Below are 72,089 nucleotides of genomic sequence, written 5' to 3'. Positions count from 1 at the left end.
TCCCTCTTTATGAAATTCCATTAATAGATCTCCTTGATATCATGATACATCTTAGTCGATCCGGGATAAACAACATAGCGCGACTCCTGTGCCTCAGCCAAAACCCTTTGTCGTAGCCCTTCGGCATCAGGAACACACATCCTTCATTGGTACCGTAAAGTACCATCACTACTAATCCAAACACCACTACCTTTTGCCCACCAACATCACCCTTGATTTTCATCAAGATAGGATCTAACACTTGGTTCTCTTTAATCTCCACACTACGAGGCGATCGAACCACTTCTTGCACTATTATACCACCATCCTTAGAGTCCAAAAGACGAACTCCAAGATTAGCCAAGCAGTGAATATCCTTTACCGATTCCCACTTTCCTTGCTTCACATGAGCCAAACTCCCCATTAATAACCTGGTAAGAGCATCAGCAATCATATTAGCCTTACCTGAGTAGTAGTGAAGACTCATATCATAATCCTTAAGAAGCTCAAGCCACCTTCTCGGCCTGAATTTAAGCTTTTTCTGAGTGGACACGTACTGAAGACTCTTGTGATCAGAAAAAATATCCATGTGAACACCATACAAATAACGCCACCATATTTTTTAAGCAAACACAACCACTAACAACTTTAAATCATAAGTAGGATAATTCCTCTCATGTAATTTCAACTACCTAGAAGCATAGGCAATCACCTTCCCATGCTGTATCAAAACACAACCAAGCCCTACCCGAGATGCATCACAATAAACCAGAAACCCATCATTGCCTTTTGATAAGGTCAAGATTGGAGCCAAAGTCAACTTATCCTTGAACTTCTCAAAACTCCCTTCAAAAGATGCGACCAAGAAAACTTAATCTTCTTCTGAGTCAACTTAGTCAAAAGAGCAGTTATCAAAGAAAAGCTTTCCATAAACCGCCTACAATACCCGGCCAAACCTAAAAAACTTCAAATATCGAATAGAGTCGTGGGCCTAGGCCACCCTTTCACCACAGCTACCTTCTGCGGATCCACCATGATCCCTTCACTAGAAATAACTTGACCCAAGTAAGTCACAGTGCTCAACTAGAACTCACACTTAGAGAACTTGGCATACAACTATTGTTCCTTTATGGTCTGCAACACCACATGGAGATGATTAGCATAATCCACCTCACTCTTTAAATAAACGAGAATGTCATCAATAAACACAATGACAAAGATATCCAAATACTGCCTGAACACCTTATTTATTAAGTCCATAAATACTACCGGATCATTAGTCAACCTAATGATATCACCAAGAACTTAAAATGCCCATACCGAGTATGAAAAGTCATCTTAAGGATATCCACCTCCCTAATCTTAAGATGATGGTACCCAGACCGAAGATCTATCTTAGAAAAAAACTTGGCACCCTGTAACTGGTCAAACAAGTCATCTATTTAAGGTAGTGGATACTTGTTCTTGACCATCACCTTGTTCAACTGTCTGTAGTCAATGCACATTTGAAGGGAACCATCCTTCTTGCACACAAAAAATACCAGGGCACCCTATGGAGAAACACTAGGATGAATAAACCCCTTCTCTAGAAGATTCTAAAGTTGCTCCTTGATTTTCCTTAATTCAAACCGAAGTCATTCTATACGGAGGAATAGAAATTGGATGAGTGTCCGAAAGAAAATCAATACCAAACTCTATTTCCCTATCTGGAGGAACACCAGGAAAATCATCCGAAAAGACCTCTGGAAACTCATTAACCACAGGGACCACAGACAAAGAGGGACCTTTCGAGATAGAATCTTTAACCTAGACCAAGTGATAAAGACAACTCTTTGAGATTAACCTTCAAGCTGTAAGATAAGAAATGAACTTTCCCCTAGGACCTAAGGAATTACCTTCCCATTAAATAACCGATTTACCAGGGAACTTAAAGATAACCCTATAGGTACGACAATCCACAGATGCATAACAAGAATGTAACTACTCCATACCTAGAATTATATCAAAATCTACCATATCTAACTCAAACAGATCCACCAAGGTTTGCTTGCCACCAATATCTACCACACACACCCTATAGACTCTCTTAGTAATAACTGAGTCACCTATCAGAGTAGAAATAGAAAAAGGATCTGATATAACATCCAGATCAAAACCAAAAGACACAGCCACATATAAAGTCATATAAGATAAAGTGGATCCCAGATCAAGAAAATAATATACGTCATGAGAAAAGTTGTAACGTACCGGTAACGACATCAGGTGATGCCTTGGATTCCTATTGGGATGCCAAAGCATACAACCTATTCCGTACAACACTAGAACCAAGAGTAGTAACAGAAGCAGAAGCCACACCACCAGGTGTAGGAGCAAAGATGAAGCCACAGGAATCTTATTCGCCCCCATAGCGACTTTACTAAGCAGATACTCCCTGAGCCGATGGACTACCTGCCAATACTTAAAATACTTTCTCTTTCTTTCTCGTAATAACCTCAATGAGGACAACCACAAAATCAATAAGAAGGGTACGAAGAAACTAACTGACCTCCACTTACCTGAGTTTGAGAAATCTGTGCCAAAGAACTATCACCACCTTAGTGACGCCTGTCTCCCAACTATTGTGGGTAAGGAGCACTAGCAGTAAAGAAAGAACTAGAACTCCCCCACTTTTTAGCCACTTTCTATCATCTCTACCATCCTGAGACTGTTCACCTCCCTGGTCAAAAAACCTACTCTATTTTTCCTGCCTATCTCGCCTATTTTCTCTTCTCATCCTAAACCTGTTGTATATGAACAGTCAACCTAGAGATGTCTATATCTTTAATTATCAAGGTAGTCTTGCTCTCCAGAATCAAATCTCTATTCAACCCAGAAGTAAACTTTCTCATTCTCGACCTCATATCAGCCACTAAATCAGGAGCATACCTTGATATCTTATGGAACTTTAAATTATATTCCTTTATAAATATCCTCCTCGGTATGAGGTTTACAAGCTTTTCCATCTTTGTTTTCCTCAACTCTTGAGGAAAAAAATGACTCATGAAAGCTTTAGAAAAAGACTTCCACAACCTTTCAACTTTCATATCACTTCTATCCCTATCCTACTCTTTATACCACTGATAAGTAACATCCTTAAGCTGATAAGCTGTAAAGTTAACCCCTTCTACATTAATAGCCTGCATCACCCAAAAGATCTTTTCCATCTCATCCAAGAAGACCTGTGGATCCTCCTCCACCTTTACCCCAGTAAAAGTTAGAGGACCTATCTTCATAAATTGACCAACCCATGTGGCCTCAATAGACAAAACACCAGTCACACCCCGCTCATCCTGAGCAACAACCAATTGGGAAATAACATGAATAGACTGATAAAATTTTACATTTGTCACGTTGCCCTAAGGGGCCTGAGGAGAAATAGCTGGAATAGGAGGAACTCCAGCACCATCAAGAATAGGACTATGAGATCAAAGATGTACTCCAGACATAGTACATACCCTTTCAGCATTATCCCCAGATGGGGTCAAAGAATTTCCTTGTTTTCCAGATTTAGGAGACATGATCTGAAAGACGAACAAACAAGGATTAGAGGCGATTCCAAGATTGAGAACTCAAGCTTAAAGATACAATACCAAGAAAGTAAAACATTCCTAAATATCTTACAACCTCCCTCTTATGAGTGTGATGCATTTCACACCCCTAAAAAAGACTTTACTCGACACGGCTTTGTGAACTTCCCAGTTGACCATAAACTTAGAGCTCTGATATCAAATTGACATGACCTAAACCCAGGCCTTATCGTAATAGGCATCCCAATCTAACCAGGATAGGGGATCGCCCCCTGCTACCCAACCCAATCACCTATATCCAGCCTTAGATGGGATGAATTTCAAGCATATAATAAGATAGCATTATTATTCTTATTAAGACTCTAGGACAGGGTCATAACCATGATCAATCCAACCGAGTCCAACCATATCTCACCAACTGACCAACCATACCAACCAAATCATAAACCATAAACCAAAGGGAATACCAAAACATAATATAAAAATCAATCCCCAAATGTAATAGGATGGAACAACCAAAAATATCATCCAATGATGTCAGCCGATCGGCTTATTCCAAGGCCAAGGCCGATAACTCTACCGATCCCGCCCATACCAACGCCCAGAAGTACTACAAAGCCTTAAACAAAAAAAGTAAATATATCTGGTTGGGAAATGCCCCCAACCATGGCCAAAACCAATATCCAAAATAAAAGAAAAGTGTCTAAAGAAATCCTTAACATAAAATAATGTCTTTCAAAAGAATGGAAGCTCACCATTTCAGTCCAAACATTGATACCAAATCCACGTGCTAAATAGGAGGAGTAGAATAGCCAGTTTCTATATAGCGTAGGTATACAGCCGCTAGTAGACGGTATTACCCAATTACCACTAGCATGAATCTCAAGATAAGAATAAAATAATGTCAGTCATAAACCAAGTAAAACCATCCATAATACATACAACCTTACATATATAAGAGTCGGGAAAAGGGACCAAGTTTAGCATGCACTTAAAACCTTTACCTGGGCTGTGTAGCTTGGTCGTCCTAACCACCCATGGTGATATGTGTTCAGCCCCCCTACAGAAAGGTCCCCATTGTATCTAGCTGCATGACTAGGAAATATCTCATGGGATGACTAGTATATCCCTCCAATATAAAATATGGAACTCATACATGATCATCAAGACCCCTCATATCGACAAATATGAGTTTTCAATTTTGGTCCCTCCCGGGACCGCCAGCTTCCACGGCTTGGCTACACACCCTGCCATTAATGCCTTATTAAAATAATGTCAAAACAATCCATTTACCCCTTATTAACCAAGTCCAATATAAGTGGTATCATCATACTACCCCTTACTTACAAGAAATATCCATAGCCAAACCATTTCGGTTAAGGGGACCTTAGGTGCCCTTCTAATTACCATATTAAATCCACTTAGGAGACTTCCATGTTCTTCGCAAGCATAAACATTTAAAATTTATCCTTTCCAAACTATTTAAACCATGTATAAATTCTTTTTCCAGTTTAAAACATGCAAGAGTTCCATTAAAAGAACTCAATGCAATGAATATATCTTTATAGGTATTTTATCAAACACCTTAGGGACATAGTATAACCAAAACCAATTTCAAAGACCATTAAACCATTACCATGTAATTCAATTGTCCAAAACCACCATTAATGCATATAAAAGTATAATTAAAACCATAACCAAGCATTTAATATCAAAACCCCCAAATAATAGTTGAAAACCATAATCATGAAATAGTAAAACCATGAAATCAATAATATAAACCATAAATTTAGTTGAAATTACAATGAGGGAAGAGAATCATGCCTTAAACCAAAGAATTGATGGAAAGAAATCACCAAGACAAGCCTCAAAGCAATCCGTAAGATAAAACCCAAGCCTTTTTGCCCCAAAAGCTCTTGAGAGAATTATGAGATGTTTTAGCATAGTTTTTAAGTGTTAATGAATAGAATAATAGGTTAAATAACCTCCTAATTATATTAGAAGTCGTGAGTCCTAATTAGGGTAAGTAGGGAAATATCCAAAATATCTTCACTTAAATCCATTAAAAACCCATCACAGGGATGCGACTGATCCATACGAGTCGCACTCTTCTATACGGTTGGTATCCACCACTCATATTCAAGCCTTAACCCTTTTACCAAGCACTGCCCATTATACAACTCATCCAACCAAGTCATAACAACAGCATACGATCCATACCCATAACCTGTATCCCTAGTAGAATGAAATACTAGGAAGATCAAGCACTGTCCATCATACGAGTCCATGATATGAATCATTCCAAGCCCTTACAACTCATACCTCTAAGTCGTATCTATTTTAGTGATCAAAACCATCCCACCAACTAATACTGGTCAGCATACGATAGGACCATACCACTCATACCCCAGCATACGGCTCATACCCATGAGTCGTATAGGTCCGTAGAACAAATCTCAGGAAATTTTCTAAGGATCAAAATCCAGGATATTTTATTCTATTTTATTTTTTGTGATTTCTACCCAAGTTGAGAATCAAACCCCCGTTTTCACTATTTTGAGGGTTTGGGAGCCCAGGTTTGGACGATTCCAAAGGAATTTTTGAGATTTCTTCCATGGGTAAGTTTATAATATTATTATTTTCATTTTTATCTCTATTTCATCTTTAAAAAAACTTCAAATTCTTAATTTTTAAAATGGATTCTGGGAGTTTTTGCCGATAAAGCTTGAAAATATTTTTTTTCAAATTTGAACCTCATTTTTAACTTCTTTTTGCTTGGATTTTTAGTTGTAGACTCCTATAGGTATGGAGAAAAATTTTCTAAAATAAAATTGTTATTTTACCCTTTTTTTAAAAAAAATCCATTTCGAGGGGTCACTTTGAACCCCAATTCAAAAATAGGCAATATAGGTATCGTTGACTTTCTTTTGATACATAAATTCTATATATGTATGTTTTAGTTGGTTTTGGGTTCTTTCGTGAGGAAAAGCTCTGTATCAAGGGCTTTTGGAGTAATTTTCAGCATACGAGGTAAGTTATGACTTAACTTTCTTCAGATTGGGTTGGTTAGTTAGTACTGATACAAAAATCATATGAAGGGTGTGGAAACCAGTCATAGAAATAGCTATATTATTATGTTGTGTCTGTGTGGGGGCCTATATTGTTGCTAAGTAGTGGTTTTGAGACGTTATTTTCTATGTGTGATCGTGTGGGGTCTTATATGATATTGTTGGCCTTGTGTATGTGAAATTAGTTGTATCTTATTAGATGAAAATTTCTAATGTGGTATCAATGGTATATTTTGGTGTATGTTACCCTATTGGCATATGATTTCATGTTAGATTTCATGGATGGTTGGAATATTGAGTGAACTTTGGCTCACTTGGTTGGTTTATTGGTTGGATATAGAAATTCTCATTCTAGTTGATTGTGAGTATTACATCCTTGTATCATATATATTCATGAATTATTGGTACCACCGTGAAAATATTGAAAACTCTAGCTTTTTCTAATAGAAAATGTGACATCTTTAAAACCCTCTACCGATAGATGTGTTAGGGAGGAGATATGGATATTGATATTAGGTATTGGTTTATATGGATTGACAAACCCCCACATGGGTTCTACTTGGGAGCAGAGCTCAATAGGTGTATATGAAGGTTGTGTGACAACCTCATGCATCACATTATCATCATCATCATCGCATTCTTATATACCTTGTGCTTTCTTGTGTGCATTATTGTATCTAATATAATACTTGTCTATGTGTATTACGTCCTTTTACTTGTGTATGTGACATTCGTATACTTGTGCTTCCTTATTGAATCTGCATATGATACTTATAAATATTATAGAACTATTAGTCGAGACGGTGTAGCTACCGTTTGAAATATTTTCTTATTGAAGGTGACATGCCCTTAGTGTGTATTTTGTATGCTTTATTTTCTTCTTTGCTCAGTCGCCCTATGATATCTATTGAGTATAAATAGACCGTACTCACTTTTACTGGGCCCTTTCGGTATAGATACAGGTTTGAGTGCACCTCACTGTAGTTGATTTCAGGTGATACTTGAAGCCCATTTCGAGGTAGCAGTTGGTCCTTGCATCCGGAGTTGACTACTACCTTCTCCTATCTAGACTATGTCATTACTTGTATCTAGAGATAGAGTTATTTCTTTTTTTGGGATATCTTATGTATTTTGACTTCGAGCTGTACTAGTTAGTTCTTACGTTGTGACATCGGATTTTAAGATTATTGTCGGTATCCATGGCTATATGTATATCTCCGCTCGGATCTTATTTGAGCAATTCGACTTCCTTCTAGAAACCTCACCTTGGGTATTGGTGTTATTTCGTTTTTTATCTCAGTTTGGGTGACAGACTTACTTGTCAAGGCTTGCTGGGTCGTGACAATATCTTGTCTCGCTTACTTGATTGATACAAATGAAATCTTAATGCACTTCACTATTAACCGATGATCATTAATATATAGGCATTAGGGGCAGTCAAGTAGTCTTAGAGTTGAAAGATGTTCAATAAGTGACATCAACTTACAACTAATAACTGAAGAAAATAAATAAATTTGATGATAGGAAAACTCAATCGGAATGTTGAATTGTCAAGATCCTAGATTTATCTCATCTTATTTAAATCAAACATTTTCTAAGATTGCCATAATTTTTATTATTGTCTAGTTCATTTAAGCATAATCAATACTCAAAAAATTATTTAGTTTTTTTAAATAGTGAGATAAGAATTTGAATTGGATAATTAATTTTCTAAATCTTTGTGGCTGTAATTTCTGGACTTACCATCCGGTATTAATTTTACAACTGCGTGAACTTGAGTATGTATTTGAATGCAACAATAAAATAACATAATTTGAGTGACTTTATGTTACAAAATAAATATAAATGAATTTATTGAAAAATATTCCATAGTTGATTCACCATTTAAGATATCCACTAGCATTATCGGTGAGTGAAAACCTTCCAAATGTACAGGAATAATTTTGGGAGAAGAACAAAAGTAGCCTCACCGTATAAAATAAAGATACGAAAATGGCCATGAATTCAAAATCCCTTTTTTTAGCCATTTCTTCGCAGTTTTCTTTGACTTTTTTTTTTATTTTGCTGATTTTGTCTTTTTTGCTTTACTTTTATTGTTGCTCCTTTTGCTTCTTTATTATTGTTATATAAAGTATAAAAATAATATTTGTTTTTTATTGTTTTTTCGTTGTTGTTTTTTTTGTTTTCCTGGTAGTTGTGTTTTCTTCCTTTTCCCTTTTATTTTGATTGTGCTCATTTTTTACTGATGTTTTCTGTATATTTTTTTAATACTATCAATAAACAAAATAATCAAATACTATTTTGTAGTTTTCTTTTAAAATAATCAAATACTAATTTATAATGTCGTAAACAAATAAAATTTTATATTTTTTTGAAATACAATTTTTAAAAATAGTATATTTTAATGAATCACATACATGTTTTAAAACTATTTTCGTGTCTTTTATTTTTGCCAAGAGGTTATACACATTTTCTACACTATTTAGGTAAAATAATTATTTAGATACAAACTCTATACAATATTTACGCAGTTTATATACATCTTATCGATATACATATTCTATACAATAATTATACAAATTCTATAGAGATCATATATAGAAAATATATTCTATATAATATAGTTTTTATACACATCATATATAAACCTTAAATATTCCTTTTTTATACAGTGTTTATACACATCATATACAAACCTTAAATATACAGTTCTTATACAATTTTTATCCATATCATATACAAACCTTAAATATACAGTTGTTATACACATCATATACAAACCATAAATATACAATTTTTATACACATAATATACAAACTTTCAATTCTCTGAAATCTCCATAGATAATCAATCCTATGCAATCCCGAATCATAAAACATATTTTTTTCAAAAACAATCCATTTCCTTCAAATTTCTTTGTCACATACCTATCCACTATTACTTTAGCTTCAACACAATAGCCATTTTCTTCCATCCCGATCAACCTCTAGATTTTGTATATTTTTTCTTCTTTCATTCCTCTATCTCGTTTCTCATCCACCCACATAATTCACAAACTCAATTCAATTTAGATAACCTAAATAAAAAAATTAAGAATTAGAAGAAAAAGGATATAAGTTTTGTTGGGTTCTTAATAAAAAAAATTAAAAACTAGAAGAAAAGAGATATGAGTTTTGTTGGGTTTTTAACTATCACAAATTGGAGAAAGAAGAGAAAGAAGAAAGAAAAATAGTTATGGAAAGAAGAAACTCAATTCAATTTAGATAACCTAAATAGAAAAAATTAAGAATTAGAAGAAAAAAGAGATGAGTTTTGTTGGGTTCTTAATAGAAAAATTTAAGAACTAGAAGAAAAGAGATATGAGTTTTGTTGGATTCTTAACTATCACAGATTGGATAAAGAAGAAAGAAGAATGGTTATGGAAAGAATGAAGTCACAAAATCCTATTCCTTTCGCGTGTGGCTCCCTTTTTCTTTTAGGCTTCCTTTTCCTTTAGCGTGTGGCTTATTAAAATAAAGGGCTAATAAAGGGCATTTAAAACAGCTGAAGTGTTAGCTTTGTCCAAAAAGTAAAATGTGGGTCATTATTGTCTATTATTTTTCAAAAAAGTTACGTGGTGTCCTTTTCTCAATAATTTTCGGACTTTTAAAATGCCTTTTGTTATTAGGCCGTCGTGGCCTATTTACTTTTAAGGAAAAGTACAGAAATGGACACTTTGTTGAAATTAATTTCACAAAAATGGCTATGAAATTTAAATTTTATTTTCTAGCCATTTTAATTTATTTGCTTGTTCTATATAATTTTTATACATATTCTATACAGTTTCTATACATATCTTATACATATAAATATTCTATACGAAAATTATATAGTTTTGATACATAATTTATACAATAATTGTACAGTTTTCTTTTACACATTTTATACAACAATTATATAATTTTCTACACTTTCTATACATTTTATATATATATAGAACTATACAATTTCTATACATATATCTTAATAGATACATATTCTATATAACAATTATACCATTTTTATACAATTACATTTAATTATTATTTTTAAACAATTAAAAAAAAGAACATTTTTCGGTTAAAAATTTTGTAGCAAAAAGACTTGAAATATTTTTAGAAAAGAATCGAATGGCTCAAGTTGAAAACTGTATCAGTATTATATATGGAATGTATCAATATAGTGTATAAACTATATTTGAACTACATAAATCAAAATGACCCAAATTAGGAAATGGCTATAATGCGAAAATAATTTAACGAACAGGCTATTTTTTTGACAAAATGTCAAATGCTGGTCATTTATGTTAAAAATGGCCAATGGGTGTCTTTTTCCCTTACTTTTATTCTTCTTTGTTTATAACAAATTATAATGTAGGTGTTGTTTTATTTCTGTTTGTTTCTCAACTTTGTTTAGGTTTTGATTTAGGCGAAATGGACTACTGGACCTTTATATTTATTCTCGTTTGTAAAGACACTTCTACTTAACCTTTTGGCATCTGAACTCTTCAACCCAACAAAATACAAGATTTTAGACCCTTCTGACCATAGATGACATTAAATTTATGAGTTGGAAAAATGCATACAAACACACGTTTTTTATGTGAGTGAATCAGTATTTCATTTAAAAATTTAAAAATAATAAAATTATAAAAAGGGATAAAAATAAATTAAAAAACCCAACACCCTCCCTGCCCCCGACCCCATCCACCACCATCCCCCATCCCCATCCCATCCAGCACCCTCTCACATCCCCTCACCCCATCCAACACCCTCTCTATCCCCCCACCCCACCCAGCACCCTCCCCCAACCCCCCATCCCATCCACCACCCTTCCCCGTCTTTGTCCCCAACCCCTACGCACCACCACCACCACCACACAAGCTACCCTCCACCCCTTGTTCGTCCTTGTCCCCCACCTTCACACAGCACCACCACCACCACACCAGCGAACCTTTCCCCTCACCCCTCCCCTAAGGCCCCCCGGCCTCATCCCCCACACCCACACAACACCATCAACACCACATCAGCCAACCCCTCCCCCCGATTTTATGATATATGAATTTTAGTTTATATTATAAATTAATTAAGTTATATCAATATGATATAAATTGTTATTTTTAACTTTTAAATAATGGTGGAGATGAATTTTATTTTACAAATAAATGTTTAATTTATTATTTTGTTTTTTATTTAGTGATAGAGATGAATTTTTTTAAATAATGGTGGAGATGATTTTTTGCTGTTGAAGTTTTTGGTTATATGATATATAGCGAAATATTGAGTCAAAATCTCATCTTCGTTGTTGAAGTTGTTGATTTTAGAGTATAAATTACGAGATTTTATGATTTTGACTCCTAATTTTATGATATATAAATTCTGATTTATATTAAAAATTGATTAAGTTATATCAATATGATATAAATTGTTATTTTTAATTTTTAAATAATGATGGAGATGAATGTTATTTTAAAAAATAAATTTTTAATTTATTATTTTATTTTTTGCTTGATATTATTGATTAATAATTTTAAAAATTAATTAATGAAGATATTATAAAATGTCATTGAGTTATTTAACATGTATATGACGTGAAATTTTTTTTAGGAAGAGTGAGTCATACACATTGTCAGAAGGGTTTAAAATCTTGTATTTTGATGGGTTGAAGGGTTCAGATGATAAAGGATAAGTAGAAATATTCACTTTACAAACGGGAACAAGTACAAGGATCCAGTAGACCGTTTCGCTTTTTATTTAATTGTTGAAAAATGCATTTCGATGAAGTTATAATTTGGTAGTTTAGCGTGAGAAAAAAAATAAGGTTGTCTTCAGTTTTAAGATCTAATTTTGGTTGTTTTCAATAAAAAATTCAAAATACTACTTTGTAAATTCTTGAACATTTTGTTTAGGATTGCGCCTGCGGTTGTTTCACTGGTTTATACGTAAACCTGAGAACTAAAGCATATCCTTTTAAGGTACAGATCATCTTTTAAGCTAGTTACATTTAAGTGTAGATCCCTCTTTCCCTGGACAGAACTGATCTTTCCTTGTTAGTGCAAGACCCCAACATTTGAAAGAAAGATTAGTGTACGTACATAAACTTTTTTGGGGATAAAGGATCAGGAGTAACGAGTAACCGAGATACCAAGGTGAGACCAACTCTAAACATGTTGGCCAGTAGTTACTTCATCTCCATGTATTGAAGTACTAGAATTCTAGATACTTCATTAATTTTATGGGCGGGATTCTGGCTTTGATATCACCATGAAGTTTATGGTCTACTAGTAGCTGCGGATATCTTCTTTTACCAATAATCAATATGGATGACTTTAGTAGACAGATGCCTACGGTTATTAGAACTCGTGACAAAGAACATTGGACTGAGAATGAAACAACGTTCTCAGTAGAATCTTAATTATGATTATGTAACTAATCCACGACATTTACACCTAAAGGTCGTTTACTTCCTATTCGTTGTTAATCATCTAGTACAGTGCTTTGATTAGAGTCGTTCTAGGTAATCTAACATTAACATCTAGGACAGTGCTTTGATTAGAGTCGTTCTAGAGTCCTTTAGTCATGATAGCTACGACCAGATTTGATGGGTAGTGGAGACGGTGCGTCTGGTGTGGAAAACTTTCCAGAAAATATTTTTCAATCTTCTCATGTTCATTGGTCAAAAACCAAGAAGCTGAATATCGACCATCAGTTGGTTCCACCAAACAAGGCCAATGATCTAAACCCGAAGATAAATCAACTAAATTAATTGCCATGCCGCACTCAATTGGTATTCGAAGGGAAGGGTGTTGACCATTGAGAAACCTAATAAGCAGGTATTTTCATTTACTTGCAATGGAATTGTTCCCCTTAGGACTCGAGACCCCTAATTGTATTACTCGATGCAAATGTCTGTAACAAAAATAAGATTAGGGTATCAACACACTGTCAAATCTTTTTACTTACAACTCCTTCAGTTCCATCATGAGTAGAATTTCAGGAGCCATAGTATAGTATGACTAGGTTGCAAGAACCTCCCTTATTTTTATGTTTTAGTTCACAAGTCTTCTTTAGTGGGGCGGAGGAAATAGAAGACGAAAAAAATAGCTGTCTCAGGTTATTCTTTCAAGTTCCAAGGCAGTCATCTTACATATGGGACAGGTATTCTTCAGCACCAACCACTGCTTAATGCAATTAGTATGAAACTCATGCCCACAATCCAACATACCCATGATATCTCCAGCTGCGTATTCCTCCTGATTTAAGTACAAGAAATAGGACAAACTTTAGCTAACAAACAAATCCGCAAAAAAGTTTGTTCTGGGACAACTATTATCTAGTAATATCAGGTTATGTAAGAACATCAGATAAGATTCTTACCTGACATATACAGCAAGGTTCCAAGTTGGATGAGGACCGTCCTCGTACAGACCCATGCTTCCGTTGTTTCAAATTGACCAAAATGGTTTCTTCACTCAAGCCTGTGTTTACATTTCCTATACGTTCTTCCAATGCCAATAGTTCCTAATAGACAAAGCAATCAGTTAGACACGCATCTAAAAATTAAGTGACAATAAAACTAAAGTACATTACCTCATAGGACATATTATCAACGTCAAGTCTCATGCCTCTATGCCTATCATGGAACTCAGCAACTCCATTGATTAACGGATCAACCAACATATAATCCTGAGAAAGTGTCCACAAAAGCCACCAGACATTCTATTCATCAATGAGAATTCAGCACATAAAGACTATAGTAGCCAAGCAAAATTGAGCTATTCTAAGTGGTAATCAGTACAATTTCATAAGTGAGCAATTGGATCAGGTAATGAGCATTTCTAATAAAGGATGTAAGGTTGGAAAAGGACCCTGTCCAATGAGGCCATCCAAATTGCAATCAGAAAACTCAAACTTGCTCTTTCTTCTTTTGATTGTTAGAAAGCTCAAACTCACTCAGAAATAATACTTTTTTTCTCTTCCAGGCGATAATGTTTACCATGCAGGCTGTAAAGTCCCACATCCCTTGGTGGGAGGCAAATCTACATCCTTATATGGTCTTGGGCAATCCTCACCTCTTGAGCTAGTTTTTAAGGTTGAATTAGGCCAAGATCCATTCTTTACACAGGCCATATAATCCTGCATTTCTCACTAAAGCTAACATAGCAGCACTTACAAGTATTAGGATATTGAAAATGTTTTTAAAACTTTCAGGGCTGTGATAAGGATTAAAAGTATATATATGTACACAATGTTCAGATAACAAGCAGCAACTCATTTCTGCTAAATATACATTCATTTGGTTATTATAAGGATTGAGACTAAACCTCTGATCTCAAGTTTTCGACCCTCTGCATAGCATTCAAGACTTGACGAATCTGTTGAACATGAGAAGAGAAAAAAATTAATCAGCATTGACAAAGTCTCAACTTCAGCAAGCGAAGTGAAAATTATTGACGAGTTCAGAGCATCTCAAGATCAAGACATGTTGAAATATCACGGATAGCTGCAATCAAAATCACAGATTGGAACTGCAATCAAACTAACAGATTGGACAAACCAAATACCATGGTAAACAGAGTTATTAGTAAAACGTAACATAATGGTTTCTATGTAGCCTAAAGTGATCACTGATGAGTGCTAACAAGCCACTTTAAATTCATTGACCAAACGGCTTTGACGCAAACATCTAACTTCTATCAAGAAGAAGATGGCTATTTGTGAGAAGAGAGAAAGAAAGCAAACAAGTAACAACATTATCCTTCTACAATCCCATTATACAGATACCAAGATGTTGATTGTCGAGGAAATTTACTAGTTGCATTTGTTCTCTAAATTGTATGATGATGATTTGCTATGAGCTTAAATGAAGACATGGGGATTCATACAGCCGACTCCACCTTGTCAGCATAATCCCACAATCCGTTAAAAAAACATGAGGGGACCAGACTGCAGAAAGATAACCAAATATCCAACTAGAAGTAAAGCTATTTAAACAAAGCAATAAATAAAACAAAGTCTGCAGGAGGATACAATAGCAATATGGGAGCAAATATCTTTATATTAATCATGCCAGAGACAAGACAACCAAGTTAAAATACCTACATACATAACTAAAACATAACAGCTTAAGGTACTATGGAAAGCAAATCTCATACCAGTCTGTGTCGACCCTCAACATCAGCAGCTAAAGCACGCCAACCATCCACATCTTCACCTGGATCAACCATCAAACTTGATCTAAGATGTGGTTGACGGTTACCACGGCTACTATATCGAGAAGACATCACTGGCTCCTCTGAGGGAGAAGCAGCTGAAGACGGCAGAGGAAAATGACCTCTCTGACTAACAGACTCAGGCTCAACTGGTGGGAAGAGAATCCAAGGAGCAAATTCTGGTAATCTATGATGACTAGTAGTTGCTGAATTCTGATTAGTCCATGCAGAAGAAGAATTGTGTGCACTTGAATCAGGACCCACTGCAGAACTAGGACTATTTCTAGAAGAGTTTGCATTTGCAGTAGCTAAGCTCCAATTTGTGGGGTCAAGTACCATATTTCTTGTCTCAGGAACAGGAACAAATGGATGGGACTCCCCATTATTTCTGATAGTACTGAAGTTAGCCCCATCTCCCAATGAAGCATATCTATCTCCAGAAATCATTGATGAACTACCACCTCGTGAACTAGGAGATGCATCCCAGCGAAGTGAGTGAAAACCTCTAGAAAGACCAGGAATATGCATCATGTGAGACTGGCTTCCGGGGTTACCTGAATTCATTGGCAGTGAAAATGGTCGTCCCGAGTCCAAAGAGCTCGTTACTGAGGCAGGTCCAGATGGCATATTGGCAGGGCTGAGACTAGACTGCCTTATTGTACTGCCAATCGGTGGTAAACCAGATGTAATGAGATCCTGATTCACAAGATTTGCTATAACACCACAATTTCTAGCAGAGCTTTCTGCAATTCCACCAGCATTTAGAGGAGGAAACACATCAGAAGCAGACATATTTGAACCAACCCCATTTCTTGGATAAGTATTCTCCAGAGAACCAGCATTCTGCATATTTGCAGCAGGGGGTGGTATGCTTAAGCTGCTCAAAGCATTATAACTACTTGAATAGTTATGCTCTACAATGTTCGCAGGTCCTGCATTGGAGCTTGAACTTCCACCTGCAAAAGAATGTCCAGAATTACCTTCAATGGCCTTGCGCTTGCAGGATGAACCCCAATTATTATCCATAGAAGAACCTGATATATTACTGGTCCCTGCCAAATAACCAGAACTACCTGTAAGGGTACCACTATCATCAGATGTAACAAAAGCCGGAGGACGCTCCACTTCAGACCTGTCAGATTTGTACAGAAACGGAGGTACACTTGTTCGCATGACCAGCTGACCATCATCATTATTGTATCCAACACTCAAACTATGATCCGAGGGAAGGTTTGACGATACACTAGGAGGCCTGCCAATTAGATGATTGCCACCATAGCCACTTGTAGAAAAGACACTAGAAGGTTCAAATCGCCGTTCTGACCTTGAATTAGTCATAACATAATCATTTGATGAAGAAGTCCAACCTTGTCCTATTTTCAAGTCACTGCCACGTGTGCAGTCATGCAAATTACCAGTGGAGCTGGACTCACCTTGATCCCAGCCACTAAAGCTTTGAGAATTATAATTAACACCATTAGCATAACTAGGATTTCTTCCAGCAGGAGAAAGCATGGAATTTGACAATCGATTCTCTACTGGATTCAGAAAGCTATCCCAGGGAGTGGTCGGATCCATGGAAGCATTATTTGAAACGGATCCCTGATTAAGATCAATATTTTCTGGAAACGAATCCAAAATACTTCTGTCCCCTTGCATGTGGGCCATTTTGAGAAACACAAGGTCCTTTAGGGCACCAGTGAAGGAATTTGTCTCAAAGATCTGCATTAACAGAAGTTGAGAGCGGAAAAAGGTTACAGCACAATCTAAGTGTTAGCTGTTCAAAAATTTATAGAAAGCTGATTTTTGTAGCAAACTGGCAATTTAGAAATCATCTATTCCAAGTATGTAAACAATATGATAGCAGTCACAATGGAGATAAAACCAAAATACAATTGCAAAGCACTAGATGATCTTGAATTGAAGAATCAGAAAATCATTAACAGATACACCAAAGACAACTGCAAGAAAGCTCTCTACAATCACATTACTGCCCATCAAACGACGATCATCAATTTGTTCCCTGTTTTGGTGTGCTCGTGAAGAACATGAGCTATATCATATGGAAACAAGTGCCGCTATCCAATAATCATGTACCGATTGAAAAGTAGGATTCGTCATCACCTAAACTTCAGGATTTGATGTTATGAATAGAAGTACATATACAGATAGAGCGATACAGAGGATCTATGTATTTTAGTTGCTAAATGATCAGAATAATTAGAGTGGCTCAAAGAACGTGTCTAGTTCATTGAAGCAGCTGATTTAAATGAGTCCAACTCTTTCCTGCTTATCTGAAAGAAATTAAAGCTCTACAGCAGCTAATTTTAACATCACAGAATAATGCTGCTTTTAAAGCAGTAAAACTTTCATCTAGTTGGAAAGTGAGGGTTGCTCAAGTGGTTGAGCACCTCCACCATCAACCGGTTGGTTGAGGATTCGAGTCAGGATAGAGGATAGGTGGAAACATTATTGATCCTCCTAATGCGGTGGGATGGGGAAAAAAAAAGAAGAAAAAATAAAAAAGAAACTTCCATCTAGTTTCATACTTCTCGGAGTTGATACATAACTGATTCAATAAGTCTTGTCTGAGAAAAATTATTTGTGAACAAATCCCTTGGGCCATGTTCGGAGTTTGTCTTGTTCTCAAAAGAACTTTAAAAAGCCATCTCTTTGCAAGAAGAAAAAGCAAAAGCCAGAGAGAAGGTTTGTGTGGCCAAATCCAAACCAAAATTACACCCACAATAGCCTACATATTTTCAATATTATCACCTTGACCCTCATTCTTTACCAATTCATTTTCTCTTCTAATTTAGCCTACATATTTTCAATATTATCACCTTGACCCTCATTCTTTACCAAGTCATTTTCTCTTCTAATTTTTCAGCTAATATTTCTGCATTAGTATTATTTTCACAAGTTCCATAAGAATTCCTTTAACATTAAGCTAATTTTCCAAAATATCAACTTACCATTTACTTCTTTTTTTACTTTATATTTTTTATGTTACAAGTCCCCCAGGGAGATTCTGTGGAAGTGCTTGGAGGCTAGAAGTGTGCCCTTGGCGTACACTAGGTCGATTCAAGACATGCATGACAGAGCAAAGACTCGTGTGAGGACGGTAGGTGGAGATTCAGAGCACTTTTCTGTTTTGACAGGGTTGCAGCAAGCATTGTCTCTTTTATTCGCCATGGTGATGGATGTATTGACGCGGCACATTCAAGGGGAGGTACCTTGGTGTATGTTATTTGTTGATGATGTAGTGCTAATTGACGAGACCCCGCTAGGAGTTAATGATAAGTTGGAGGTTTGGAGACATACCCTAAAGTCTAAAGGGTTTAGGTTAAGCAGGACCACGATGGAGTACTTGGAATATAAATTCAGTGATTTGACGCATGAGGCTAACATGGTAGTGAAGTTGGATTCTCAAATCATTAGGAAAAAAGACAGTTTTAAGTATCTTGGATCTATGATTCAGGAAATGAAAAGATTGCCGAGGATTTCGCACATCGTATTGGTGCAGGGTGGTTGAAATAGAGGCTCGCTTCGGGAGTCTTGTGTGATAAGAAGGTGCCTCCTAAGCTTAAAAGTAAGTTCTACAGAGTGGCAATCCGAGCTATATTGTATGGAGCGGAGTGTTGGGCAGTTAAGAACTCCCACCTCCAAAAGTTAAAGGTGACAGAGATGAGGATGTTAAGATGGATATGTGGACTTACTAAAAGAGATAGGGTTAGAAATTAGATTATTCGAGAGAATGTGGGAGTGGCTTCGGAGGAAGACAAAATGCGGGAAATGAGGTTGAGATGGTTCGGGCATGTGATGAAGAGGTGCCCGGATACCCCAGTACGGAAGTGTGAAAGGCTGGCAATGGATGGTGCCAGGCGGGGTAGAGGTAGGCCGAGGAAATATTGGAGGGAGGTGATTAGGCATGACATGGAGCAGTGACAGCTTAAGAAGGACAGAGCCTTGATAAGACGGCGTGGAAGACGCGAATTAGGGTAAAGAGTTAGTAGATAGGAGTGCATCCTTACTAGTAGGGAGGAGTGCTTTGTATGTGTCTTGTAGTTTCTTATTCGTGGTGTTTTGGTGATGTTTGTGATTTCAGATAGATAGTTTATACTATTACTCTGTACGTCTTGTTTTTTTATTATCTAGCAATGTGTTATCCCATTTGTCGTTTGTTTTAATGTTTTCATTTGTTATACTGTTATTTGAAATGAGTCGGGGGTCTATTGAAAACGGCCTCCCTACTTCATCTGATGTAGTGGTATTGTAATAGCCAACTTATTATTTCCTTTTAATGAAGGGTTAACTGGTAATTATAACCAATAATTGTTGGTAATTAAGGAATTAAAAAAGGGCAAGCCAAAAGCTTTTTCAGTTTCACATTAAAGATCAGCATAAATAGAACAATTATTCCAGGAAGATAACAGCAAGCAAAGCAGCATACAAAACAGGAAAAAAAAATCAGCAGAGAATATCTAAGCTACGTTAGCAGGCATCTTTCACCGATAAGGTATGAAATTTGTTTATAGTTCTTTGGCATAGAATTCTTAAAATAGTGACAGCAAAACAACACTAACGTATATTTGATTTTCTTCATGGTGGTTAGTTGTTTGCTACTAGATTAAGGTTAGATATTGGTTGATACTGATTGCTTAGAGCCGAAATAAATAAGAAAGAAGAAGCAGGTTATATCACAGTTCTCTGTTATTATATTGTATGTATGGTTATAAAGCATGGGCTAAATTGAGATGTTTTTGCTGTAATATATTGTTGTTTGTATGTGTTGAACACTATAAGAGAAAGCCAATAATGCTTCTTCTAGTTTGATTGAGTCAGTAAGTTGACTTGGTAATGACTTAGAAATAATAAGATTGCAGTCTTGGTTTCATTAGCATGAAAAGAAAACAAAACAACAACAATATTCAATTTTGGGAGCAACTAGCACTAAGCAAAAACTGAAGCATTGTTTTGGAAATTTTCTTTTCCTCATCGTTGGTATCATGTTTGGACAATTGCATTGGGATATTATTATCGTTAATTCAATATATCAGTGAGATATTAATGTTCAACTCTAAGTTTAAAAGTTGGAGATATTAAGGCTTAACCCCGAAATAGCGTAATTGATATTGTTATTTAAAATTTTGTTTAGATTAATATCATTGGTCGTTGTTTGGTTGATGTTCTACACATTGCAAAGTTGGGGAAATTGTCGTTAGCGAGGTAAGTGAGACTTTAAGCTTTGATGCTTGCTTTTCAAATCTGCTTTATAAAAATTATATTTTTTTGCCTAGTCCATGCGTTGGGACAAGCGTGAACTTGGTAGAATTTGTGGTTTTTGACTAGTGATGGATATGCATGTTGTGAACTGTATTGAGAATTATTTAGAGAGGAAATGTGAGGTGATGCTGGAGCGTTGAATATATTTTCTTTGCCGCCTTTATAGTCTCTAAGGGCATACATAGCTGCCGTAATATGTTAGGGGCTTGTACATGCTGCCATAGTAGACTTTTGGGGCATTATATATGTTGTCGTGGACTTGTCGGGGTGTTAGGATGATCACCTTCACTGCCATTTATGACAAGTCGTGAGAGTTGATTGAGTTGAGATATAGAGGGACTTTTTAGACATCCGTTTGGATCTTATTGAGCACTACTTTATTAGAGATATTGAGCGCATATTATTTATATATTTTTGTTGTGCCTTGTATTTTTCTAACACTTGTTCCAGGGGTATTAAAGTAGCGAGTGGAGGATCTTACTGGGTTATATTAATATATAACTCACTCCTTACTTGCATATCTGCAGATACGATTGTGGAGGGAGAAACTTGCAGCTGACGGTCCTTACGTGTGGATTATGTCGCTAAGGTGAGCCTTCGCATTGTTCGTAGAGGCTGCCATCCAGCTTTAGTTATTTTTAGATTATATTTCTTTTAGTTGGGTTTGCATGCCCGAAAGTTGAACTCATGTAACTTTGTTAAGATGCTCCATGTTCTTAGTGTGGGATTTGGGGTTTGAGAGTTAGATATCTAAGTATTGTTGTTTTCATAAACCGCATTATTATAACTTGGTGGTTAACTACCTTGTGTTTAATAAATAATTCATGATTTGGAGTTGCATAAGTTTTTATCTCAGTGTTTGTAGACGTCGTGAATGTATGGAAAATTGGTTGTCCCAGCAAGTGGTTTTTAGCGGGAGCCAGTCACGGCTAGAGATTATTTTGGGACGTGACAAAGTTGGTATCAAAGCCTAGGCTTTAGGTCCCGGGTCATGGAGCAGTGTTTAGTAGATTCTTGTTCAGGGGTATGTAGGCGCCCATACTTGTGAACTTGAGGCTACAGAACAACTAGGAAGTTTTTTTTTTTTCCATTCATTATTCGTGCGTTGAGTTAAATTAAGTCTAACCTTTAAATATTGTTTCGCAGATGGTTAAGAGACGTGGTTCTTCTTTCGCTAGTCGATCTAATGCACCTGTTAGACGTGGTGCTGGACAGGATCCTACCCGTAGTAGTGGTCGAGTTGGGTCTCATCCAACTAGGCCTCGAACTAGGATGCAAACCAGTGCTCAGTCTGGAGTTGGGAATGGGGGTCAGCCCCAAGTTGTGACTTCTGAGCAAGCGCAGGACCAGGTTGATCGAGATACTCCAGCTGCAGTGCCAGTTGCTGCACCTACTGTTGCATTGCCCGCAGATATAGTGGTAAGAATGTTGAATGTACTTGAGGTATTGGTGCCTAATCAGGGTCAAAATCCAGCTCCTCAAGCTACTTTGCAGACGCAATCACAAGTTCAGTTGAATGTTGCAACTTTTCAGACACCTCAACCAGTTGATCAGTCGGTTACAACTGTGGGGCAACCCAAGGATCTTACGAATTTCAAGGATCTTAAGCCCCCGAAGTTTGATGCTACACCATCTTCTATTACGCCTCAAAAGTTTTTACATCGCTGCGAGAAAATACTGACTACCTTGGGATTAAAGGAGACTCGTGGTGTAGAATTTACCACTTTTCTGTTCTCAGGATCTCCCGAGGCACGGTGGACATCCATTTTGAGGGGTAGACAAGCAGGGCTACCACCGATCACTTGGTCAGAGTTTTCAGCTGTGTTTATGGACAGATTTATTCCGTTGAGCAAACAAGATAACATGAGATGCCGGTTTAATAATCTACAACAAGGATCTATAACGGTCACTGAGTACGAAGCTAAGTTCACCGAGTTGTCTCGGTATGTTCCATCTTCGGTTGCAGATCAGAGGGAGAAAGTAAGGCGATTTATGGATAGGCTAGAGGCTTGTTATCGTGGTCCAGTGATACGGGATGTGCGTAATGGATCCTATTCTGAGGTGGTTAACACTGCTCTCCGTTCTGAGTCCTATTATGAGATGGAAAGGATTAATCGAGAAAACAAGAAGGCACGTAACTCAGGTGGGTTTAGTGGTGCTCCGTCTGGGAGCAAGAGTGGTTTTGATCGTAGACAGGGACAGCAGTAGCAAACACAGAGGAATGGTAGCGGTTTCTTTCAGTCCGGGCAGCATTCGAAATGTCCTAATTGTGGCAGAAATCATAGTGGGCATTGTTTTGGAGTTGGTGGTCCTTGTTATACTTGTGGTGAAAGAGGGCATATTGCTAAGTTTTGTCCAAAAGGAAATTCTGGTTCTAGTCAAACTATTGCACAAATACAGAGAGATGTTGCAGGTACTCATGCTCACACACAGCCAGCTAGGGTCGCTCCACAGGGTACTTGTGGACAGGGTCGACATGGTGCTCAGGGTTCTCAGACAGCAGGTGGACCACCGAGATTCTTTGCTATGGCTAGACAGGACATTGAGGCATCTAATACAGTGGTCAGGGGTATTATCACTATAAACTCTCATGAGGCTTATTCTCTTATTGATCCTGGTTCTACATATTCATATGTGTCCCCATCTTTTGCTTTATTCTTAGAGAGAAGGATTAAGACTCTTGTTGTGCCATATATTGTTATGACTCCGGTGGGGGAGACCTTATCAGTGGATAGAGTTTATAGAGATTGTGTGATATCTGTTCAGGGTAAAGACACCATAGTTGATCTACTTGTGTTGCCAATGACTGATTTTGATGTGATTATGGGTATGGATTGGTTGGCGTCATGTTACGCTTTGGTTAATTGTTATGCTAAGCTTATACGTTTTGATATTCCAAGAGAACCACCTTTAGTGTGGAAAGGTATGACTCCTGTGACTCAAGGAAAGATAATATCTTATGTAAAAGCCCGCCAAATGATTAACCATGGTTGTTTGGGTTTTATTGCTACCGTTCACGACCCTTGAGCAGAGGAAGTTTCTATAAACAATGTTTCGATTGTTAGGGAGTTTATTGATGTGTTTCCAAATGATTTGCCCGGGTTACCTCCGATTAGAGAAATTGAGTTCAGCATTGATTTGGTGCCAGGGACTCTACCTATCTTTATTCCACCTTACTGTATGGCTCCTGCTATTTTGAGGGAATTGAAGGTTCAACTTCAGGAGTTACTTGATAAGGGATTCATCAGGCCTAGTGTGTCTCCTTGGGGTGCACCTGTGTTATTTGTGAAAAAGAAAGATGGCGCGATGAGAATGTGCATTGACTATAGGCAGTTAAGTAAGGTGACAATCAAGAATAAGTATTTGATTTTCTTCTTGGTGGTTAGTTGTTTGCTACTAGATTAAGGTTAGATATTGGTTGATATTGATTGCTTAGAGGGGGAAATAAATAAGAAAGAAGAAGCAGGTTATATCACAGTTCTCTGTTATTATATTGTACGTATGGTTATAAAGCATGGGCTAAATTGAGATGTTTTTGCTGTAATATATTGTTGTCCGTATGTGTTGAACACTATAAGAGAGAGCCAATAATGCTTCTTCTAGTTTGATTGAGTCAATAAGTTGACTTAGTAATGACTTAGAAATAATAAGATTGCAGTGTTGGCTTCATTAGCATGAAAAGAAAACAAAACAACAACAATATTCAATTTTGGGAGCAACTAGCAGTAAGCAAAAACTGAAGCATTGTTTTGGAAATTTTCTTTTCCTTATCGTTGGTATCATGTTTGGACAATTGTATTGGGATATTATTATTGTTAATTCAATATATCAGTGAGATATTAAGGTTCAACTCTAAGTTTAAAAGTTGGGGATATTAAGGCTTAACCCCGAAATAGCGCAATTCATATTGTTATTTAAAATTTTGTTTAGACTGATCACATTGGTCATTGTTTGGTTGATGTTCTACACATTGCAAAGTTGGGGAAATTGTCGTTAGTGAGGTAAGTGAGAAGCTTTGATGCTTGCTTTTCAAATCTGCTTTATAAAAATTATAGTTTTCTGCCTAGTCCATGTGTTGGGACAAGCGTGAACTTGGTAGAATTTGTGGTTTTTGACTAGTGATGGATATGTATGTTGTGAAGTGTATTGAGAAATATTTAGATAGGAAATGTGAGAGGATGCTGGGGCGCTGAATATATTTTCTTTGCCGCCGTTATAGTCTCTAAGGGCATACATAGTTGTCGTAATATGTTAGGGGCTTGTACATGCTGCCGTAGTAGACTTTGAGGGCATAATATATGCTGTCGTGCACTTGTCGGGGTGTTAGGCTGATCACCTTCACTGCTGTTTATGACAAGTCGTGAGAGTTGATTGAGTTGAGATATAGAGGGACTTTTTAGACATCCGTTTGGATCTTATTGAGCACTACTTTATAAGAGATATTGAGCGCATATTATTTATATATTTCTGTTGTGCCTTGTATTTTTCTAACACTTGTTCCAGGGGTATTAAAGTAGCGAGTCGAGGATCTTACAGGGCTATATTTATATATAACTCACTCCTTACTTGCATATCTGCAGATACGGTTGTGGAGGGAGAAACTTGTGGCTGACGATCCTTACGTGTAGATTCTGTCGCTAAGGTGAGTCTTCGCATTGTTCGTAGAGGCTGTCATCCAGCTTTAGTTATTTTTAGATTATATTTCTTTTTGTTGGGTTTGCATGCCCGAAAGTTGAACTCATGTAACTTTGTTTAGATGCTCCATGTTCTTAGTGTGGGATTTGGGGCTTGAGAGTTAGATATCTAAGTATTGTTGTTTTCATAAACCGCATTATTATAACTGAGTGGTTAACTACCTTGTGTTTAATAAATAATTCATGATTGGAGTTGCATAAGTTTTTATCTCAGTGTTTGTAGACGTCGTGAATGTATGGAAAATTGGTTGTCCCAGCAAGTGGTTTTTAGCAGGAGCCAGTCACAGCCAGAGATTATTTTGGGATGTGACAAAGTTGGTATCAGAGCCTAGGCTTTAGGTCCCGGGTCATGGAGCAGTGTTTAGTAGATTCTTGTTCAGGGGTATGTAGGCGCCCATACTTGTGAACTTGAGGCTACAGAACAACTAAGAAGTTTTTCTTTTTCCATTCATTATTCGTGCGTTGAGTTAAATTAAGTCTAACCTTTAAATATTGTTTCGCAGATGGTTAAGAGACGTGGTTCTTCTCTCACTAGTCGATCTAATGCACCTGTTAAACGTGGTGCTGGACAGGATCCTATCCGTAGTGGTGGTCGAGTTGGGTCTCATCCAACTAGGCCTCGAACTAGGATGCAAACCGGTGCTTAGTCTGGAGTTGGGAATGGGGGTCAGCCCCAAGTTGTGACTTCTGAGCAAGCGCAGGACCAGGTTGATCGAGATACTCCAGCTGCAGTGCCAGTTGCTGCACCTGCTGTTGCATTGCCCGCATACATAGTGGTAAGAATGTTGAATGTACTTGAGGCATTGGTGCCTAATCAGGGTCGAAATCCAGCTCCTTAAGCTACTTTGCAGACGCAATCACAAGTTCAGTTGAATGTTGCAACTTCTCAGGCACCTCAACCAGTTGATCAGTCGGTTACAGCTATAGGGCAGCCCAAGGATCTTAAGAATTTCAAGGATCTGAAGCCCCCGAAGTTTAATGCTACACCATATTCTATTGAGCCTCAAAAGTTTTTAGATCGCTGCGACAAAATACTGACTACCTTGGGATTAAAAGAGACTCGTAGTGTAGAATTTACCACTTTTGTGTTCTCAGGATCTCCCGAGGCACGGTGGACTTCCATTTTGAGGGGTAGACAAGCAGGGCTACCACCGATCACTTGGTCAGAGTTTTCAGCTATGTTTATGGACAGATTTATTCCATTGAGCAAACAAGAGACATGAGATACCGGTTTAATAATCTGCGACAAGGATCTATGACGGTCACTGAGTACGAAGCTAAGTTCACCGAGTTGTCTCGGTATGTTCCATCTTTGGTTGCAGATCAGAGGGAGAAAGTAAGGCGATTTATGGATAGACTAGAGGCTCCTTATCGTGGTCCAATGATACGGGATGTGCGTAATGGATCCTATTCTGAGGTGGTTGACACTGCTCTCTGTTCTGAGTCCTATTATGAGATGGAAAGGATTAATCGAGAAAACAAGAAGGCACGTAACTCTGGTGGGTTTAGTGGTGCTCCATCTGGGAGCAAAAGTGGTTTTGATCGTGGACAGTCTAAGCCTACGCAGCCAGAGTCAGTGTGCCAATCTTCAAGGAATAGTTATCCAGCTAGACAGGGACAGCAGTAGCAGACACAGAGGAATGGTAGCGGTTTCTTTCAGTTCGGGCAGCATTCAAAATGTTCTAATTGTGGCAGAAATCATAGTGGGCGTTGTTTTGGAGTTGGTGGTCCATGTTATACTTGTGGTGAAAGAGGGCATATTGCTAAGTTTTGTCCAAAAGGAAATTCTGGTTCTAGTCAAACTATTGCACAGATACAGAGAGATGTTGCAGGTACTCATGCTCACACTCAGCCAGCTAGGGTTGCTCCACAGGGTACTCGTGGACAGGGTCGAGATGGTGCTCAGGGTTCTTAGACAGCAGGTGGACCACCGAGATTCTTTGCTATGGCTAGACAAGACATCGAGGCATCTAATACAGTAGTCACGGGCATTATCACTGTAAACTCTCATGAGGCTTATTCTCTTATTGATCCTGGTTCTACGTATTCATATGTGTCCCCATCTTTTGCTTTATTCTTAGAGAGAAGGATTAAGACTCTTGTTGTGCCATATATTGTTATGACTCCGGTGGGGGAGACCTTATCAGTGCATAGAGTTTATAGAGATTGTGTGATATCTGTTCAGGGTAAGGACACCATAGTTGATCTACTTGTGTTGCCAATGACTGATTTTGATGTGATTATGGGTATGGATTGGTTGGCGTCATGTTACGCTTTGGTTAATTGTTATGCTAAGCTTATACGTTTTGATATTCCCGGAGAACCTTTAGTGTGGAAAGGTATGACTCCTGTGACTCAAGGAAAGATAATATCTTATGTAAAAGCCCGCCGAATGATTAACCATGGTTGTTTGGGTTTTATTGCTACCGTTCATGACACTCGAGTAGAGGAAGTTTCTATAAACAATGTTTCGATTGTTTGGGAATTTATTGATGTGTTTCCAGATGATTTGCCCGGGTTACCTCCGATGAGAGAAATTGAGTTCAGCATTGATTTGGTGCCAGGGACTCTACCTATCTCTATTCCACCTTACTGTATGGCTCCTGCTGTTTTGAGGGAATTGAAGGTTCAACTTCAGGAGTTACTTGATAAGGGATTCATAAGGCCTAGTGTGTCACCTTGGGGTGCACCTGTGTTATTTGTGAAAAGAAAGATGGCGCGATGAGAATGTGCATTGACTATAGGCAGTTAAATAAGGTGACAATCAAGAATAAGTATCCTTTGCCCCGAATTGATGAAGTTGCAGTGTGCTACTCACTTTTCTAAAATTGACTTGAGATCGTGTTATCATCAGCTGAGAGTCAAGGCCGAAGATATCACTAAGACAGCTTTTCGAACTAGGTATGGGCATTTTGAATTTTTAATGATTTTTGGACTGACTAATGCACCTGCAGCATTTATGGACCTCATGAACAGGGTATTCAAGCCGTATTTAGACCATTATGTTATTGTGTTCATTGATGATATTTTGGTTTACTCTCGAAGAGAGGCGGAACAGGGACAACATTTGAGAGTTGTCCTGCAGACACTTAGAGAACAAAAGCTTTATGCCAAGTTCTCAAAGCGTGAGTTTTGGTTAGGCACGGTTTCCTTTTTGGGGCATGTGGTGTCAAGAGATGGGATTCACGTTGATCCAAAGAAGATTAAAGCAGTTCGAGATTGGCCTCAACCTAGTACTACTACAGAGATATGTAGCTTCTTGGGTCTAGCTAATTGTTACAGGAGGTTTGTAGAAGGCTTTTCGAAGATAGCTGCTCCATTGACCCGCTTGACTCAGAAAAATATGGGGTTTCGATGGTCAGATGAATGTGAAGAAAGTTTTCAGAAATTAAAGACAGCATTGGTATCGGCTCCAATTTTGACTTAACCTACGGCAGAGGATGGTTTCACTATTTATTGTGATGCATCTCGAGTTAGGTTGGGTTAGGTTGGGTTTTAATGCAGAATGGTAAAGTGGTGGCATATGCTTCTCGACAGCTAAAGGTCCATGAGAAGAATTATCCGACTCACGACTTGGAATTGGCCGTGGTTGTATTTACACTCAAGATCTGGCATCATTATCTTTATGGTGAGCCGTGTGAAATCTATAATGACCACAAGAGTCTGCAGTACTTATTCAAGCAAAGAGATCAGAATCTAAGACAACGACGGTGGTTAGAGTTACTTAAAGATTATGATCTCACTATCTTGTATCATTTTGGGAAGGCTAATGTAGTAGCAGACGCTTTAAGTAGGAAGTCTATGGGCAGCTTGGCCCAATTTGCTACCGAAAGGCGACCTATGGTTATGGATATTCAGTCTTTAACCAATCAAAGAGTTCGAATAGATCATACAGTGCCTGGAAAGTTACTTGCTGTTATGGTGGTTCAATCGTCCTTAGCTGGGCAAGTTAAGACTTGCCAATATAATGATCCCTACCTTGTTGGGCTTCGAGATCGACTGCAAAGTGCAAAATGGCGGTGTTAAGTCTTTCACTATCGATGGTGAAGGTGTGTTGCGTCGGCATGGAAGATTGTGTGTTCCCATTGTGGGTGATGTGAGGCAGCTAATTCTTGATGAGGCTCATAGCTCGCGATACTCTATCCACCCTGGTGCTATGAAAATGTATCAAGACTTGCACGGATTGTACTAGTGGAAAGGTATGAAGGTTGATATTTTGAAACATGTCACTAGTTGTTTAAATTGCCAGCAGGTCAAATATGAACATCAAAAACCTGGTGGAGTAATGCAAAAATTAATCATCCCGGAGTGGAAGTGGGAAAGAATTACTATGGATTTCGTGGTTGGGTTGCCAAATACCTTCAGGAAGCACGACTCAGTTTGGGTGATAGTGGATAGACTTATAAAATCTGCCCATTTCATACCAGTTCGGGTTACTTATAGCGCGAAGCAATTACCGAAAATTTATCTTCGGGAGATAGTTCGGCTTCATGGTGTGCCTATTTCAATCATATCAGATCGGGGTGCACAGTTCACCACTGAGTTTTCAAAATCTTTTCAGAAATCTTTGGGTTTGCAAGTTGAGTTGAGTACAGCCTTTCATCCACAGACCGACGTGCAATCTGAATGAGTTATTCAGATCTTGGAGGACATGCTTAGAGCTTGTGCGATTGATTTTGGCGGCCATTCGGATGATCAGCTGCCTTTGGCAGAGTTTGCTTATAATAATAGCTACCAGTCGAGCATTCAAATGGCACCATATAAGGCTCTATATGGTCGCAAGTGTCGTTCACCAGTTGGCTGGTTTGAGCCCGGCAAAGCACAGTTATTAGGTCCAGATTTAGTTCAGCAAGAATTGGAGAAGGTTGCAGTGATACGAGACCAAGTTAAGACGTCACAAAGCAGGCAGAAGTCCTATGCAGATAAAATGGTCTGTGATTTGGAGTTTGAAAAGGGGGCAAAAGTTTTTTGAAAGTTTCTCCAATGAAAGGAGTTATGAAATTTGGCCGGAAAGGTAAGCTAAGTCCTAGATACATTGGTCCTTATGAGATTTTGGACCGAATTGGATTGGTGGCATATAGGCTTGCTTTACCTCCGAGATTGTCTGCAGTTCATCCTGTGTTTCACATATCTATGCTTAGACGGTATGTTCGTGATGACAGCCACAAGATCCAATCAGAGGATGTAGAGCTTGATGAGAATATGACTTATGAGGAAAGCCCGATAGCTATTCTTGATAGGCACGTGCAACAGTTGAGGTCGAAAAATGTAGCTTCAGTCAAGGTATTATGGCGTAATCATCCAACCGAGGAAGCTACTTGGGAGTCTGAGGAGGAGATGCGAGTTAGATATCCTCACTTATTTGACATTTCAGGTATGATTCTAGACCCGTTCAAGGACGAAAGTTATTTTAAGTGAGGGAGATTGTAACAGCCAACTTATTATTTCCTTTTAATGAAGGGTTAATTGGTAATTATAACCAATTAATAATAGTAATTAAGGAATTAAAAAGGGGCAAGCCAAAAGCTTTTTCAGTTTCACATTAAAGATCAGCATAAATAGAACAATTATTCTGGGAAGATAACAGCAAGCAAAGCAGCGTACAAAATAGGGAAAAAAAAATTAACAGAGAATATCTAAGCTACGTTAGGAGGCATCTTTCACCGATAAGGTATGAAATTTGTTTACAGTTCTTTGGCATAGAATTCTTAAAACAGTGACAGCAAAACGACACTAATGTATATTTGATTTTCTTCTTGGTGGTTAGTTGTTTGCTACTAAATTAAGGTTAGATATTGGTTGATATTGATTGCTTAGAGGGGGAAATAAATAAGAAAGAAGAAGCAGGTTATATCACAGTTCTCTGTTATTATATTGTACGTATGGTTATAAAGCATAGGCTAAATTGAGATATTTTTGCTGTAATATATTGTTGTCTGTATGTGTTGAACATTATAAAAGAGAGCTAATAATGCTTCTTCTTGTTTGATTGAGTTAGTAAGTTGACTTAGTAATGGCTTAGAAATAATAAGATTGCAGTGTTGGTTTCATTAGCATGAAAAGAAAACAAAACAACAACAATATTCAATTTTGGGAGCAACTAGCAGTAAGCAAAAACTGAAGCATTGTTTTGGAAATTTTCTTTTCCTTATTGTTGGTATCATGTTTGGACAATTGTATTGGGATATTATTATCGTTAATTCAATATATCAGTGAGATATTAAGGTTCAACTCTAAGTTTAAAAGTTGGGGATATTAAGGCTTAACCTCAAAATAGCGTAATTCATATTGTTATTTAAAATTTTGTTTAGATTGATCACATTGGTCGTTGTTTGGTTGATGTTCTACACATTGCAAAGTTGGGGAAATAGTCGTTAGCGAGGTAAGTGAGACTTTAAGCTTTGATGCTTGCTTTTCAAATCTGCTTTATAAAAATTATAGTTTTCTGCCTAGTCCATGTGTTGGGACAAGCGTGAACTTGGTAGAATTTGTGGTTTTTGACTAGTGATGGATATGTATGTTGTGAAGTGTATTGAGAATTATTTAGAGAGGAAATGTGAGAGGGTGCTGGGCCGCTGAATATATTTTCTTCGTCCCCGTTATAGTCTCTAAGTATTGTTGTTTTCATAAACCGCATTATTATAATTGGGTGGTTAACTACCTTGCGTTTAATAAATAATTCATTCCTATTTTAGCACTCCCCTTCAATCTGGTGCATGTAGGTCATATGTACCAAGCTTGTTATGAATGTAACTAATATGAGGATCAATGACGGATTTGGTAAAGATATCTGCAAGAAAACTGGTAAGGACTGCTCGGGACGTCTGGCCGACCTCAATTGAAAAGGAACAAGCTGAAAAAGTGGTTGAAAAGTAGTTAACTTGCCGAAAAGTCGATCTGTCGCTGAAAAATTGCCGGAAACTAGTATAAAGTATATGGCCATCTTGACCTCTTAGTGGTGTTGGTTTTTTTCTTCTCTACACAACAATCACAAAAATTGAAACTACGTTAAGCAGATCTAAGGAGTCACCAGAAAGACGCATGGAACTAGTCAACCCATTTCTTCGGATAATCCCCAATCAAGCAACGTAAATACATTTTAATAGTACGATTCACAACTTCCATTTGACCGTAAGTTTGAGGATGTTGCGGAGACGAGAATGCCAACTTTGTGCCACTTAGACGAAACAATTCTCCTCAAAAGGTGCTTGCAAAAACCACATATCTATCACAAGTAATCGATTCGGGTATCCCACGCAGGCGAATAATATGCTCAAAGAAAATGTGAGCAACACGAGTAGCACTGTAAGGATAAGACATTGGTATGAAGTGTGCATATTTGAAAAACCAATCTACTACCACAAACAATACTGTTTTGCCATATGCATTTGGTAAGCCATCAATGAAGTCCATTCCAATATCAGCCAAGACCTGCTCAGGGAGTGCAAGTGGTTGTAGTAACCCTATTGGGCTTAGGTGCATTGGCAAGCTGGACATGCAGCCACATAATCCCAATAACAGACTTCATCCCCTTCCGGTAGAAATCCTATCGTATACGATGTAATGTATTTCGTACCCCTTCATAGGCATTATCATGGTATTTTGACAGAATTGTGGAGATCAATTGGGAAAAGGGCAACGGCCTTTATAAAGGAGTACACCGTCCTTAATTGATTAGGAAGCATCAAGCTCATAGAGGAGCACTTGTTGGACTAATTCTTGCAAGAAAGCATCATTAAAATACATTTTATCTAATTGCATAAAGTAATAAAACATGTGGTCGACTGACAGCATACACCGATTCCTTACGTCACTCGAATGTCAAACCCCATAAGCTTGTTAATCCAATGTTGTTGAGGTGAAGTGGTAAGTCGTTGCTCCAATAAGTATTTAAGGCTATAATGGTTTGTGCAAATCAGGAAGGCTCTGCCCCATAGATAAAGACACCAATGTTGAACTGTTTTAGCAAAACCAATCAATTCACGCCAATAGGCAACCAATTTAAAGTGTCGCACGACCAATTGTCTATTGAAAAAGGCAATAGAATGGCCATCCTGTGGCAACACTACTGCTATACCACTTCCAAAGGCATCATACTCAATTATAAACTGCTCATCAAAATTTGACAATTGTAAAACAAGTGCGGTTGCAAGTGTTTCTTTGAGAGTGCAGAAAGAAAGCAAGGCCACATCATCCCACTGGAACAAGTTCTTTTTAAGCGTGTTATTTAAAGGGGTTGATAATTGACTGTAATTCTTTATGAACTTACAATAATAACCTGCTAAGCCCAAGAATCCACGCAACGTAGCGATGGACTGTGGTTGAGGCCAATCAGTGATGGCTTGAACTTTGCTTGCATCGGTTGCCACACCTGTTTTAGACACTACATGGCCAAGATATGCAACTTGTCTCTCGCTAAAAGCGCATTTGGACTTCTTGAGGTATAGGTTATGAGCACGTAATAACTCAAAAATTATACGAACATGTGAGAGATAATTGCCCTACGTCTTGCTAAATATAAAATGTCATCAAAGAAAACCAACACAAATTGACGCAAGTAGGGTTTAAATATCTCGTTCATAAGTGCCTGAAATGTTGACGGTGCATTTGACAATCCGAATGGCTTAACCAAGAATTCAAAGTATCCATGATGCATACAAAAAGTTGTCTTCTCAATATCCAGAGGATCCATGAGGACCTAATGATAGCCAGACTTCAAATCCAACTTTGTGAAGCATGTGAACCCATGTAATTCATCTAATAATTCATCCACCACGGGAATTAGAAATTTATCCTTCACCGTTTTGTCATTGAGCTCACAGTAATCAATACAAAAATGCCAAGTTCCATCATGTTTACGAACCAATAAAACTGGGGATGTGAATGGTGATTTACTCAGCCAAATGATCCCTTGTTGTGATATATCTTCACACTGTTTTTCTATCTCATCCTTTCGTAAATGAGGATAGTGGTATGGTCGAACCACCACTGGGTTGGAACCAAGTAACAAATAATGTGATGGTTACAATTTCTCATAGGAGGCAGCCTTATAGGTTCTTGGAATAAGTCAAAAAATTCAGCGGAGAGTTGTTCCAATTTGGAGTGGTGCTCATCTGAATCATGCAATAAAGGAAGCTGCAATTTCGAGCTAGTTTGTTGTCCATGAAACACACGTGTTGTCATCTGAAGTAAAATTCATTGTGAGTGAAGTGAGTGAAGTAAAGTCCCAGAGGATGGGGCCCAAAGTCTGTAACCATATCACCCCTAGAACAATGTCAAAGCCAAATAACAAAATAACAAAGAAGTCGACTTTCAAATCCCTTTGTAGTAAGCTTTTTCTCTATTAGCAACCGAAACATTAGCACTTGTCCATGGTTGTACTACATCCCCAAGTGTTGGATTGTTGTGCGACCGATGAAATTGTGTGTGCTGCCCGAATCAGCCAAACTCAACAATGATTGACCCTTCATGAGTTCTCGTAACTGCATTGTTCTTGTGCTCTTCTGTCCCATGATGGCATGCAAGGAAATTTCAGGTTCTTGCACATCTTTCTAGTCATGATATTTTATCATCTGGATCAGCTAGTTCCAACCAAAAGAACTTCCTACATTGATGCCCAATTGGATATAGTTCGTCACAATTATAACACAATCCCTTCGCCCTTCTCTTCGCCATTTCAGCCTTTGTCAATTTTTTCATAAAAGGAGTAGATGAACTTACAAATTTCAATTCACTAAAACCACTTAGCGTGTTATTGCTCTTAGGAGTTGGAACTGTTGAAGTTGCAGCAGTATTGAATTAGCCTTTAGTCCCTTGTCACTTCTCCTTTTGAAAGGATGTTACCCAAATTACCTTTTATTTCTTCTTAAATGTATGAGCTAAATTCATGGAATGAACCAAATCTGGTGGACTGTGCATCTCAACATCAAGCCTAATGAAGTCAACCATGTCGGCAGTGAAGGGACTAACTTGTTGGTATATGCGAACATACTTGCTGCCCTGGCTAACCATTCTTGAAATTGGCGCTATTATTCTTCAACTGAGCCCATTTGCTTCCTTCAAGTCATGCAAATCGCCTAATGGATTACTTCCCAACGAGGCCCAAACCTGAGAGTAAAATATTCTTTGAATTCTGACCAGTCAACTGAGTGATTATCTCGTTCTACCTGATGATACCATAACTCTGTCTCACTTAGAAGGTGAAATGTGGCCACATTATCAACTTCATTTGTTCTCTGATTGGAGAAGAATTTCTCACATTGATGTAGCCAAATTAATGGGTCCTTAAATCCATCAAGGTAGGGAAATACAGCTTTGTGTATCTTGGCACCAGATTATTTCCCATTAATTCATTGGATCTATTTTCGACTTTGTAGGGTTGTTTACCTATATTGCTACTCACTCCCGCCTCAAAATCTCTTTCTTGATTCTTGTTAAACCCCAGAATGAACTCATGCAATTGTAACAATAATTGTTCCAATTAAGAAACCATCCTTGATTCAGATTGTTCCAATCGAGCAACCATCCTATGATTCGGATTATGCCACTGCTTCTGCAATCTGTGCTACATTCATAGCCTGTGCCTCTTGAAGGAGAGCCTGTAACCCTTCACGTTTACTTATATCGCCCATGGTGTTTGGCTCTGTACCAAGCTGTTACGACCACGCGATACATCTGGCAATTCACTGAGAAGTCTGTGCTTAACAGATCCTTCTCCTTGTTTTTATTTCGTGAGCAACCAATTTTTAATAAACAATAGGCTCATTAAAAGGGAGCCTACAACCTTAGGACTCGTTAGAGAGACTTAGGTCTCATGTTAGTTTGATATAAATTCCTATCTTTCGTTATTACTTCCACCTTCTTAAATAGACTCCTATTACAAGATATTTAAGGAAAACTAGGAAACTATTACAAGATATTCAAGGAAAACTAAGAAACTACTAACATAGAAAATCTATTTAAAATAAAAATTCTAGTAAAACTAAACTACTGTCTATTTTAATGCCAACAAAAATCTAAAAGTTGCATAAATCTATAAATCCTCTTTGTTGTTTCTTTACTTCTCAACTTGAGGGCCTCGCCTTACATAAACCTTACCTATAAACAAGTCTATAACACACTACCTTAGAGGTGAGGTAGAGAGGTTATTCCGGATAGACCCCCGGCTCACGACAAATAACAGTCTAGAAAAAAAGACAGAATATATAAGCACAAGAAACAATAGGCAATAAAAAATGTACGATAATAACATAAACAAGACTACTACAAAATAATTCTACAATTAATCTATCTGAAACAACAAACACCACCAAAACTCTAAGAACAAGACATTACAAGCATGACACTGCCACTAATAGCACAAATAACTCAAAAAAAAAAAACACTCCTCCCTAATAGCAAGGACGCACTCCTTTATACTAAACTTTCACCCTAATTCGCGTCCTCCACACCTTCATATCTAGGGTCATGTGTGCTGCTACATTGGGATGGAGGAAGTACAAGTTTTAGTGCTTATAAGTTCAAATAGCAACTAAAGCAACTAACTGTAGAATCCAACATATAATAATGTAGTAACAGTCAAACAAGTAACTGTACGCATTATGAACATATAAATTTCAATATCCATGGAATGATAACTTCAATCATCAAATTAACTTCCAATTTTACCATATAAAAGAATACATTTGCATCATCATAGAAGTAGAGAAAAGCTCAAAATAAGAAATGGAAAAGGGAAAGACTTGTAGACTAGAAGAAAGTTTGTGTTTGAAGAAGAAATTAAAAAAGGAACTGACAAAACTCAAAAGCAGTACAAGCATTACAAACATGAGAAGTTAATGTCACCAATGAGAACATAACAGTACATGGAGAGGAATTCTATTACTCAAATAGAAAATGTCCATTTTTTCATTATTTTTCTCTTTTTCATCTATAATGTTGCATAAAGAAAACGATAGCTTCTCCGTGGAGAATTTTCCATCTCAATGCCTGAAATGCATGCTTGTCTGATGCACATTGTTCACACATGACACATGAAGTGATAACCCCTTGCATCGTCACTAGCATATAAATGAAGTAATTAAGGTCTTTGAATAATGAATACACATTGGATATGTATAAACGCGCACACAGGGAATACCAATTTTCACTCGTTCTTCAGCCATGTGTTTCAGCAAAGCTAAAGCAGATGCTGCAGTGATACGGGACAAATGGCTCTCTTATCTTTTGATGACATCTTTGGAGGCCAACACATAGAGGCTCAAGACTTGGTCACCTCGAGGATACGAGAGCATACATGTAGAGACCATTTTGGGCACTTGATGGAGCAATGTCGAGTGTGGAAGATTGCTTGGAGCATTGGGGACTTGATGACTCACAACTTTGGACACCTTCATTAAGGGCATTTTGGTCACTTCACTTTGTCCAAATGCACTCCATGGCCTCCCCTTCTCACTAAGGGCATTGTTCTCAGTTTGTCTTGTCTTGTAAGTGAATGAATAGAATATGTTAGGGTTATTTTCACTTAGTTTTTGAATGATGAAAATATGAGACATTGATAATCCTTTCTTTTTAGAGTAGACCACCTTAGTGTAGTTCTTAGTTAGGGCTTGGACTAGTCATTGTAGCTTAGGGCTTGGAAAAGCCAATATAGTTCTTTGCTTAGAAACGATAGATCTTGAGGTGAGTTGATTGCCTTGGCGGTCACCGTAAGAACTTGGTGCTTGTTAATGTATTTTGTAGAGGTTTTAGCGTATAATATACTCTTTAGTTGCTATATTATGTGTTCTCTTTGTGTCAAGTTACCTATCTTCTTTTTCGTTTAAGTTTGTGTTTGTTGTTTTCGTTTGGACAAATTAGAGTTGTGGAGGCAAACTCTGGAGTCTAAAGGGTTCAGGATGAGCAGAACCAAGACAGAGTATGTGGAATGTAAGTTTAATGACGTAAGGCGAGAGAATGAGGTAGTGGTGAGGCTAGAAGCGCAGGAGGTAGAGAAAAGGGATAAGTTCAAGTACCTCGGGTCCGTGATCCAGAGTAACGGTGAGATTGACGAGGATGTCTCGCACCGTATTGGGGCGGGATGGATGAAGTGGAAACTTGCATCGGGGGTGCTGTGTGATAAGAAGGTGCCGCCCAAGCTTAAAGGTAAATTCTATAGGGTGGTAGTCCGTCCGGCCTTGCTGTATGGAGCGGAGTGTTGGCCAGTTAAGAACTCCCACATCCAAAGAATGAAGGTGGCAGAAATGCGGATGTTGCGCTGGATGTGTGGACTGACCCGAAGGGATAGAGCTCGGAATGAGACTATCCGGGAGAAGGTTGGTGTGACTTCAGTGGAGTGTAAGATGCGGGAAGCACGATTGAGATGGTTCGGACACGTGAAGAGGAGGGGCATAGATGCCCCGGTCCGTAGGTGTGAGAGGCTAGCGTTGGATGGTTTTAGACGGGGTAGGGGTAGAACGAAGAAGTACTGGGGTGAGGTGATTAGGCGGGACATGGAACAGTTACAGCTTACCGAGGACATGACCCTAGATAGGAAGGTCTGGAAGACGCGAATTACGGCAGAGGATTAGGGCCAGTTCGGGTCGCTAATGTAGGGAAGTAATTGGTGGGGGTGTATTCCTGGTATGATTCCGTATTCAATGTTCTGTTCCGTGTTCCGTGTTCCATGTTTGTTACGAATCTGTGTGCTTTCCTCTGCTTTATATTCCTGCATTCCTGCTTTACTCTGTTTTATATTCCTTATGGCTGCAGTATCTATGTTATGTCATCTGCTTCTGTACTATGTGTTTGTTTGATATCTCGTAACTTGAGCCGGGGGTCTTTCGGAAACAGCCTTTCTACTTCATCAGAGGTAGAGGTATGGACTGCGTACATCTTACCCCCCCCAGACCCCACTAAGTGGGAATACACTGGGTTTGTTGTTGTTGTTGTTGTTGTTGTTGTTTTCGTTTGATGTCTTGTCGTGTGGACTGTTTTGCGAAGATTGTGGACTGTTTTGTACTCATTTAGATACCGTTTGATATCATTTGGTATCAGAGCCATCATTGATTTCGTTCCCACGAGATCAATCTTGGGTTTGTTCAACCAAAAATCAAAAAAAAAGTGTGGAAAAGCTGAAAAACTCAAAAATAGTAATCTGTCCGCGTTTTTTATGTTTAGGCCGAAATTTGAAGCCTAGTTTTCTTGTGATTTTTGTGTGCTCTAGTGTTAGATCTTTCTTTTCTAACATTAGAAGAGGTGTCCAAGGTCGAAAATCTCACAAAAAGAAGTTATTCTATGGGTTTGGTGTCTTGGCCGAAGTGTTGTTGTTTGGCTAGATTTAGGTATTGTTTTGATTGTCTTTGTTGTTTCTTGTGTTGGTTTTCTTTCTCTCTGACACTACTTGAGTCTTCCCAAGTTATTGAGCAAAAAAACATTGCACGTTGTTGTGGGAAGAATGGACGGTTTTGTTATTGTTGTTGTTGTTGAAGTTCTTGTGTTGTGTTGAAGAAGTATTGTAAAAGGTTGTTGCTTGATCCAAATTCAAAGGGAAGAGAGTGTGGGTTCTTGTTAGTCTTGAAACAACTTTCAAGACATTACCAAAAGGGAAAAAGAACAAAAGACCTCCCAAAAGTCCATACCAAAAGGGAGTAAGTTCATTTTTCTAGACAAGCCAAAAGAGGAAAGGGGGACAAGGCCTAAAGGTTGTCTTGCCAAAAAGGTGAAAGTTGGTCAAGGTTTGAATTTTGAAAAAAGGACTTAAAGTCTTGCTTGTTAACCTACCAAAACCGAAATTCCCCCCATCTTTGTGAAATTTGAACAACCAAAATTGTGGAACAAAATTTTTCAACTTCAACAATATGTTTGTGTCCATCGACCAATAGTCGAGTGCCACGTCATCAATAGCTCAAGAACGTTCGAATTCCTAGTTTCACTTTTTTGTATTCCATTGGTTTCCATTTTGTTGGTTCTCAAACTAATTAGCAAACTAGTAAATACCTACTAGATTGTAGATTAGTTTTTTAGTACGTTTTCTTTCGTGTTAAGCATTGTATTTTGTGCTTTTCTCGTTTATAAGTTGTAGTATTTTCTTTGTTTCAAATTCGTAAGTAAATTTTGTTTTTGTGTCTTGAGTCGATCAAACAAGAATCCATTCCGGGCGCCAAGTAGAATTGACATCCTATTGACTAACGGAGTATAAGCAACTTTCAATATTTGCCACTCCAATTGTGAGAATCACAAAGGTGGGTGTATACAAGTGTTGGAGAATCACAAAGGTGGGTGTATACAAGTGTTGGTGAGGAGCTTTTACTACAAATCTTGTTTGTTCATTGTGTAGGTACAAAGGTGATATAAGGGGAACATGTCTTCGATAGCCGGGGATTATTGTGACTACAACATGGGAGACTATGATTGTAGTGAGGGGTTTTATAGCTACAAAGTTGAGGGAGATTCCGGAGGATATGAAAATAGCCATGATCAAAACTTGGGCAGATTTGAAAGTTACGGTTTTGAGGGAGAAAATGAGGTGAATGAAGTGCCTAGCGCTTATGGTGAATTTGTAGATGATGTAGGACCTCGTGATAGATCTTATGATGACGTTGGAGAATGTGAGGAGTCTTACACTTCTCACTCTGAACCTAGATTTGGTGTTAGGTATAATCCTTTCATTCGCAAAGCTTATGAGAGCTATGATGAGAGTACACCTAAGGAGCGTGAAGATTCATATTATCCACCTTGTAGTACTTCTTATCAAGGTCGATATAGTGTGAATGGTTATACTAGCTCTAGTAGAGGTTGTCCAACAAGAAGAAGAGGGTATGCATCTCCAAAACCGAGGGGTACTCGTGTGCCTTACAATGTTGATCCAAGAAGGAGTGTACACTCCGGAAAGGTGAACCGGGCTGCCTCGTTGTGTTAAATGATACGTACTATAAAAACTACATCCTTCCATCCATGGTTGACTACTTGAGGCTGTTTCGCGAGCCTTTACTTGTTCCATACTTCTTGGATGGGTTTAAGGTTACCAAGGGTCAAAGTTGTCTTCTCCCAATTTGAATACCATGAGGAGGTGTGGTGCGATATTCTTCCCTCGACATATGGTCATGTATGCTTAGGTGCCGATTGATTTGCACAACATAGAGTTCCAAATATGCAAAATTGGCCTAATATTGTAAGAGACCGGGGGGAAATCACCTCGTGACATACATGCTACCTGAGCCGCAAAGAAAAGTGAATACTTACTCCAATCCGAATGCTTATGAGAGACAAAAGATTGAGAGGAGTAAGGGTGTGCAAGATGGTAATCCGAGAGTGGAAAAAGGAAAGGTTGTGTGGAACGAAGTAAGGGGATTGCCTCCAAATCGAGCTAACATTATTTGTCCTATTTCTAAGGACATTTGTGTAAGTACCGACATGGCAAGTGAAGGGGAGCAATGTCAAAGTAAAGTTGCTACCCAAGCTTGTGGAGGACTTCACAACACGGCAAAGAAGAGTCTACTCAAGAACTTCAAGGTAAAATTGCTAACTCTTACACTTTTGTGCATGTGAATGATAATTGTGTAGCTAGTAGCCCATTGAATGTGAGTAGTAGCTTACTTGTGAGTCTAATGATTCTTTGCCTCTTTTTGATGATCTACATGTTGTGAGTGTGGATACACTAGTTGATCATATTGATGACCAAATTGACTCTTCTTGTAAGAACAATTTATGTCCACCTAGTGTTGAAGACTATATGTTGAACAGAAGTACATCGTCTTGTGTAATTGGTGTTGATCAACTTATTTGTGAAAATTGTCCACCATTTGAGTATGTGTGTGATGTGATTAATAGAACTCAAGTGAGAGAAGTACTTGGAAATGTTGGTCAACCAAAAGAGAGTGAACCCGAGAGCTATTCTTGGGACAATCTTGTGCTTGAAACCGCTTTGAAACTTGATATTGATCTCTTAGAGAGTGAGGAACTTGCTTGTTCCAAATCTGCCCGTGGGTTGGATCATGCACTCTTTAGGTATAATGTCTTGTTTGAAGATGATATAAACACTCTTAATGAGCCTAGTGGTGAAAAAGATGGTATAGCTTACCTTGAAGGCTATAATCTACATGTTAACCCACTATGGTGTGACAACAGTCCTACTAAAGATGGAAATCCCTTCTTGGAAGATGAGAGTACTCTTAAAGGTAAGGAATGTGAAGTCTTAGAAGTTACTCCTTCTTCTACTTTGTGTGACTTTATTGTCGAGAGTACTCATGGTGATATTGGGAAACTAGTAATGAGTACACACATGAGGGCACCTTAGTAGAAGTCGACTTGAGTGATACTTTTCTCTACTCTCTATTTGCTTTGGATGATATGTATGCTATTGTAGAGTATGTCATTAAGTTTGGATGGAGACCACGGAAAAAGGGAGTGTTGTCTAGATCCGTGTCTATGGCCACTCTTCCCGTTTGACCCCGGTGCCAAATATGGAAATGGTGATGTTGATGCACCCAACTTGTTGCTTGGTCTCCATGACAAGAAAAATGTCATTCTTGGTGATTCCTGTAACCAAATCCTTTGTGTACCTTTTATTGAGCTTTTAATATTTAATGCAAAGGATCCTTGGTTATATTGCAAATATGTGCAACCTTGGCATGTTGAGATGATTTGTTGTTCTAACCCTAACCCTCATGCCTTGAGGAGTTTGTATTTGTTAGTCCCCTCTTTGGTTTTGCAAGATTTAGATTCGAGGTCGAATCCTTTTCAAGAAGGGGAGGATGATATGAGACAAATGGCCCTCTTATCTTTTGATAACATCTTTGGAGGCCAACACATAGAGGCTCAAGACTTGGTCACCTCGAGGATACGAGAGCATACATGTAGAGACCATTTTGGGCACTTGATAGAGCAATGCCGAGTGTGGAAGATTGCTTGGAGCATTGGAGACTTAATGACTCACGGCCTTGGACAACACTTAATGGCTCACGACTTTGGACACCTTCATTTAGGGCATTTTGGTCACTTCACTTTGTCCAAATGCACTCCATGGCCTCCCCTCCTCACTAAGGGCATTGTTGTCATTTTGTCTTGTCTTGTAATTGAATAGAAAATGTCAAGGTTATTTTCACTTAGTTTTTGAATGATGAAAATATGAGACATTGAAAATCCTCTCTTGAGAGTAGACCACCTTAGTGTAGTTCTTAGTTAGAGCTTGGACTAGCCATTGTAGCTTAGGGCTTGAAAAAGCCAATATTGTTCTTTGCTTAGAAATGGTAGATTTTGAGGTGAGTTGATTCCCTTGGCGGTCACCGTAAGAACTTGGTGCTTGTTAACGTATTTTGCAAAGGTTTTAGAGTATAATATACTCTTTAGTTGCTACATTATGTGTTCTCTTTGTGTCAAGTTACCTATCTTCTTTTTCGTTTAAGTTTGTGTTTGTTGTTTCCGTTTGGTGTCTTGTCGTGTGGACTGTTTTGCGATGATTGTGGACTGGTTGGTGCTCATTTAGATACCAAATGATACAAAGAAACACAAGGGAAGCAAAAAACACACACCAAAATCAGTCCACAAGTTCAAGAACCCAAGGACCTCATTGGTGACCAACTCTCGGATTCACAATGAGAATAAGAAAGATATGATAACAAGGTGTTTAACACCTATTTTCCATCCAACCAAACTAGATTAACAACACATAAAATGAAGAACGAGAAGAACAACAACTTCGGCTACAAGAACACCACAAGGCCGAGAGCAGGCAACAAGAACAACACAACAAGATTACAAAAAAGTAAAGGATAAATAGTGAGACCAAGATTATTACAAGATTAAGAACCAAGTGTATTTCACCACTAACCCCTAATGAATGTAATAATTAAAACCACACTCTTACGGTGACCGCTAAAACCACACTCTTACGGTGACCGCCAAGGTAATCGACTCACCTCAAGATCAACCATTTCCAAGCAAAGAACAATATTGGCGTTTCCAAGCCCTAAGCTACAATGGCTAGTCCAAGCTCTAACTAAGAACTACACTAAGGTGGTCTACTCTAAAGAGAGGATTTTCAATGTCTCATATTTTCATCATTCAAAAACTAAGTGAAAATAACCCTAACATGTTCTATTTATTCAATTACAAGACAAGACAAAATGACAACAATGCCCTTAGTGAGGAGGGGAGGCCATGTAGTGCATTTGGACAAAGTGAAGTGACCAAAATGCCCTAAATGAAGGTGTCCAAAGTCGTGAGCCATTAAGGGTTGTCCAAGGCCGTGAGTCATTAAGTCTCCAATGCTCCAAGCAATCTTCCACACTCGACATTGCTCCATCAAGTGCCCAAAATGGTCTCTACATGTATGCTCTCGTATCCTCGAGGTGACCAAGTCTTGAGCCTCTATGTGTTGGCCTCCAAAGATATCATCAAAAGATAAGAGGGCCATTTGTCCCGTATCATGCAGTCAGATCACTTCACGTGACAGATGAAACTATTGGGTGAAGAAATTTATCAAAGTGAGATGAGGGAATAACCAACAAATTCAGCGTGAATAACACAATACAAGAACGGCAAACTCAATTCAATAAATATGAATATGTTTGTTCTCTAGGTGGAAAGACATAATCCCTGCTATTTCTCGATACTTAGTAGAAACTGGAAAGCTCAACCGAGAAGTACAAAGCTAATTGCTCATGACTGAGAAAGCAATCATCAATGTTATGCAATATTCTGTCAACAACAACAGCAAACTTGACTGCACATGCCTTCTGTTAAGGATGGAATTGTGCATTCATATCCAGATAAAAAATATTAAAATGAAAAATTATGGGAGATTTGGTTTTATAACCGTTGACAAACTTGTTCTTAGTTTTATGTCCTCTTTACAAGAGATCTTCATTTTTCTTGGTAACTACATTTCATTAATCACCAAAGTAATAAGAGATCTGAAAACTTCATTTTCTTCTATTCAATTTATAAGTGTTCATAAGAAATCATTTCCTCCAAATTACATAATCAATCAACTACGTTAATTGGAGTCTGATATATAAATCCGATTTATATGCCATACCACTCTATTCAACTCCATTTTATTCCAACACTAAGGTGGACGGGTTCTTTACATTTCACACTTACCCCAACAAGAACTTACAATCTCTAAGTAGACTAAATAAATAGACTCCTGAGCTCTCTAAAAATTAAACGAGAACAAATAAGAAAACCTGCCACAATTATGGTGCAGTTAATATCACAGCTTCGTGATTATCATCAAAACCCAACAACTTTTACAATAAAGTCAAATCCTCGATATCACCGAGCAAGTTTCGGAAGAAACTGAAAACTCAAAATGTCGGTCAAAGCAATCAAACACAAAACAACAAAATTGATCAAAACCCAATATCAAAAACAATATTTGAACTCAGTAGAATTAGAGATCATACATTAAAATTTTAAAAATAAACAAAAAAAAATTTCTGTAAAAGCAAAAACAAGTGAATTGAAGGGGAAAAGAAAGAAGTTATATAATAATAGAAGTTGTAAATTAGACGAAAATAAAGGGGTGTAGAAGAGAACCTGAGAAGATGATGGGCAAATTTGAGGGAGGAAACTTGGAATATAGGAAGAGAATAAGATTATTGGATTTGTTAAAACTACATATCCTTTGATGACGATTTTGTTACGAAATGGACAAGAACAGGCCGCTAGAAAATATGGATAGATGAATGAGAACAGAGAGAGAGAGAGAGAGCGTTTTTGGGTGCCTGTGTAGGTGTGGCTATCAGAAAAAGAGGGGAGTAGGGGAACACACGGCCAAACAGGAGGATTAAACATTCATAATTGACTCTCTATTTTATTTTATATTTTATTTAATTGTAGATGTGTAATTTCTACCTTAACTAGAAAAAAAAAAAAAGGAGGATTAAACATTCATAATTGACTCTTTATTTTATTTTCTATTTTATTTAATTGTAGATGTGTAATTTCTACCTTAACTAAGGAGGATCTCATGTTGGCATGAGCCCAGTATTAAATATTTTAAGCATATATAATAAATTAGATTGATGTCAATTTGACTTATAAGTTGCAACACATAAACACACAAAATATATTAATTACTTGATAGTATTTTTCAAGAAATCAAGTCACGCAAGATAATTATGTATAACTTTTTCGTATAAATAATAAAATTTGGTGCATTTTGAAGTTCAAATCTTTACCAATATACGTTTTAAAAAAAAACTATTATTTGGCCATTTAACACATTTCGTTTTAAAAAAAAAATAAAAATTCTTCATTCTTATATAAATTATTTCCCTATTTCACTTTAATCAATGCATAAGAAAATATAAAAATAATTTGATCGACACTATTAGTCAAAGAACAATTTACAAAGAATTTAAAACCAATATTCAATATCTTTACAAAAAAAAAAAATGATCAAATGGAGGAACATTTTACTAACATGTAATGCTGATATTTAACTCCAATCTTAGTGAAATATGCAAGATAAGAGGTGATGGACTACACACAATTTAAGAGTTTTCATTTACGCTCACTATCACTGAGATAAGGTAAGCATATACAAGTTGATAAAACTCAATGCAACAACAAATAAAATTGATAAAACAACATACGCATACCTTAAAGATAGTTAAATATATCTGATTGACCGTCGAAAACATAAAATTGAATAAATCATAAAAGAAAAAGCCACCATATAATATTTAGTGTCGTGATTTAACTTTATCCCGTTGATATTCAAGAGAAGAAGCTGATAAACATTAGTAAAATTATGAGTTTTTTAGAGTCTAAACCCACTAATTGATGCAAGAAGAGTATAGTTAAAACTCAAAGTCACTTAATCAAAACATTAATTTTATTCAAAACATAATTAACAACAGAAATTAAGACATCTATTGAAAAAAATTTAAAGCCTCAGTTAAATCTAGTGTATGTTCATGACTGATGCAGTGTAAGAAGGTTCTATCTACATAAGCAGGGACCTTGACTTACTGTCAACTTAAACCAATAACTCCGCAATTCTACTATTATAAGGTGCTCAAAAACCTTTTTCGGAGCAGATATAGTTGTTCCCTTAGTTTAGTAAATGGATTGCTCACATTAGCTAATCAAGTTTCGACATACAGGGTAGGTATTTTACTGGAGTATAAACTCAATCAGACTTTCAGCTTGACTTTTTGGCATGAAGAGTTGTTGTTTCAATAGTTGTCCATCGTCAAGCAGCTTAAAAATTGAAGTGGAAGCCTCCTGTCCTTCCATCTATAATTTTGTTTTCTTAGTAAAAAGATTCGATTGATTTTTCACATACTGCAAGATGGTCACACAACCTTGGCTTCCAAAATAACAACTACATAATAATAAATGATAATCAAATATAACAATGAGCATCCAGTCACTACAAAAAAAAATTATACGAATATTTTTATTCTTTTACATGTTTTACCTTTTCTTCTTTTGCACAGCAACAACAACATGCCCAGTGTAATCCTACAATGTAGTATGGGGAGGGTAGAATATATGCACAACTTACGCTATCTTTATAGGATAGGGAGATTGTTTTCTATAAACCCTCGGCTCAAAAGGAGTGTAGTCAAAGCAGGATTTAAAGAAAAATAACACCACTAAAATAGCAAGATAAACAGATCTTCACCATAGGCTTTTAGGAAAGATGGATCAAGCCATCCCTCAGTAATTGCCCGAGGAATAATTAACTGGAATAGTGTTTTTGCAGAAAGAATATCCAGAGAAAGATCATCGATACTTTCGGCCATCCTAGAAAATCCCTTCACCATTTGACTAGAACTTATAAGACTTTATATTACGGCCTCCTTTAAAAGTTTCAGAATAAATGGTTGTAGAAACTCTTCGATTTTCATCGAGAGTTTCAATGCAACAACTTAACCAAATAGATCCTTAAGGCTCATATCAATATAATCAAGGCAAAAGAGATAATGTATCTGCCATGACGGTTGACCTCAGTTGCATTACAGCTCAATCAGGTTATAATACCTTTCGGGTTGCCCACTAAGATATGGACTGTAATACCCCGTACTTTTTTCCAGCTAATTTTATCTCAAGAATGTCTAATATTAGCTTCTAAATTGAATAATGATTATTCCATGAGGAATTTTCAAAATTTTCACTTTTTGTCATGTGGAAAATTTAATAAGCTTTCCATTGATATAAGATTTGCCCAAATCCGATAACCGGGTTAGAAGTTGCGACTATTTTAAGTTCCCATCGTAAAACAGCGCCATATTGGTCAGCGGCATGCTACGCCATAAGAGGAAATGGAATTTGGAAAATTCCAGTAGGGGTCCGCGATTATGGCGCGTCGTGCCAAGGACCAAATTTAGAATTATCCGTTTCCCAGTGTCTCAGCATGATTTCCCCCGCATTGCGCCAAAGTTCTAGGTCACAAAAGAAGTGATAACGCGATGGCTCCGCATCGCACCATCCCTCAATTTCCCAATTGTTAAATTCCAGTGATACAACATGATAACGCCGCGTCGCGCCAGGGGTCTAATTTGGAAAATTTTTATTGAAATTAAATGACGCATCCAGGGTTAAAAGGGTCAACTTCCCACCCCTATTTAAGCCTTTTAACACATGATTCAGCCACTTTTTACCCAAAATACGCTCTCTTCTCTCAAGTTTCTCTCAAGAACAAGCTAGGGTTTCTATTGTGGATTCAAATTCAAGAAGGTTTCTCTGTCAATCCTCACAAAATCACAAACTAAGGTATGCATAGTGTTCATTCATGGATTCCTTTCGTCCATGAAGCCCAAGAATCCCTTTTCTAAATTCAAGTTTATGGTATTTCTTATGAATTTCATGATTAGGCTGCTCTTGTTCATGTGGATAGTGAGAAATTGAATTCTACTCCATGTTGGGTAATAAATTCTATGTGGGTATAATTATTATAGATATAGATTCATGCAAACCTATGACTAAACCCTTGAATGATGAAATTAGAATTGAACCAGGATGTTTATTTATTGTACAATGATTTTTATATGTACCATGCCTACAATATGTTTGATTAAATGCCTAGATGAAAGAAATGTGCCTAAATAGCATGATACCATAAAATCCCCCTGTATGTACAAGTTTATGCTTATCACCTATTTGATGAAATTCTCTAATAAATGAATTATGGAGTATGGTGATTACTATGTATTCAAGAAGTCATGCTTCGTCAGTTTCTTTTCATCGAGTCTTGGGGGTACTTGTACCTGACAATTTAGTTGTGTGCCTAGAACCATGTCATATTTTCACGATACTCTCAGTCAAGCTATGAATCCTTAGACTTCAGACAGTCTTATGACTCAAGAAATCTCCATGATCTCATGAACTCAGTCAGTTGTCAGATATCAGTAGTATTCCGTCAGTCAACGAAATTTAGTAATTCAGCCCATATTCAGTTCAGTAATCATGTTCATAGTCTATTCATATGGGAGTAGGAATTAGCACCGAGTGAACCCAAGAATGGGAACACACACTATCAGATGAGGGTGTGATTCTTAGAAGTCATCCTTGCATTCCAGAACTATGTAGTCAGCATAGGTTGAGACATCAACACTGTTCGATGAGGGTTGATGAGGTGGATATACACTATTAGGTAAGGGCCCCACCGTTCTCGTATAGGGGACACTATCAGATGAGGGTCGCCCACAACTTATCCTTACCAGTGGTGCGGTCTTGATACCCTTCCAATTGGGGTTACAGATTAGACCCCAACTCAGCGATAATGGCATATTAGGGGCTTGTCGATTAGATAACTACTTCCCACAATTTTATGTTACAGAATCAGGACTGTCCAATACAATCAATCGGTCTCATTAATAGAACTCAGATAATTCTTCAGATTTTAGAACTGTCAGATACAGTCAACTCAAATATAGTACGAAACTCACATAGTTCCATCAAATTTAGGACTGTTAGATACAGTCATTCATGTAATCAGTTATACTCAGATTCAGTAATCATGTTATCACAGTATTAATGTCAGTTATTATGTCTCATACATGTGTTCTCACGCTCATGATAGTTAGTCAGTTATTATTATTGTTTATGCATATGAACCCCATGTATTCAGCCTAACTCACATGCATACCAGTACATTCAAAGTACTGATGTATTTGCGTTATGGTGTCTTATACCATAGGTTCAGAAACACGAGCTCTAGAGCAACAATAGATTCCAGATATTCGTAGACAGAGTTAGAAGTGAGCCCTTATCTTTTGAGGACATGATTATTTCCTTATTATCTCATTAATCAGTTTATTAGTTGGAGTTAGCTGGGGACATGTCCTATCAACTCCTTACTCAAGACAGTTCAGTCAGTTAGAGGTTTTCTAGACTATCATGTTTCAGACTTCAGTGTGTTCAGTTTTGTTTTAGGTATTCTATTACCCCACACAAATGTTATATCATTCAGATCATGTTCAGTATTGAACCTTATGGCCTTTCAATACATGTTTCTGCATTATTATTATTCAGTATTTTATGCAGTATACTGGTACAAATATCAGTTATGGTTTAGCTTGTGGTCCTTTGTGGTCATGAGCACCGTGTAGCATTCCGAGTACCAGATTCGGGGCGTTACGTGGACCCAGCTCTCTTACCCCCATGTACTTGAGATAGCTTAAATCATCAAAGCCTCTAATCCAAAATAGCAACAACAAAAACAATGGCAAAAACCCATTTACTACATTTCAACACTGACCATGGATGATGATGACGAAGAAGTTTCTGTATACATATTGTAGAAAGTTTCAATTTTAAGGCATAGACCAAAAACAACAAACCAATTTTCTCTCTTCCATCTTTGGTCAACAGATTGAGTGACTCCAAGTAGTCCTATGAAGAGATTCCATTTTAACTACACAATGTAATTTGGATAAGAGATAGTTTAATCAGGAAAGAAAATAAGCTAATAGTACACACTAAGCTAGTAGTAACACATTTAGAAGCAAGTGACCTTAATTTCAGGTGTTTCTAAAGAAATATCAATATTTTTCCTCTCAGATATTGTAGAGATGCTTCTACTTCTTTGTCTAGACCAATTTTTCTCTTTCAATAAGTAAATTAAGAATCTAACTATTACAGAAACACCAGTATAAAAAAACAAAACACAAACCCTTCCATCTGATGTAAGGGTAAGACAAAAAAGATCCAAAAGTGAACAACTGAGCAAAAATAAGAAGTTTGTCAATCGAAGTAATGTCTCATTTGTTTTTCAAGTGTCCCCGACTGCATCTTTCCTTGAAAATAGTTTATTATTTTTACTGTATAATTTGAGAATATAGTATTGTGAGATGAAAAGACACCGATTTACCAAGCAGGGTATATCAGTCAGTGTGGTAAACTTTTGCTCATTTTTAATGTCCAATGCTGCTTCTTTGCCTTTTTCAGATCATAAGAACTTTATCGAAAAAGATGATAACAAAATTAACAAATTAAGCTTTAAATATTCAGTAAAAAAGAATTATTATAAAAAGCTCACATTTTAAGATTGCAGTATGAAGAAAATGAATTTTTTATCTCATACTTCACATTCTGAAAAAGAAATCACAGAATGGAATATTGATGGATTAGCAGAACATCAAATATATAATAAACTATATGAAATAGGAATGACCATTACGACATATAAAATTAATAGAATGTCTGATAAACAAGCGGCTATAATTATTATATCAGGATTTTAAGGTACCATAAAATATTGGTCGGATAATTACCTCACTGATAATAATAGGCCAAACATATTAAATACTACAACTATTACTCAAGCTATTAAGACCGAGCCTACAGGACAACAATTAAAAATCAAGTTTTAGGAGATGTCACAGCCACCTTAATTTATAGTATAGCTGAACATTTTATAGGAGAACTTCAACTTTTTCAAGATAGAAGTTTAAAAATATTAACACTATTTATTACGTTTTGGTTGGTTGGAGTATTCATTAGGATTTCTGTAAATGAGAGAGAAAACACTATCCTAGGATGAAAATCTACTTTAGATGTTACTCCTTTAATAATAATTTCTTTGTAGTAATTACTAGTTCTTCTTCTTCTAGAATTCTTTTATTTTATTCCTATAGGCTTGGCCCCGGGAACATCCTCCGAGTCTGGCTCTATTTTTCACATACTAAGAGCTAATCCAATGGAAAATTGCAGGTTCTCTAATGTCTAAACAGCTATTAAATGGCTACCCAACTTAAATGAATAAAATTAAGAACATAGAGGAAGAACAACAGTAATTACTAAGCAGAGAAATGATTATTCCAAGATTAACACTAATTTCGATCGACTCTAGGACAGCGTAATGCTCTAGTCACTCATACTCATAAGAACTTTATCAAAAAAATGATAATGAAATTAACAAATTAAGCTCTAAATATTCAGTAAAAAGGAATTATTAACTAGATAATAAAACTTGCCACCTGGCAAATATCTGTTTAGAAATTAAATTTTTAACATCCTTTTATAAAACATCTTTTGTTGCTTTGCAGTCTACTTTTAGTAAAAATTCTTTGTTTATTAAATCATCTTGAAATTTAGTAATACATAGTACTATAGCCAATTTTTTCAATAGTGTTATAATTCTTTTGAGTATCATTCCAGATTCCAACGCGAATCTTACTATTATTCAGTGGACTCTATGAAAATTCTTTGTTTAGGGATTCCTTCATATCCTATGTCCGAGACATTAGTTTCTACAATCATAAGACCCTCTGAATGCGGTATTCCTAGACATGAAAGTTTTTGAACTGTATTAGTGTGCTCTATTCCCCAAGGTACTGAATTTTTCTTAAGACATTGATAAAGGGGCTTACAAACCTGTATAATATTAGGAATAAAATCTACAACATAGTTGAGACTTCCTAAGAATCTTTGAAGTTGAGTTTTATCAGTTAATTCATCTAGAAACTTAGAGAAGAATTCTATGGCTCTACAGATGGGTTTATAGGTTCCTTGATATAAATCATGATCAAGAAATCTAATAGAGGTTTGGAATACTTTAATCTTTTTAGCACTAACTACTAGTCCATTTTGTTTGACAATTGTTAAAAAGGTTTGAAGATGTTTAAAGTGTTGGTCAATATCTTCAGAAAATATTAAAACATCATCTATATAGACTATAGATATATGACTATATTGATTGAATATATTATTCATAAAATTCTGAAATTCAGATGGAGCATTTTTTGGTCCCAAAGGCATTACATTCTATTCATATTATCCAAAAAAACATTGAAGGATGTTATATATTTATCTTTTTCTGAGATTTGTATTTGCCAAAATCCTAATTTTATATCAAACTTGCTATAAATATTAGCTTTATAAGTTCTTTTAAGAAGATCACGTTTGTTAGGTATCGGCTACCTAATCCATTTTAATGTTTTATTAAGTGGCTTATAATTGATAATTAGTCTCGGGGCACCTTGTTCTTTTTCAACACTATTATTGACATAAAAGGTTGACAACTCCAAGGCGATTTAGAAGGTCTAATAATTTTTTTATCTGATAAATCATTAATTTTCTTTTTACAGTATTCCATTAATTCATGGTTCATTTGAATGGGCCTAACTTTTGTTAGAATAATCCTTTTGTCAAATCCCTCAATATAGAGCAATTAAACAATATGCGTTTTTCTTTCCCAAAAGGCATTAGGAAAATCCGAGCAAACCTCTCACTCTATGACTTCTTGTAGATTTTTAATCTTTGCTTCTACTTTCGAAGTTTTTAAATAGGATTCAATTCTTTTTATTTTTATTTCATCTTTTAAATAATTCATCTGTTGTAAAATTAAATTAAATTTAAAGACCGTTTTATTTTTTATACCACTTTCTTCTTTTGATAAACTATTTAGATAAGGGAAAATAATCTTTTCTCCCAAAATAGTGGTGTGGATGCCATCTAATTCGACAATATAAGATTTTATTTGGTTTATAAAAGGTAGACTTAAAATTATTTCTTCATTTATATCTTTGGTTATTACAAATTCATTTATGAAATAAAGTCCATCATTACAGATGTGTGCGTTGTGTAGATTATAATTTATTTTTAATCTTTCGCTTGTTGCAGAGAATAATTTTGTAGTACCTTCTTCAAGATACTTAGTGGGGACCATTCCTTCAATAATGCTGTTTTGATCGGCTCCTGTATCTAATGATGCCACTTTGTGAATTGTGTAATTTTTATTTATAATAACTAATGTAATGGGTATATGGTAACTTTGCGCTTTTTCTTTCGTAATTTTGTCAATTTTTGATTGATTTTCTGGAGAATTAATATATTTATTATTCCATTCTGTTTTTGATGTCTTTTCAAGCTTTAATTGACATGATTCTAATTTTGATTAGAAGTTAAATTGTTAGTATGAGCAAGTGACTTATTGCTAAATCTCTACTTAATTTTTTATCTTCTTTTTAAGTATTTTAACTTTATTTGAAGGTTTTGTAGAGTTGTTTCTGATTTTTGTTCTTTAAAATTATTTGACATATCCTTCATGTTAGAAAGTTCAATTATTTTTTTATCAAACTGTTGATTTTTTAATGCTATTAGATATTTTTCCTTAAGGGTTGGATCTTCTAAGTGATCAATTATATCAAATAAGACTTGTTTCTCCTTGTTACTATTGGTAATAACATTATTATTGCAAGTGCAACGTATACTGGTGCATTTACAATGTCTTGCTAATTTATTACTATAAACACTATTAAGATTTTGTTTTGAAGAGGAATCATTTTCAATTTTGACCGATAAAGTTCTTATAATCTTATCATTTGAGATTTTTAATTCAGATTTTAATCTTTCATTAATTTTCCTAAAATATCATCTATTATTTCAAATTTTCTTCAAATTTAGGAAATTTATCTTTTGAGAATTTGGGTATTTAAATATTGGGTGAGTTTCTAACTTTTTATCATGATAAGAAGAACTTGGTTTATCTTTAAAAGTTGATTTATTCTTGGCTTCGAGAATCTGTTTAGATACTACATGTAATAATTGATTTGTATAATTATTTTGTTTGGGTATCTTATTTATATCCTTATTTCTAAGATCACCTTTAGTGTTTACTATATCTAATTTAAAGAGTGAGGCAGTAACAACTCTACCATCTACTGGTAGGATAATTTCTTCTAGCAGAGGAATTATTGATTCGACTACTTTATACTAGTATACCATTTATTAACAATCATATTTAATGATTCCTTTTGATCATCTAATTTTTCTATAATTTCAAACCATTTAAAAAATTCAATTTTACATCTTAATCTTTTCATATCATTACAACATTTTCCCCTAAAAGAATATCTTTCTTTTAATGAATATCTTTATTTATACTACTCTCTTTTAATAGAATTTTCTGGGCTAGTCCATAATTTATTTAAATATTCAAAGTCAAGTTTAAATATTACATCTTACCTAATCATGCATAGGAAATCTCTTACTTCTAGCATTTCACTAGCAGTAGGACTTATTGATTTTTTAGTTTTTAACTGCTAAGACGGCTGCATTTGAGAGTTGTATGCGGGGTTAGAGGAGAGAGACGGAAAAAAAAGGTTGTATAGGTTTGCTAAGGCTAGGGAGAAGAAGGGTCGTGACCTTGATCAAGTGAAGCGCATTAAGGGGGAGGATGGTAGTGTGCTGGTGGAGGACGTTCATATTAAGAGAAAATGACAGTCGTATTTTCATAGACTCTTGAATGATGAGGGGGAAAGAGACATTGTGTTAGGGGAGTTGGAGCACTCAGAGGAGTGTCGTGATTTTAGCTATTATAGGCGTTTTAAGGTGGAGGAGGTCAGCGAGGCTATTCGCAGGATGTGAAGAGGTATGAAGATAGGGCCAAACGAGATTCCTGTGGATTTTTGGAAGTTTACAGGCGGGGCTGGTTTAAGGTGGTTGACCAGATTTTTTAACGATATTTTCAAGACTACAAAAATTCCTGAGGCTTGGAGGTGGAGTACCATGATTTCTTTATATAAGAATAAGGGTGATATCCAAAGTTACAACAACTATAGAGGTATTAAGTTGTTGAGTCACACTATAAAGATTTGAGAGAGAGTGGCCAGCGGAGGTTGAGGAGGATAGTGTCTATTTTGGAGAATCAATTTGGCTTTATGCCCGGTCGCTCAACGATGGAGGCAATTCACTTGGTGCGGAGACTGGTAGAGCAGTCTAGGGAAAGAAAGAAGAATCTTCACATGGTGTTTATCGACTTGGAGAAGGCTTACGACAAAGTCCCTAGGGATGTTCTTTGGAGGTGAGTGAGGTCCCGGTGACATATACAGATCGATTAAGGATATGTATGATGGAGCTAAGACTCAGGTGAGGATGGCAAGAAGAGATTCAAAGCATTTTCCAATCTTGACAGGGTTGCATCATGGATCGACTCTTAGCCCATTTTTGTTTACATTGGTGATGGATGTGTTGACGGAACGTATTCAAGGAGAGGTGCCTTGGTGTATGCTTTTTGCAGATGATGTAGTATTGATTGATGAGACACAGAGAAGTGTGAATGATAAATTAGAAGTTTGGAGACAAACCCTTGAGTCTAAAGGGTTCAGGTTGAGTAGGAGCAAGACAGAGTATATAGAATGCAAGTTTAATGACTTGAGATAGGAGGACGAGGTGGTAGTTAAGTTGTATTCCCATGTTGTTTGTAGGAAGGACAATTTTAAGTATCTCGGGTCCATGATTTAAGAGAATGGAGAGATTGATGAGGATATCTCCCACCTTATTGGGGCAGGTTGGATGAAGTGAAGGCTCACCTCGGGAGTGTTGTTTGATAAGATGGTGCCCTCCAAACTTAAAGGCAAATTCTATAGAGTGGTAATCCGTTCGGCCATGCTGTTGGAGCGGAGTATTGGCCAGTAAAGAACTCCCATATCCAAAAATTGAAGGTGGTGGAAATGTGGATGTTGCATTAGATGTGTGGGCTTACTAGTAGTGATAGAGTTAGGAATGAAACTATTCGACAGAAGGTTGAAGTGTCTTCGGTGGAGAACAAGATGCAGGAAGTTCGGTTGAGATGGTTCGGGCATTTGATAAGGAGGGGCACGGATTCCCCAGTTCATAGGTGTGAGAGACTTGCTTTGGATGGTTTTAGGCAGGGTAGGGGTGGGCATAAGCAATATTGGAGACAGGTGATTAAACGTGACATGGAGCAGTTACAGCTTACTAAGGACATGACCCTAGATAGGAAGGTTTGGAGGACGCGAATTAGGATAGAAGGCTAGTGCATATGAGGGGTCGTAGTTAGTAGTTAAGAAAGCTTTGGGGTGGGGGTATGTGGGTGGGGTTGCCATTGGTTCGTTAGTATAGGGTATTACTGTATGGGCATCTTATTTTTGTTATTCCATCTTGTTTCATGATTTATATGAATTTTTTTATTATTCTTTGTCTTAGCCGGGGGTTTATCGGAAACAGCCTTTGTACCTCTCCAGAGGTGGTGGTATGGACTGCGTACATTTTACCTTCCTCAGACCCCATTGTGTGGGAATGCAGTGGGTTTGTTGTTTTTGTTGTTGTAAATTTGTAGATTCATATTCTACTTAGGGAATTATTTTTGAGAAATCAACTCCTTTTAATTTTCTTTCAATAGCTTCTAATGTTACTTTCTTTTCTTCTACAGACTTGGAGACTGAAGGTCTAGAAAAGGACATTCTTCTACTTGAAGAAACTTGGTTAAGAGATTAGGATCTTAAAAATTTTAAATCTATAGATCCATCTAGATATTGTACTACTTGTTTAATGTTTGATTTTTCTTCTTCTATTTCTGGCTCCGTTATGGAGTCAAAATGCCAATTATCTTTTATTAATACATCATTTCAATTTATTATTTTGGGGACAAAGGTATTGTTATGATTATGGTTAGCTTTCATAAGAATGGTAACTCCTTTATTACTAACTATTTTATCCTTAGGGGCTAAGGTTGTTTTCATTAATCTATAATATACTCTCTATATTATTGTTATTTCTCTTGTATTTACGTTACTATTCATGTTTTTTGTTTTAACATTTAATGATAATGTATCCATAACATTTTGATCATTAATATCTATTGAAAAATTAAGATAAAAATTAAAGTATACCGGGCCATTAGCGAGGTTACTTGAGAAAATTGAAGGAAAAATGTCATTTAAGTTTTGAATGAAGGATTGGTGACATTGACCAACTTAAAGGGTCAAACATAATTAGGAAACTTGATCTAGTTAATTGTGTACTTGATTAAGATTTTCAAAACTTTATAATATTTTCAAAAATATAAATCAACCCACACCTCTCCCCTCTCTCTTGACAATTTTTCTCAACTCCCTCCCAACCAACTGTTGTACATGTTAGATTTACTGTTATCTCTTTTTAATGATGCCTTAATCAATTATAATCTATTTTATGTTCCTATTAATTTTAGATAATATGGCTTCAAAAAAAAAAGAAACCGAATCAAGTCCAAGTAAAGGAACAAGTGAAGCAACTAGGCTACATCCACCACTCTACGAGCTTGCTTTACAAGCGTTATCTCAATCAGGAGTAGAAGATAATGAACACAAGGAGGAGGAATGTTTCAAAAGAGGTGATCCAAATTCTAATATCCCTTCCACTAAAGAGTTGGTCAAAACCTTCAACATTGATAGTTATCCTGTGAGAATACAGTGCGATAGTAACACAGAATTAACTGGTGATTTCATGGTTAAGTCAGCCATGAAAAAATCTTTTGATGCCTTTAGAAAAATACTTTGAGAACAAAAATTGGATGCTTATTTTAGGGACAGCTGCTTTGGACAATATTTTGATTTGTCGGAGGACAATAATGCTAGTTTTCAAATGAAAATGGTATATGATTTTCTCAAGCGTAGGTTTATGTATGATAACAAAGATAAGATGGATGAGGTATGGATAAATTACTATGACATGCCTGTTTGTTTTGGTTGGAAGGAGTTTGTCATAGTTACTGGACTAAAATATTATCCTCTCTCTCCTTCTTAAGTTATACCTATTCTAACCCCAAAAACACCCCGCATACCCCAAAAAGGCAAAGGCAAGTCGACTGATCGTGATGACCTGGTGTCCCTTGTTGGTCCAAGCTTCAAAAATAAAAATTTAATTGAAGCGTTGAAAGGTAAAAGACTTTCAAAAAAACACTTGATTTAATAAATCATTGTGCTTGGTTTGGTTTGTACATAGTATTCTTTGGGCGAGAGACGTTAACAACAACATACCACTTGATTTAATAAATCTCTCCGAGGATCTTGAGGCATCTAACAGCTATCCTTGGGGTTATGAAAGCTTTAAAATGACTGTCAAATATTTGTTGACTCTGTTAACGCCAAAGACAGTCAACTTATATGGCTTTCCATGGGCTTTCATGGTAAATATTTCTTTTATTATGATTTGATTCATATTTTTATTCAATAATGCTTTTGATTTATTGGCGTTATTTTATAGGTTTGGGTATTTGAAATCATTCCTTATTTGAGACAACAAGTGAACTACCAGGAAGAAGTTTCCTGTCCAAGAATCCTGAGATGGTTGTTGGCCAAAACTGATAAAAATGCAAAGTTTCTTGATCTCTTCAACCCCCCGAAGAAAGCAGTAAGTCTATTTCTAATTAAGTTTTTGTTTTAATTAATGATTTTTTAAAATGACTTCATCATCATTCTAATATATGTACTTATTTATGTTAGATTGTGCATCCATTGCTTATTCTGACCAATCGAGAGTTGAAGATGCCATTTTTCTTACTTTACGATCTGTGCAAACTTTATTGGACCCTAAGGTCATTGATAGAATAAAAAAGAAATTGTTTGGAGCAACAACTCTCACAAGAAAAATAATTTTGGAGGGTGGGCTTGTTGTTGTTGATGATGGTAGTGGTAGTGGTGCTGCTGTTGGGGCTAATGATGCTCCTCTTATAATTTTTGAAACAACAAACTTGACATGACCCGACCCTGGGCCTTATTGTAATGGGCATCCCAAGTCCAACTTGGACCAGGGACCGCCCCTGTTGCCCAACCCAACCACCTATGTCCAGCCTTAGATGGGTTGAATTTTGAACATATAACAAGATAACATTATTATTCTCATTAAGAATCTGGATTAGGGTCATGACCGTGACCGACCCAACCGAGTCCAACCGTACCGCACCAATTGTCCAATCATACCAAATCAAACCATAGGCCATAATCAAAGAGAATACTAAAACATAATATGAAAATCAATCCCAAAATGTAGTAGAATGGAACAACTAACAGTATCGTTAATGAAGTTAGCCCACCGGCTTATTCCAATGCTAAAGCCGATACCAATACTAATCCTGACCATACCAACCCCCATAAGTACCACAAAGCCTCTACCCAACAGAGTAAAAAAATCTGGTTGGGACATGCCCCCAACCATGGCCAAACCAATATCCAAAATAAAAGAAAAATGTCTAAAGAAATCCATAACATGAAATGATTCCTTACAAAAGGATGGAAGCTCACCACTTCAGTCCAAATGCTAATACCGAATTTGCGTGCTAAACAAGAGGAGTAGAATGGCCGGTTCCTGCATAGAATGGGTATATAGTCTCCAGTAGACGGGGTTAATGAGTGACCACTACCATGAATCATAGGATAATGATAAAATAATGCCAGTCATAAAACCAAGTAAAACCATCCATAATGCATACAACCATACATATATAAGTGCCGGGAAAGGGGACTGGGTTTATCATGCACTTAAAACCTTTACTTGGGCAGTGTAGCTTTGTCGTCCTAACTATCCACGGGCCATATGGGTTCAGCTCCCCCTACTGAAAGGGACCCAGTATGTGTAGCTGTACGACTAGGGAATATCCCATGGGATGACTTGTACATCCCCCAATATAAAATATGACACTCGCACATGGTCATCAAGACCTTTATATCAATAAATATGAGTTTTCGGTTTTGGTTCCCCCGGGATCACCACCTTCTACGGCTTAGCTACACACCCCACCATTAACGCCCAATTAAAACCATGTCCAAACAATCCATTTTCTATTTATTAACCAAGGCCATTATTAGTGGTACCGTCATACCACCCCTTACTTGCAAGTAATATTCATAGCCAAACCATTTAGGTTAAGGGACTTTAGGTGCCCTTCCAATTACCATATTAAATCCACTTGGGAGACTTTCATGTTCTCCACAAGCATAACCATTGAGCCTTTAGCCTTTTCAAACCATTTAAACCATGTATAAATTTTTTATCCAATTTAAAATATGTAAGAGTTCCATTAGAAGAAGTCAATGCAATGAACATATCTTTATAAGCATTTTATCAAACACCTTAGAGGCATAATATAACTAAAACTAATTCCAAAGACCATTAAACCATTACCATTTAATACAATTGAACAAAACAACCATTAATGTATATAAACGCATAATTAAAACCATAGGAAACAATAACCAAGCATTCAATATAAAAACCCCTAAATAATAATAGAAAACCATAATCATGAAATAGTAAAACTATGAAATTAATCATATAAACCATGCCTTTAGTTGAAATTACAACAAGGGAAGAGAATCATGCCTTATACCAAAGAATTGATGAAAAAAATCACCAAGACAAGCCTCAAAGGAATCTGTAAGATGAAACCCTAGCCTTCTTGCCCCAAAAGCTCTTGAGAGAATTATGAAGTATTTTGGAATAATTTCTAAGTGTTAATAAATAGAATAATAGATAAATAACCTCCTAAGTGTATTAAAAGTCGTGGGTCCTAATTTGGGTAAGTAGGTAAATGTCTAGAATACCCACACTTAAATCCCTTAAAACCCGTCACAGAGATACGACTGACCCATACAAGTCGTATCCTCCTATACGATCTGTATCCACCACTCGTATCTAAGCCTCAACCCTTGGATCAAATACTATCCAGTATACGACTCATCCAACCAAGTCGTAACCACAACTTACTATCTATACCCATAACCCATATCCTTGACAGAATAAAATACCTGGAGATTCAAACACTGGCCACCATACGAGTCCCTGCTATGACTCATACCAAACCCTTATGACTCACTTCTCTAAGTCGTACCTATTCCCGTGACCAAAACCATCCCACCAACTAACACTTGTCATCACAGGACAAGACGATACCACTCGTACCCCAGCATATGCTCGTACCTATGAGTCGTATTGGATTTGGAGAACAAATTTCCAGGACATTTTCTAAGGGTCAAAACCTAGGATATTTCAAAACTATTATGATTATGATCATAATGGTTACACAGATTTTGCCTTTTCTAGCGAATGTTTTGCATGAAAATATCAAGACTGCAAGGCAAAATATGATGGAGTGATTAACGCTATTAATGCAGTAACTGCTTATGTAAATGAATTAACATCTAAGATAGGTGTCATTCTATCAAAGAGAATTTCTTATTCATACACTTCACTAGAGATTAAGGTGGATAAGAGGAGAAGGAAAGAAATTTTCAAAGCATTATCAAGCATCGAAAAAAAGCAAAATTCCAATTCTTCTACTTTTGTTTTGCACCTTTGATCAATGTACAAGGTCCACAGTAGAGCAATATGAGTCAAAGAAGGTGAATGTATATCATCTGTTCCAACAAACAAGTATACACATATCTATTTCAATAGATAACACATCTGCTAAAAATTATCAAATAGATATATACATCTGTTGCAATAATTGTATAACCTGTTGCATCAGATGCGTTATCTATTGCAATAGTTGTCTTGCCTATTACATCAGATGAGTTATCTGTTGCAATATATGTTCATCTATTTCAGCAAATCAAATAGGTCTTCATACTATTTTAATTTATACCAACAAATGAGTCATATTTTGCACCAGATGGTTCATCTATTAGAAATTATCGCACAACTCTTCCTCCTATTTGAATTTGTCCCAATAGATGATCCATCTATTGTAATAAATAGATAATATATTGTATCTATGTGATTAATATTGACAATTCTTGCTTTCCAAGTGGACATCGCAGTAGAAGCTACTACCGAACAACATAATATCACAGTGATAATCCATCAACTGTTTCTAAAGAACAAGAAAAAGTGGAGCCTGTCAGTTTGGGAGAATGAAAGAATTGCCCATTTGAAGGGTTCAACATCTTGGACGAGGCTCTAAAAAACTAACAAAGTTGATCAACGACTATTCAAAATGGATTGTCGATGGGCTGTTAAAGCATCATGCCGGCAGTTATATAAATCAACTTTAAATTTATTAATTTATACAGCTCTTGTCGTAAAAACATGACATTAACACATATAAACCATGTAGAAAATAGAATGATGAACACTCAAAGTGAACGAATCAGGTCTTGGTATTGATATGTTTGACTTTTTTATTGCATATCCCCGAATAAAAGATTGGTTCTATTTGATGTCATAGCCCAAAACTTGCTGGAATGATGAGGTTTAAATGCCTTACTATTAATTAGTACTGTATTCAATTGCATCTGTGTATTAATTTTACTGTCACATAATATAAAATGTTTGATAATATATACAGCACATCAATGTCATTTTTTACTACCTTTGAAAGAAGGCCAAGTTATAAGCACAAGAAAAATATAGATACGCGACAGATAATTATTTGTACCTTATTTACATTAATAATTCCTACAATAGGTAATGTCAACAACAACCGGATGTTTTCCAAAATGAGAGATGTTTAATCAACATCATCAAAGATTTTAGCATTCCAGCTGGCTTGCCTTGACATTTGGTCAGTGAAGTGTACATCCTAATTAATTATGGTGATGAATTCCATTAGGTGTTGGATTTTGTCATTCTAAAAGAGAGGCACATTCGAGTTTATAACTCAATGTTGGGAAGCAGATGTTCCGAGCCATATTTGAGATATAAAAGCTATCCAAAATATTGCCTACTTATTTGATATAAGTGGCTTTTTGGACCAAAATATTTGTACTAATTAGTCGATGATTGAAGCATACTGAGATAAAATAGGTAATCCATTTGATCTAGAATATGTTGAAGGAATTTCTCAACTAGCCATTGGTAGCCTATAAGTATCATGATTTAGTTTTATTTCATAAATTTCACAATACTTACATTAATTGCAAGATATGGATTATTTGATTCGTACAAACACAGGAATTGTAGTCTTTTTGTTGTCGCTTACGCCGAGTATTTGAGTGATGGATTACAAGTACCAGATGATGGACTTGATGCCGGATTACTTTGTAAAAGATATGATACTCTTTTATGGAAATAAAGAGAAGTGAAAGCTCAAAAACTGTACGTAAGCGACATTAAAGATCCACGATGACCAAAGCTAAATTTCATAGCACCGAATGAAAAACAGCTTGTCCATATTGAGTAAATATTTATAGCTTGAGTCTGTCAAAGTAATAAACTCTCCTTAGGAATTGTTGGCACCAAAGGTTAAATTGTTGATTTATTTGTTGAGTAGATCATCTATACCCATAATAATTTTTTTATATTTCATTTATTCGTTGAGTTATTTCATGTAATTTTTGAAGTCTTTAATTAATTTTATGTTGTCTATGAATTTAATTTAATCATTAGGTTTGAACTTATTAATTGAAATGGAATACTATATTCAAATATCGCAATAAATAATGCATCTATTGCAATAGACAAAATATATATTGGAAATTATCAAACAAATTTAGACATATGTTACAACATGTAGGTCATCTGTTGGAAATTATCAAACAAGTCTTTCTAATTGTTTTTATTTGTTCCAATAGATTACCAATCAGTTGCAACAGATAGAGTATATGTTGCAACATATTGTATATCTATTGCAACAAATAGACTTAGAAACATCTGCATAATATAACAAATAACCAACCTATTGTAACAGATAAACAATCTGTCAGGACAGATAGATTATCTTTTACAATAGATAGAGAATCTATTGCATTATAAAAAGTTCAACTTTCATTCAACATAAAAAATTGCCAGTACATGTAAAGTGAATTGACTTGAAATAAAAAATTATTATAGTGTTTGTGTTTCAACATTTTATTCTTTATACACAAGCTCCAAGAGTCCAGTTAGTACCCCATAAAACCAGTCCTCTTACATGTTTGCGATAATGTTATCGCATAGTAAGGTCGTTGGCTCAACCATTTCTATGTCGGCCAGCAAACATTCAATGTGTGCAAGCGCATACGACCCACACGCGACATCGATTTTATTTTTTGGAAGGTCCATGTCCTTATTTCAACCTTTAAAATCCCATGTTTGCTTCATCAACACTTCCACTGGCAAATGGTCCATCAATTTACTCTGCCTCAATAAGTTAGGGAACAACTCCAACAGTGACTGCGTGTGTAACACCCCACATTTTACATGTACTAGTAATGTTCACATAAAATGACATACGACTTGATTTAATTACTACCAAAATTTGTCAAGTGTTCAAGTGTTAGATTGGGGCACTATATGGAAGTCTATTTAGAGACTGTGGCCTTAAACGGAAGAAACATGCTTATGGAGCTTAGGAAGCTAGCAGGTGAGTCACCTGCGTGCTTAGCTTAAAAAAATTATATATACATGAGGGAGAAGAATTCATTCATAAGTGAACTCACTTGAAGTCTAGACGTTAGTAAAAAGAAAGGGGAACGAAGACAAGGCTTAACGCCGAAACTTTCCAAGTCTTGTGACAAACGAAGCCCAAGTTAGGGAGGCTATTAAAGACAATGGTTTAACATTATATCGGGCCAAGATGTTCAGCCCAAGATTTTTATATAATAGGCCCAACTACATTCATTCACTACTAACAAAATTGGGCCCAAACAAAGTGCAAGAAAGAGTAAGGAAATGGGCCACTAAAGCCCATTGATTTAGAGATCCAAAAGGCCCAAGTGAAAGGGGAAAATTAGTCATTGACCAACTTGAGTTAATCAGCTACAAATATTAGGAGAAAGTCGGTCTAAAGTCTCCTTAAAAAGGGACCAAAACCGAGCTCTAGGTTAACCAAAGAAAAGACCAAAAAATTTCAGAATTTCTCTCTAAGTTTCTCTTGGTATTTCTTCATCTTGGAAGGCAACCAAAGGCTACTTTTTGAGTTCTTGAATTAGACCTACACCTTGGGAGTTAAGGTATGTAAAAATAACCATATACTTGATATGAATTTTCCATGGAAAACAAGATAAGTTGGCTGGTTCACTGTGCAGGAATTTCTGGACAGCTTGTGTCCTGAAAGTTGTTGTTTGGTTTTCTTGGCTTTGGAACGATTTTTACCCTGATTTTTCACTTTAATATGATGTAAAGTTGAGGTTATTAACATGTTATAGTGTGTATATGGTTGCCAAGGTTGCTGGATTGTTTTGCTAGTTCTTTGGAAACAAGTATCCTTATATGATCTTATGTGCTTCCAAACTGGTATTGGACTGTTTGGTTGAGGGGGATGTTGTTTCACGTTTCCCCTACGTTTTGAGCTATTTTGTGACTATGTTAAGGTTTATTTGATGTATATATATGTTGGGAGCATCTGGTTCAAAGTTGGGACAAGTATGAATTGTTAACGACGAAATGTAGGGAGACGACGAGATGTTGTGCTTCTTAGTTGAGCGTTTTGTAAAATGGTTATGTGTTGTAGTTATGGACTGTTGCCAGCATGTTATAGAACTAATATAGGCTGTATACATCATGTATATGATAATCTATGCTGGTTGAATACAGTTAGAATTGAGAAAGTCGGAATAACACCATTGAGTTTATGGTTATACGTTTGTTGCCAAAGTGTTGTGTCTTGTGAGATTGGGCTGTCCAGATGCATTGATTAGCTGCTAATACTAGCTTTAAAACATGATATTGTAGATAAATAGTTGGAAGAAAAGAAGTCATTTCGACGTAAAAACAAGTTGATATGTCGAGGTATGTAAGGCTATTCGATCTCTTATTATTTGGCATGGAATCCAAAGTCTTCATTGGCACATAGAGATCTTTATAAACTTTGACATAACCACTCCACTCTTTAACATGTACTTGTGTGTCCAGATTCGAGCATTGTCACTGCTGCATACATACATCGGGTACCGTGACATATGAGTCTTCTTTTTAGCTAAATAAAGTTCATACGTTGTTTATGTCCTACATGTTTCACTAATTGTACAACCCACTCTTTTCATTATGATATGATGTTACATGGACACATACTTGTCATTTGTCATGCTTATAGTCTTATAGCTCAAATGTTACGACCACCAAAGATTCATCTCAAAAGTAATAAGAAGATATATGTATACAGTTGCTTCTGTTGGGTGGTATCCCAGGGGTGAAAGAATCACCTAGCATGGGTCAATCCCAGTATTACAGGGGGTATCCCAGGGGTGAAAGGAAAGCCTAGCATGGGTCGATCCTGATATAGAATTACCACTGATCAGCTGGTCATTTGTATTACATGCTGTACACAGATTATTCAAGTAATAAGAGTAAAGTAACATAATTGTTATAAGATACATGACTCCACAATATTCATAAAGGTGGTCTTTTACCCCACAGCAGTACATGGTTTCATTTGAGTTTTTATCTCATATATAGTACATGTTGCCTTACATATTCAGTACATTATTTCGTACTGACGTCCCTCTTGGGGGACCTGCATTCCATGCTGCAGGTACAGAAGCTAATACACCTCCCTAGTAAGAGTACAGGATATCAACCGCAGTCACTGAGCTCCAGGTTGCTTCGGGCCTTTGAGTCCTATCATATCTTTTTGCATTGTATAGTATCTTATCATGAGGCGGGGCCTGTCCCGACCCTTATAAGATAACGTTTCTTGTCTAGAGGCTTTGTAGACTACGTAAAGTATAGTATGGTCATGTATCGTACCGTAGACATTGTGGCTCCAACGGCCTAGTCATATAATATCTTTTGGCTTGCTAGTCCTATTTATCTTTTGAGGGCATGTTTAGTATGAAAGTAACTTATAATGTTCATAGGTAATGTATCGCTACAGGTTGGTTCTCCCGAGCCTTACCGGCAACGGGTGCCAGTCCGCCTTAATAGGAATTGGGGCGTGACAGCGTGTGGGTAAAAAAATGGCCTCCTCGAAGACAGGTAAGTTGTAGTCATAAATCTTAATCTTTCCTTCCTCGAGTATTATCTCAATAGACAGAAAATATTTGACATCCACATTCATGACTGTAATATTTCTCTTTGCCTTGGTCCAACTCTTATCGTGTAGATATGGCCTCTTCACTCTAAAATATTTAATCATATTTTCATTTTATTGGAACCCAAAAACCAACAAATCAAATCTCGAGCCACCGGGAGTTAACACTAGCATAATGAGATCATTGTACCTATCCTTAAAATTATTGTAGAAGTTGAGGTCCATTATCTTATCAACAATATCATAAGTATCCGGGTATGCTAATTGCCTGCCCCCTATGAGGCAGAGAATTTCATCAATATACTGTGATATAAGAAGACAATTTTTAAATAGGTTAGTAACTGTAAAGAAGAAAAACATAGTGGAAAGATACAATAAATGGTCCATCTATTGTAGAGGGTTCTTTGAATTTGTTAACAAATTACTCAGCTAATGCAACTTATGTAACAGATAGGTAATCTATTACAACAGAACCATTACCAGTTGCAACAGAATACCCCGTTGTTGCAATAGATGACACATCTATTGCGTATCTTCTTCTTCATGGAGTAGATTAGAAGGATAGGTTAGGAAAAGTAAACTTACCTTATCCACGTACCACTTACGCATATTTGTCATATTCTTGAAGTCTTGGGTTGAAAAGGTATGCATGTTTTAATCTCATGCGCGTTGCTTAGCATTCATGTTCCTTCCCAGATCCCTTTTCTCTTTGGCCCCAAGTGCCACGTATATGTCCACTTTCTTCAATGGCCCCTAAACTTTAACAACTTTTGGAGAGGAAAGAGTTGTAATTTTTTTGATTTTTGATTAGGGAGAATTTGGCTAATTACTCTTTTCTTCCTCCTAACCGCCAGTGTAGGAGTGTATGACTCCCTCACCTTCTTTGATGATATGACACCCCTCTTGGATTTCAATTCCTCGACATCTTTAGTGATAGCCTCTACTTTTTCAAAGAGTTTATCCTACTTGTCCTTACACTCTTTATATTTGCAATAACAACATAAAGATGGAAAAGGGTGAGAGAGACCACTGTAAAGGTGGGAGGGACCGGTTTAAGGGTGAGAGAGACTTGTGTATGGGTAAGAGGGACCTGTGAAGGGGTGTTTTCAAACATATTTATTTTTTCTTAAGCATCAACATGCTCATCATTAAGACTAGCATCAACATCAGTATGGTTGGCACCAACACCAATAACTCCACTAGCACCACCCCCAGAAGTAGCACCTGGATTTATTACAGCAGGTTGGTCTTAAAGAGCCTCAATATTAGGTTGACATTGATTAACTACTCTTCTTATGGCTACTGATCCAACCAATTTCTTTTTTATTAACTCCACTGTTGGGTCTGTTATTGTATCAACAAGACCTAGAGTAATAAAAGAAGTCATCCCCAACTCTTACTCAATAGACACGATCCATGGATAAACAACTTATAAAAAAGACAGATACATTTAAATCATAATTCGCAGTCAGTTGGGTTACAAGTTAACACAGATAACTTATGTAACAGATAATCTATCTGTCGTAACAACTGATCTTTCTGTCATGATAGATTGAATATATGTTGTATTAGATTACTCATTTATTGTATAGTTTACAGTAGATAGGTAATCTGTTGAGTCAGGTTCAGAAAACTAAAGCAATAGATGTGTAATATAATATGAAATATGAATCGTTTGTCGCACCAGATTACCCATCTATTGCACCAGTTGCGACAGATGGGTAATCTATTGCAATATATTACCTATCTATCACAACAGAAGACATATCTATTTTAATATGTTTCTTTAAGTCAAATTATTTTACTTGAAATAAGACTTACTACATCATCAGAAGGGTTAAAGGGATCAACTTCTTTAATTCTCATGTTACTCTTTACGGCCAACCACCTAAGGATTCTTGGATAAGAAACCTAATTCGGGTAATCCTTGACCTGCTTTCGGAGGGGAGGAATGGCTTCAAATGCCCAAGCCTAAAAAATGTAAATAGGAAGCAAGCAAAAAAATCTCACAATAATTATTTAATATAAATTAATGGATAAGTAAATAAATAGTGATTAAATTTACCATGAAAGCCCAAGAAAAATCGTATAATGTGATCCCCTCTGGGGATAGCTTTGTCATTAACTATTTTACCATTTAGTTATAGCTGTCATATCCCCAGGGATAATTGTTGAATTTCTCAAAATCCTCAGCAAGCTCCAACAAATAATCTTCTATGACTTTGTTGACGTCTCTTGCCAATATAACGAAATGGACAAACCAAACTAAGCACAATCGTTCCTTGTACTTCTTTGGTATGATTTTATCCTTGAGATCTTGTATCAATGTCGTGGCTTTGTAGCTACGTCCAACAATGTCGAACAACCCATCTATTTTTTTCCTTATGTTTGTTGGTTTTGGTGAGTGGTTGCTTGAACAATGCTTTCCCTTTATTTGATAGTGGTTGTTTGGCTGTCCTACTTACCTTGGATTTTTGCAGGGTGTTTCCTTGATAAGAGATTCTTTTGGACGATCGCATCTCAAGCCTGTCAGTATGACAAACTCTTTCATGCCAAAACAAACCGACATACCACAATAGTTGATCTAGATTTTATCTATATTTTTGCCCCCTCCCTTGAATCTTTATCATCCCCCACATACTTGATTTTGTGCTTGACAAGACCATATACCATGCTCATTGGGAAACGGGTCATATTGTAACGATCTAAAAATTTGATGAAATATGTAAAATTTATGATTTTATGTGATTTAAGTATTTTAGCCCTTTACATAGTTGTATTATGGTATTTTGGAGTGTGGTAGTGATTGATATGATTTTTGATGTATTTGGTATCATTTATGTGATATTATGATTTTTGATGGCTTCGAGAGCCTTATTTTGAACTTATGTGTATATCTTTTGATCCGTGCGATGGTTGGTTGAAAGTATTGCACAAACAGCTCTAGAATATTGATTTTAGACTAGGTAGACCTTTGGTTTGGGTCTCGGTGCACACGAGCTCATTTTGATCTATTGATCAGAAAGTTAAAAAATTAAAAATATAGGTGTGGGACCTATATTTGATCTAAACAACCTCAAATGGAAAATTTGACTTTGCCAATAGATCCAGAATGTCGATTTTAGGGTGTTAGCATGTTTGGTATTATTTTACAGCTTT

At 36.6% G+C, this 72,089-nt stretch overlaps 2 protein-coding genes, 2 non-coding genes and 1 pseudogene across 5 annotated transcripts; 2 read left to right on the top strand and 3 right to left on the bottom strand.

The window, feature by feature from the left end:
- Positions 1-13,536: 13,536 nt before the first annotated feature.
- LOC107855991 (E3 ubiquitin-protein ligase MBR2) lies at positions 13,537-46,591 on the bottom strand. 2 transcript variants are annotated; one of them, XM_016700987.2, is made up of 7 exons: positions 46,340-46,579; positions 16,916-17,564; positions 15,786-16,798; positions 14,955-15,005; positions 14,221-14,316; positions 14,008-14,151; positions 13,537-13,883 (listed from the first exon to the last, which is right to left on the bottom strand). In XM_016700987.2, the coding sequence occupies exons 2-7, from the start codon at positions 17,508-17,510 to the stop codon at positions 13,740-13,742; spliced, it is 2,043 nt and encodes a 680-aa protein (XP_016556473.2). In that variant the 5' UTR covers positions 17,511-17,564; positions 46,340-46,579; the 3' UTR covers positions 13,537-13,739. The 2 variants fall into 2 exon arrangements, with proteins under 2 accessions (XP_016556473.2, XP_016556472.2); XM_016700986.2 differs by having other exon boundaries at positions 15,786-17,564; positions 46,340-46,591.
- LOC107855985 lies at positions 27,039-27,734 on the top strand. Its single transcript, XM_016700983.2, has 2 exons — positions 27,039-27,391; positions 27,515-27,734. The coding sequence occupies exons 1-2, from the start codon at positions 27,039-27,041 to the stop codon at positions 27,732-27,734; spliced, it is 573 nt and encodes a 190-aa protein (XP_016556469.2).
- On the top strand, positions 27,765-29,845 carry LOC124887726 (annotated as a pseudogene).
- A 635-nt stretch (positions 46,592-47,226) lies between the features above and the next one.
- LOC124888363 lies at positions 47,227-47,330 on the bottom strand. Its single transcript, XR_007046489.1, has one exon. It is a non-coding gene; the product is annotated as a small nucleolar RNA snoR97 (small nucleolar RNA).
- Positions 47,331-47,486: 156 nt separating this feature from the next.
- LOC124888361 lies at positions 47,487-47,593 on the bottom strand. The gene has a single exon (XR_007046487.1). It is a non-coding gene; the product is annotated as a small nucleolar RNA snoR97 (small nucleolar RNA).
- Between the last annotated feature and the right edge of the window lie 24,496 nt (positions 47,594-72,089).

This window comes from Capsicum annuum, chromosome 10, assembly GCF_002878395.1.
Source record: "Capsicum annuum cultivar UCD-10X-F1 chromosome 10, UCD10Xv1.1, whole genome shotgun sequence".
Taxonomy (NCBI): Eukaryota; Viridiplantae; Streptophyta; class Magnoliopsida; order Solanales; family Solanaceae; genus Capsicum; species Capsicum annuum.
The sequence above is the reverse complement of the archived record's forward strand: the minus strand, read 5'-3'. Positions and strand labels throughout refer to the sequence as shown.

Excerpts from the sequence above, each read along its gene's own strand:
- LOC107855991 (XM_016700986.2), bottom strand. The coding sequence starts at position 17,510 with ATGGCCCACATGCAAGGGGACAGAAGTATTTTGGATTCGTTTCCAGAA. Across the intron at positions 14,317-14,954 it reads TCGAAAACTTGAGATCAGAG|GATTATATGTTGGTTGATCC; the intron begins GTTTAGTCTCAA and ends ACACTTTCTCAG. Across the intron at positions 14,152-14,220 it reads TTGATAATATGTCCTATGAG|GAACTATTGGCATTGGAAGA; the intron begins GTAATGTACTTT and ends TTTGTCTATTAG.
- LOC107855985 (XM_016700983.2), top strand. The coding sequence starts at position 27,039 with ATGAGATACCGGTTTAATAATCTGCGACAAGGATCTATGACGGTCACT. Across the intron at positions 27,392-27,514 it reads TCTAAGCCTACGCAGCCAGA|AAATCATAGTGGGCGTTGTT; the intron begins GTCAGTGTGCCA and ends TAATTGTGGCAG.